A 60948-nucleotide genomic window follows, 5' to 3' on the forward strand; every position below is an offset into this window, starting at 1 on the left:
ACATTCATGGGACAGTGGAGATGACAAACAAAACTGCAACATGTTGCATATGTCGGACACGCTAGGATTGTTACATGGGGACGAAATATTGTCTTGACGCTTTTTTCCAGGGGAGATTAAGTTTATACATTTACTGGCTGGGCTGTGGGACAGTGGATGCGCATTGATAAATCTTACTGAACTGTTAACAGGCATTCCCCATGGAATATGGAAATTGTGGTGCTATAACTCCCTGCTATCAACCAATCCGCATCCAGGACCCAAACAACCCGTTTTGTAACTGACCGACCGGCTCGATTCGTTCTTAAGTAGCAACATTTTTAATTGTGTTTTTTACATTGGATAAAAGTAAACACTCAGAGCTAGAAAAGGGTATATCATACACTAGGAACAATGTGAAAGTAATTCTGCTTTGAAAATTGGTCAACTTGTAACCCCACTTTAAAAAAAAAATCCCTTTAATGTTTTTGTACACCTACTGGCAGGGCCGGCCATGGACATTCTGCTGCCCTAGGCGAGACAAAAAACTGCCGCCCCCCTCCTATCCCGCTAAACTATGTACAGCAGGAGTCGGCAATAGGTTTGGGCTTGGGACAATTTTTTTCTCAGCTAAAAGTTGGAGGAACAGAACATAATGGCAGCCCAATTCATATGCTACAGATTAAACACAAATTTTAACACATCTGGTTAGTAGGCTATATAATCAGTTCAATGTCAATAACAGCCTAATATTTTCAATCTGATTACATTGATAAAATCACCAATGTCTCTATTAAATTTGATTGGTATATTTATTTGTGCATTGATTGGGGAAAAACAGCTTGCAATCAAGAGAAAGTTGCGCTGAAAAAGTCCCAAAAGAAAGGTGGATAAGGTTCCACGGATTGGGAGAAAACATTTACCGAAGTCTAAGGCATTGGGTGGTTTAGCTCTACCATATTTTCAGAAATTTCAGAGCCCCTTTGTACTGGCTACAGACGGATCCTACATTTACATTTACATTTAAGTCATTTAGCTGACGCTCTTATCCAGAGCGACTTACAAATTGGAAAGTTCATACATATTCATCCTGGTCCCCCAGACCTCTCTGGGTCCAGATCGAATCTGAATCATGTAAACCTGCTGCACTTTCCTATGTGTTGTGCTCGTCTCTCCCAATATCCCTCGGCAAAAGGTGTGTCAACCCAAATGTAAAGCAGTCTCTTAAAAGTTGGAATCAGTTCCGTTTAGCATTCAGCCTTCGAGGCTTTTCTCTCTATCAGGCCCAATCAATTATGGGGCTTTTGGCATCTGGCACCTACTGGGCCTCTTCTCACCAGCCCAATTATTCTTTGATGATACATTTGTCTCTTTTGCTCAGTTACAGGAAAAGTTCAAACTTCCCCAATCCTACTTCTTCCACTATCTCCAGACTAGGAACTTTGTTAGAGCTAACACACCTGAATTTCCCAATAGGCCTGTGAGTACAGCTATAAAGAGCATCTTTGAGCTGAACAAGCTTCCTAAGGGTGCAATTTCAGATGTACAGTACCAGTCAAAAGTTTGGACACACCTTCTCATTCAAGGGTTTTCTTTCTTTATTTTTTATTTTTTCTACATTATAGAATAATAGTCAAGACATCAAAACTATTCAATAACACATATGGAATCATGCAGTAACCAAAAACGTGTTAAACAAATCAAAACATTTGTTGTATTTATTTATACTCTGATGGCATTCTTATTAAAACAAAAATGAATATGTATTTGACACCCCTGTGCTTTACTGGTAGGAGGAGCATTTCTTTGTGTTTTTTTCGGAGGACATTGAGGTTGGTGATTGATTTGATGGTGCCTATTGATTTTGATTGAATGTGACTTGTGGATCCCTTATTTCTCTTGCCCTGTCAGAGACTAAAATGTGAGCTTGTTGTGCACTGTTTTTTAAATTTTGTTTACACTTACATTGTTTACAGAAAAATCATTGTAAACTTTAATTTTGGTCTATGGACATGACTGTCTGTGAGTGTGAGTGGTTGCATTTGTCCACCCTATCCTTAGTCTGTTTACAGGAACAATGGCGAGGTGACCCCTTTACCCTTATCCTACTCCTCCTCTGTTACTCTGGTGATGTAGAGGTTAACCCAGGCCCTGCAGCCCCCAGCATCACTCCCATTCCCCAGGAGCTCTCATTTGTTGACTTCTGTAACCATAAAAGCCTTGGCTTCATGCATGTTAACATTAGAAGCCTCCTCCCTAAGTTTGTTTTATTCAGTGCTTTAGCACACTCCGCCAACCCTGATGTCCTTGTCGTGTTTGAATCCTGGCTTAGGAAGGCCACCAAACATTTTCCGTCAAAATAGAACTGCCAAAGGGGGAGGAGTTGCAATCTACTGCAGAGAAAGCCTGCAAAGTTCTGTCATACTTTCCAGGTCTATGCCCAAACAGTTCAAGCTTCAATTTTTTTAAGTTAATCTCTCCAGAAATAAGTCTATTGATTGCCTCCCATCTATCTTCAGAGTTCGTTCTGTTAGGTGACCTAAACTGGGATATGCTTAACACCCCGGCAGTCCTACAATCTAAGCTAGATGCCCTCAATCTCACACAAACTATCAATGAACCCACCAGGTACAACCCTAAATCTGTAAACATGGACACCCTCATAGATATTATCCTGACCAACTTGCCCTCCAAATACACCTCTGCTGTTTTCAATCAGGATCTCAGCGATCACTGCCTCATTGCCTGCATCCGCTATGGGTCCGTGGTCAAACGACCACCCCTCATCACTGTCAAACGCTTCCTAAAACACTTCTGCGAGCAGGCCTTTCTAATCGACCTGGCCTGTTATCCTGGAAGGATATTGACCTCATCCTGTCAGTCGAGGATGCCTGGTCGTTCTTTAAAAGTAATTTCCTCACCAACTTAAATAAGCATGCCCCTTTCAAAAAATGTAGAACTAAGAACAGATAGCCCTTGGTTCACTCCAGACCTGACTGCCCTCGAACCAGCACAAAAACATCCTGTGGCGGACTGCACTAGCATCAAATAGTCCCTGCGATATGCAACTTTTCAGGGAAGTCAGGAACCAATACACACAGTCAGTCAGGAAAGCAAAGGCTAGCTTTTTCAAACAGAAATTTGCATCCTGTAGAGCTCTAACTCCAACAAGTTTTGGTACACTGTAAAGTCCATGGAGAATAAGAGCACCTCCTCCCAGCTGCCCACTGCTCTGAGGCTAGGTAACACTGTCACCACCGATAAACCCGCGATAATCGAGAATTCCAATAAGCATTTCTCTACTGCTGGCCATGCTTTCCTCCTTGCTACCCCAACCCCGGCAAACAGCTCCGCACCCCCCGCAGCTACTTGCCCAAGCTCCCCAGCTTCTCCTTCACCCAAATCCAGATAGCAGATGTTCTGAAAGAGCTGCAAAACCTGGACCCGTACAAATCAGCTGGGCTGAACAACCTGGACCCTCTCTTTCTAAAATTATCCGCCGTCATTGTTGCAACCCCTACTACCAGTTTGTTCAACCTCTCAATCGTATTGTCCGAGATCCCTAAAGATTGGAAAGCTGCCGCGGTCATCCCCCTCTTCAAAGGGGGTGACACTCTAGACCCAGACTGTTATAGACCTATATCCATCCTGACCTGCCTTTCTAAAGTCTTCGAAAGCCAAGTTAATAAACAGATCACCGACCATTTCGAATCCCACTGTACCTTCTCCGCTGTGTAATCCGGTTTCCGAGCTGGTCACGGGTGCACCTCAGCCACGCTCAAGGTACTAAACAATATCATAACCGCCATCGATAAAAGACAGTACTGTGCAGCCGTCTTCATCGACCTGGCCAAGGCTTTCGACTCTGTCAATCACTGCATTCTTATCGGCAGACTCAACAGCCTTGGTTTCTCAAATGACTGCCTGGTTCACCAACTGCTTCTCAGACAGAGTTTAGTGTGTCAAATCGGAGGGCCTGTTGTCCGGACCTCTGGCAGTCTCTATGGAGGTGCCACAGGGTTCAATTCTCGGGCCGACTCTTTTCTCTGTATATATCAACGATGTCGCTCTTGCTGCGGGTGATTCCCTGATCCACCTCTACGCAGATGACACCATTCTGTATACATCTGGCACTTCTTTGGACACTGTGTTAACAAACCTCCAAACGAGCTTCAATGCCATACAACACTCCTTCCGTGACCTCCAGCTGCTCTTAAACGCTAGTAAAACTAAATGCATGCTTTTCAACCGTTCGCTGCCCGCACCCGCCCGCCCACTAGCATCACTACTCTGGACGGTTCTGACTTAGAATATGTGGACAACTACAAATACCTAGGTGTCTGGCTAGACTGTAAACTTTCCTTCCAGACTCATATTAAATATCTCCAATCCAAAATAAATCTAGAATCTGCTTCCTATTTCGCAACAAAGCCTCCTTTGCTCACGCCGCCAAACATACCCTCGTAAAACTGACTATCCTACCGATCCTCGACTTCGGCGATGTCATTTACAAAATAGCCTCCAACACTCTACTCAGCAAACTGGATGCAGTCTATCACAGTGCCATCCGTTTTATCACCAAAGCCCATATACCACCCACCATTGCGACCTGTATGCTCTAGTCAGCTGGCCCTCGCTACCTATTTGTCGCCAAACCCACTCGCTCCAGGTCATCTATAAGTCGATGCTAGGTAAAGCTCCACCTTATCTCAGCTCACTGGTCACGATAACAACACCCACCCATAGCACGCGCTCTAGCAGGTATATCTCACTGGTCATCCCCAAAGACTGGAACGAATTGCAAAAATCGCTGAAGCTGGAGACTTATATTTCCCTCATTAACTTTAAACATCAGCTATCTGAGCAGCTAACTGATCGCTGCAGCTGTACATAGGCCATCTGTAAATAGCCCATCCAATCTACCTACCTCATCCCCATATTGTTTTTATTTACTTTTCTGCTCTTTTGCACACCAGTATTTCTATATGCACATCATCATCTGCACATCTATCACTCCAGTGTTAATTTGCTCAATTGTAATTACTTCGCTACTATGGCTTATTTATTGCCTTACCTCCTCACGCCATTTGCACACACTGTATATAGACTTTCTTTTTTTCTATTGTGTTATTGACTGTACGCTTGTTTACTCAATGTGTAACTCTGTGTTGTTGTTTGTGTCGCACTGCTTTGCTTTATCTTGGCCAGGTCGCAGTTGTAAATGAGAACTTGTTCTCAACTGGCCTATCTGGTTAAATAAAGGTGAAATAAAAATAAATAAATACCTAGGTGTCTGGTTGGACTGTAAACTCTCCTTCCAGACTCACATCAAGCATCTCCAATCCAAAACTAAATCTAGAATCGGGCTTCATATTTCGCAACAAAGCCTCCTTCACTCATGCTGCCAAACATACCCTCGTAAAACTGACTATCCTACCCATCTTTGACTTCGGCGATGTCATTTACAAAAAAGCCTCCAACACTCTACTCACCACTGCTACCTGTATGCTCTCGTTGGCTGGCCCTCACTATATATTCGTCGCCAAACCCACTGGCTCCAGGTCATCTATAAGTCTTTGCTAGGTAAATCTCCGCCTTATATTAGCTCACTGGTCACCATAGCAACACCCACCCGTAGCACACGCTCCAGCAGGTATATTTCACTGGTCATCCCCAAAGCCAACACTTCCTTTTGCCACCTTACCTAACAGGTCTCTGCTGCCAATGACTGGAACGAATTCCAACAATCACTGAAGCTGGAGTCTTATATCTCCCTCTCTAACTTTAAGCATCAGCTGTCAGAGAAGCTTACCGATCACTGTACCTGTACACAGCCAATCTGTAAATAGCACACCCAACTACCTCATCCCCATATTATTACTTAACCTCTTGCTCTTTTGCACCCTAGTATCTCTACTTGCACAACATCATCTGCACATCTATCACTCCAGTGTTAATGCTAAATTGTATTTATTTCGCCTCTATGGCTTATTTATTGCCTACCTCCCAACTCTTCTACATTTGCACACACTGTACATAGATTTTTCTATTGTGTTTTTGACTGTACGTTTGTTTTTGTAAAACTCTGTGTTGTTGTTTGTGTTGCACTGCTTTGCTTTATCTTGGCCAGGTCGCAGTTGTTAATGAGAACTTGTTCTCAACTGGCCTACCTGGTTAAACAAAGGTGAAGTACATTTTAAAAAATATATATTGTGGTGGCAGCATCATGCTGTGGGGATGTTTTTCAGCGGCAGGGACTGGGAGACTAGTCAGGATCGAGGGAAAGAACGGAGCAAAGTACTTGATGAAAACCTGCTCCAGAGCATTCAGGACCTCAGACTGGGGGGGGGAGGTTCACCTTCCAACAGGACAACGACCTGTTGGAGGGTGAAGACAACACAAGAGTGGCTTTGGGACAAGTCTCTGAATGTCCTTGAGTGGCCCAGCCAGAGCCCGGACTTGAACCAGATTGAAGATCTCTAGAGAGACCTGAAAATAGATGTGCAGCGACGCTATCCATCCAAACTGACAGAGCTTGAAAGGATCTGTAGAGAAGAATGGGAGGAACTCTATAAATACAGGTGTGCCAAGCTTGCAGCGGCATACCCAAGAAAACTTGAGGGTGTAATCGCTGCCAGAGGTGCTTCAACAAAGTACTGAGCAAAAGGTCTGAATACTTATGTACATGTGATATTTCTGTTTTTTTATTTTTAATACATTTGCAATGTCAAATTCAGGTAGCCTAGTCAAATAATTAACATCCAATCACATTAACCGTTACTCTCTCGCGGGAATTCCACTAACGGCCCGTATTTAGCCAAACGTAGCTGCTACTCATTTTGTTTGCTCTAAAATGGATAAATGGTAAAAAAAAGTAAGACCCGCATCCATAGAGACACATACCAGCTCTACTGGTAGTACTGCTACGACCAGCAGTACTACACCTGCACCTGTCGACGACACAAGTTGTTCTCCTTCCATGAGCACATCCAATGCTAACATCAGAAATTTTACATTTGTTGTTAGTCTACAATGGACACTGACAGTTGTGAATCTGATGCAGCTGAAGAGCTACTGCCCCCTTACCCGGTATAGCACCGAACAACAGACAGGGACATTGGTCCATCGAAGAGGCGCAAATATGATGAGAACTACATTGATTTGGGGTTCACTTATATTGGGAGTAGTGCCTTTCCTCAGCCACAGTGTGTTATATGTGCAAAAGGGCTATCTCACAACTCAATTAAACATTCACTCTTGCACAGACATTTAGAAACAAAACATGCCAATTTGAAAAATAAGCCACGGGAGTTTTTTGAATTAAGACGACTTTCGAGTAGTAAGACATGTATAAAAGCAACAGATACCATTAATGAAGCGTCTTATATGGTGAGCTAAAAAGTAGCTAGGACAGGCAAGCCCCATACTATTGTGGAGGAGGAAGACACCCTCTTCTGCAAACCACTGGAAACCAGGACAACAGGAGAGGATATTTTTACAAACTGGACAGCTTTGTGACATCAAATGGACTTGTCAAGATGTATCTGTACTGATGGCGCAAAACCCATGACAGGGAGACATAGTCGAGTGGTAACGTGCATGCAAGCAGTTGCTCCTGACGCCACTTGGGTACACTGTAGCATCCACCGAGAGGCTTTTGCTGCCAAGGGAATGTCTGAAAGCTTGAAAGACGTTTTGGACACTACAATGAAAATGGTAAACTTTGTTAAAGCAAGGCCCCTGAACACCTGTGTATTTTCTGCAGTATGCAATGTTATAGGCAGCCACCATGTAACGCTTTTACAACATACAGAAGTGCGCTGGTTATCAAGGGGCAAAGTATTGACACAAGCTTAAAGTTTTCATATCCTGACCATAATTTTCACTTGTCTGACCGCTTGCATGAAGATGAGTTTCTCACACAACTGGCCTATCTGGGTGATGTTTTTTCCCGTCTGAATGATCTGAATCTAGGATTACAGGGACTCTCCGCAACTATATTCAATGTGTGGGACAAAATTGAGGCTATGATTAAGAAGTTGGAGCTCTTCTCTGTCTGCATTAACAAGGACAACACACATCATTGTATGATTTTTTGTGTGCAAATGAACTCAAGCTTACGGACAATGTCAAATGTGATATAGCGAAGCACCTGAGTGAGTTGGGTGCACAATTACGCAGGTACTTCCCCGAAACGGATGACACAAACAACTGGATTCGTTATCCCTTTCATGCCCTGCCTCCAGTCCACATACCGATATCTGAACAAGAGAGCCTCATCGAAATTGCAACAAGCGGTTCTGTGAAATTGTAATTTAATCAGAAGCCACTGCCAGATTTCTGGATTGGGCTGCGCTTAGAGTATCCTGCCTTGGCAAATCGCGTTGTTAAGACACTGATGCCATTTGCAACCACATACCTATGTGAGAGTGGATTCTTGGCCCTCACTAGCATGAAAACTAAATACAGGCACAGACTGTGTGTGGAAAATGATTTAAGACTGAGACTCTCCAATACAACCCAACATTGCAGAGTTATGTGCATCCTGTCAAGCACAACCTTCTCATTAACCTGTGGTGAGTAATTCACAATTTTCAATTAACAAATAAGGTTTTATATGTAAAATGGTTAAATAAAAAGCAAAATTATTGATGATTATTATATTATTATTTGTGCCCTGGTCCTATAAGAGCTCTTTGTCACTTCCCACGAGCAGGGTTGTGACAACAACTCATACTCACTCTTATGTTTAAATGTATTGTATAGTGTGTGTGTGTGTGTGTGTGTGTGTGTGGCAGGCTTACAATGATGGCAAAAAACAACATTTGAGAGTGTGCTGACCCTGGTCAGAGGGGGTACGCAGCTGAAGGTTGAATCTTTGAAGGGGTACGGGACATAAAACGTTTGGGAATCACTGCTCTAGTAGGTTGAAGTTCTCTGTAGGGTTCCTTCCCACTTTACACAGACAAGACTCCTACTCTGTGCTGTTCTGAGTGTTTGTTTGAAGACTGTTTCTTCCTGTGTTGGAGTGTCCTTGCCTGACGACAAGGAGCAGGACACACACTCCACCACTGAGGCCATGATAGTCAGCCTTCAGGAGCAGCTGCAGGTAAACTGAGTTGGACCACACTGCGAACACATCTCAGCTATCTCTTGTTCTGTGTAAAACTTTAGTTAGCTTAGAAGTTCTCTCATGGGTTTCACATTCACTCTCAGGCGAGTACAGATGCTGTTAGTGAGGTGGAGAGAAGAAGGAGGAGAAGGTGTCGTCGGATGAGGTAACAGAGTAACTTTTATTATTTACTTGGAATATACATGTAGTACATTTACATTTAAGTCATTTAGCAGACGCTCTTATCCAGAGCGACTTACAAATTGGAAAGTTCATACATATTCATCCTGGTCCCCCCGTGGGGAATGAACCCACAACCCTGGCGTTGCAAGCTCCATGCTCTACCAACTGAGCCACACGGGACCTAGTACCTAGTTATTGGCCATAGATAATGTCCTGTTACTGTGGGTAACTGAATGTGTCTGTCACCAAGCTGAGGCTGACTATGAGGAGGACTTTCAGTCCTCTAGGGAGAGTGAGAGTAAGGAGAGCAACTCCAGGTTCAGCCACAGCTCCAGCAGTGGCCAAAGCAGCAGCACCAACAGCACTGACAAGCACTTACCTTCTCCTCCTGAGCAGAGCAAAAGCCAGGTGAGTTATCCCTTCATATTGGTTGATGTTTTTGGATGCTTTTGTATTGTCCGTGTCTCGAAAAGTTCCTCTTTGAAGTGTCCAGTACAGTCTCCTACTAGAACTATTCCCTGTTCCACACTCTGTCCAGACACAGGCCAGCCGCACCACAGTCGCCCAAGTCAGTCCAGCCAAAGAGGTGAAAAAGAACAAACCTCAAGATGAGCTCGATGAGCTTCTGTACTTGCTCGGGGATGAGTGGTCCGATGATGATTTCGGCCTCAGTGGGACAAAGATGAAGCAGCCCAGTAAGCTGCAGCAGCCACTGGCAAAGGCAGGTGGAAACCAGCAGCTCCAGGCTGAAGCAGGTGGCAAAAGAGCCTGCCAAAGAACCAAACAAGCCAAAGCCTAAGCCAAAGAAGGCTAAGATCCCTATGGTGGTGGCCCACACAGTGCCTGAGGTGACCAGGCTGGTGCATCTGGCCACTGGGCACATTTGGACCCACTGCAACCTGGCACGGGCCACGCATCCTGGCTGACAAGAACAAACCAGACATCCCTCTGGGGATATATGCAGAGGGATGTGATCTTGATACCCAAAGCAAGCATAGCTACAGGATGGTAAGCCTTGTTGTAAATGCATAGATTACCACTTTTCACACATCGATTCAGGCAATCAGCTATTTCACCCAATAAGTGTGAATTAGTTAACATGATATGGAACACTAGGGAATGGAAATCTCCTGACCTGACACATTCTTTTTACAGGTGGTTTGGAGTGACCCTCGTATGTCTCTGTTTTTGACCTCAGCTGGGAGATCCTAAAGGACATCAATGATGTTGCTCTTGCTGCGGGCGATTCCCTGATCCACCTCTACGCAGACGACACCATTCTGTATACTTCTGGCCGTTCCTTGGACACTGTGCTATCTAACCTCCAAACGAGCTTCAATGCCATACAACACTCCTTCCGTGGCCTCCAACTGCTCTTGAACGCTAGTAAAACCAAATGCATGCTTTTCAACCGTTCGCTGCCTGCACCCGCCCGCCCAACTAGCATCACCACCCTGGACGGTTCCGACCTAGAATATGTGGACATCTATAAATACCTAGGTGTCTGGCTAGACTGTAAACTCTCCTTCCAGACTCATATTAAACATCTCCAATCCAAAATCAAATCAAGAATCGGCTTTCTATTTCGCAACAAAGCCTCCTTCACTCACGCCGCCAAACTCACCCTAGTAAAACTGACTATCCTACCGATCCTCGACTTCGGCGATGTCATCTACAAAATAGCTTCCAATACTCTACTCAGCAAACTAGATGCAGTTTATCATAGTGCCATCTGTTCTGTTACTAAAACACCTTATACCACCCACCACTGCGACCTGTATGCTCTAGTCGGCTGGCCCTCGCTACATATTCGTCGCCAGACCCACTGGCTCCAGGTCATCTATAAGTCCATGCTAGGTAAAGCTCCGCCTTATCTCAGTTCACTGGTCACGATATCAACACCCACCCGTAGCACGCGCTCCAGCAGGTATATCTCACTGATCATCCCAAAAGCTAACACCTCATTTGGACGCCTTTCCTTCCAGTTCTCTGCTGCCTGTGACTGGAACGAATTGCAAAAATCGCTGAAGTTGGAGACTTTTATTTCCCTCACCAACTTTAAACATCTGCTATCTGAGCAGCTAACCGATCGCTGCAGCTGTACATAGTCCATCTGTAAACAGCCCACCCAATTTACCTACCTCATCCCCTTACTGTTTTTATTTATTTACTTTTCTGCTCTTTTGCACACCAGTATCTCTACTTGCTCATGATCATCTGATGATTTATCACTCCAGTGTTAATCTGCTAAATTGTAATTATTCGCTCCTATGGCCTATTTATTGCCTACCTCATGCCTTTTGCACACAATGTATATAGACTCATTTTGTTTTTTTCCTACTGTGTTATTGACTTGCTTATTGTTTACTCCATGTGTAACTCTGTGTTGTCTGTTCACACTGCTATGCTTTATCTTGGCCAGGTCGCAGTTGTAAATGAGAACTTGTTCTCAACTAGCCTACCTGGTTAAATAAAGGTGAAAAAATAAAATAAAATAAAAAACATCTTCCCAGAAGGAAAAGTTAAGAGGCTGCCATGGGAGAAGCCTGAGGACAGACACCACACCTACAAGTGCACCCTCAGCTTGGATAATATGGCAGAGGTTCAGATGAGGCATAAGCAGGATTTGTGGAGTCAAGTCTTCCCGTGTATGGGTGTGTTTCTGTATGTGTGTGTTTCTGTATGGGTGTGTTTCTGTGTGGGTGTGTTTCTGTGTGGGTGTGCGTCTGTGCGTGCGTGCATGTTTATTAACACTGCTTGTGAGGTTTTAAAGGCCTATGGCTGCAAGAAGGTAGAGGTGGCCCTAACCAATAGGTTTGGCCAGACCTTCCCAACAAGCCTCAAGCAAGAGGAAGCTGGACAGCGTGGACCACATTCTGGTAAGCTTTTTACAAGTGTGTTATCATTGTCCAAAACTGACACACACTGCTGGACCTAACGTAGCCTGTTGGGCTCTTTCTGCATCAGGAGATGCAAGAGGAGTTGGCCATAAAAATGAGGATGGCTGACAGCTTCTTTGAAAACCTGCTGGAGTACACCATTGGTGTCCTCAACTCTATCAAATAAATACTGTAATTAAAATTACAATTACAATCACTACAGACCCGGGTTCAATCCCAGCCTGTGTCACAGCCAGCCGTGACCGGGAGACCCATGAGGCGGCGCACAATTGGCCCAGCGTAGTCCGGGTTAGGGGAGGGTTTGGCCGGCCGGGATTTCCTTGTCCCATTGCGCTCCAGTTACTCCTTGTAGCGTGCCGGGCACCTGCAAGCTGACTTCGCCGCCAGTTTCCTCCGACACATTGGTGCTTCTGGGTTAAGCAAGCAGTGTGTCAAGGAGCAGTGCGGCTTAGCAGGGTCGTGTTTCAGAGGATGCATGACTCTCGACCTGTAAAAGTACTTTTTTTGTTAAATGTTAAATTCAAATCACTTCCTGAAATGACTGCCTTCAAATCAAATTGAGCCCAACCCTTGTGTGTGTGTGTGTGTCAAGACTGCTTCTGTCTGCCATGCCCACACCAAGCCCAACAAGGGCTTGACCACACCAATTGCACATCAGCCCAACACAGGCTAGCCTATAGCCAATCTGGCTTGCCCACACCAAGCCCACATCAGCCCAACACAGGCTAGCACACACCAGCCCAACACGGGCTAACCCATACCAAACCCAGTACGTGCTATCCCACACCCAAGTAAGATATTTAATGTAGAGACAGGGGCTCATTAGAATATTTGGGGGCGTGTTTTGCCACAGTTCTTTTTGTGCAACCTTTACTGAGTGTCGTTCCAGTTTAAGTGTTCTGTTGTGTGATGCATTGACAAAAAATCTTGTACACTGCCAATAATTAAGTCTTAAATAAGACTTAACCAGATAAACGAGAGGAAAGTTAACCAGCAGAACAACCCAAAACTTCTTACATATACTGAACAAAAATATAAATGCAACATGCATCAATTTAAAAGATTTTACTGAGTTACAGTTCATATAAGGAAATCAGGTCAATTTAAATTAATTAATTAGGCCCTAATCTATGGATTTCACATGACTGGAAATACAGATATGCATCTGTTGGTCACAGACACCTCGAAAAAATTTAGGGGCGTGGATCAGAAAACCAATCAGTATCTGGTTTGACCACCAGTTGATCAGGCTGTTAATTGTGGCCTGTGGAATGTTGTCCCACTCCTCTTCAATGGCTGTGCAAAGTTGTTGGATATTGGCGGGAACTGGAACATGTTATCATACATGTCGATCCATAGCATTCCAAACATGCTCAATGGCTGACATGTCTGGTGAGTACGCAGGCCATTGAAGAACTGGGACATTATAAGCTTCCAGGAATTGTGTACAGATCCTTATGACATGAGGTGTGCACTTTCATGCTGAAACAGGAGGTAATGGCGGCGGATGAATGGCACGACAATCCCCCGGCCTCAGGATCGCGTCACGGTATCTCTGTGCATTCAAATTGCCATCGATAAAATGCAATTGTGTTCGTTGCCCGTAGCTTATGTCTGCCCATACCATAACCCCACTGCCACCATGGAGCACTCTGTTCACAATGTTGAAATCAGCATACCGTCCGCCTACACGACACCATACATGTGGTCTGCGGTTGTGAGGCTGGTTGGACGTACTGCCAAATTCTCTAAAATTACGTTGAAGGTGGCTTATGGTAGAGAAATAAACATGACATTTTCTGGCAACAGTGCTGGTTGACATTCCTGCAGTCAGCATGCCAATTGCATGCTCCCTCAACTTGATACATACCGACAACGACGAGACAGCCAAAAGGGAGGTCAGAAACCTGGCCGTGTGGTGCCAGGACAACAACCTCTCCCTCAACGTGATCAAGACAAAGGAGATGATTGTGGACTACAGGAAAAAGAGGACCGAGCACGCCCCCATTCTCATCAAGGGGGCTGTAGGGGACAGGTTGAGAGCTTCAAGTTCCTTGGTGTCCACATCACCAACAAACTAACATGGTCCAAGCCCACCAAGACAGTCGTGAAGAGGGCATGAAAAATCCTATTCCCCCTCAGGAGACTGAAAAGATTTGGCATGGGTCCTCAGATCCTCAAAAGCTGCAACATCGAGAGCATCCTGACTAGTTGCATCACTGCCTGGTATGGCAACTGCTCGGCCTCCGACCGCAAGGCTCTACAGAGGGTAGTGCGAACGGCTGAGTATATCACTGGGGCCAAGCTTCCTGCCATCCAGGACCTCTATACCAGGCGGTGTCAGAGGAAGGCCCTAAATATTGTCAAAGACTCCAGCCACCCTAGTCATAGACTGTTCCCTCTGCTAACACACGACAAGTGGTACCGGAACGCCAAGTCTAGGTCCAAGAGGCTTCTAAATAGCCTCTACCCCCAAGCCATAAGACTCGTGAAAACCTAATCAAATGGCTATCCAGACTATTTGCATTGACCCCCCCAACTATTTGCATTGTGCCCCCCCCCCCCCCACTTTTACACCGCTGCTACTCTGTTATTATCATCTATGCATAGTCACTTTAATACCTACATGTACATATTATCTCAACTAACCGGTGTCCCCGCACATTGACTGTGTACCGGTACACCCCAGTATATATTCTCGCTATTGTTGTTTTACTACTGCTCATTGTTGCTTTGTTTAGAAGAAATTAAGGTTGTCAGTAGTCTTTCAGAACTCTTGTCTGCAGTTTTTCACAGTGGTTATTTAAATCCACAAGTTTTCACTCTGCATCATGCAAACTCAATTCACCCCTGTAATGCAGATGTATCTATATCAACTCTCAAGAAGATGCAGTACTACTTAATAGCATGTAATCCGTTACATGTATAGGATTACAAAAACCGCTAACTGTAATCTGTTACGTTACCAGTAAAAATATTGTAATCAGATTACAGATACTTTTGAAAAACTAGATGATTACTTCAAGGATTACTTCAAGGATTACTTTTAAATTAAGGATATTTGCGGGAAAAAATCTTGAACACTTCTCTGTTTTCTCAATGACATTTAAATCAGCATTGAAAAAAGACACAAGTTTAAGTTTGTTCCACCTGAGCGTATCTGACCACAAGTCAGAGACCACTATGATGACACACCAAATATTTTTGGATCGCTGGAAAAGAGCAAGAATAGGCTTTTGAAGTCCTCAACTGGCAGCTTCATTAAATAGTACCCGCAAAACACCAGTCTCAACGTCAACAGTAAAGAGGCGACTCCGGGATGCTGGCCTTCTAGGCAGAGTTGCAAAGAAAAAGCCATATCTTAGACTGGCCAATAAAAATAAAAGATTAAGATGGACAAAAGAACACAGACACTGGACAGAGGAACTCTGCCTAAAAGGCCAAAATCCCGGAGTTGTGAGGTGTCTTTCTCAAACTAGACAGTCTAATGTACTTGTCCTCTTGCTCAGTTGTGCACCGGTGCCTCCCACTCCTCTTTCTATTCTGGTTAGAGCCGGTTTGCCTTGTTCTGTGAAGGGAGTAGTACACAGCGTTGTACGAGAGCTTCAGTTTCTTGGCAATTTCTTGCCCTTTAACAGCTGCATATTATGAAGATATCAAAGTGTCACCAACAAAAAATTTAAACAATAGGCCTATAGCAAATGCATCATATGGCATTCATTCTTCACATGTAAATAGCACTTTTCAGTAGTGCTCAAAGCATGCCATTCCATGAGCACAGCATTTATTTTTCAACTCGAATCAATGAGCCCAATCAGTCCTCTATGACAACAAATTCATAAACAGAATAGGGCTGGCTAATAAGTCCTTCGTTTTGGGGTCATGCTCAGGTAAAACAATTTGGCTAATCTATACTTCAATATTTCCAAGTCCTAAGGGGTATAACATTTATTGGAATGACTGGAATTCTGATAGACTTAGATTTTTAATGTGAAGACAATTTAATCGTATTATTATATGTAGTAGAAAGGAATGGGTTACAAGAATCCTACATAACCAGCCCATAGGGTTACATTTACCATCCATATATGCCAGCTATGTAAGCTTTAACATTGATTTATCCTGCAATAGATGTCATTCAAATGGTAACATACATTTTTGTCTTCTTCTAATGCCTCTTAAAGGGAAAGTAATCTAAAAGTAACAGAATGTAAGCTTACATTACTGAATTTGGGTAATCCGAAAGTTACGTTACTGATTACAATTTTGGACAGGTTACTAGTAACTGTAACGGATTACATTAAGAAAGTAACCTACCCAACCCTGCTTGATAGTTATTATATTCAAGAAATGTCTGAATGCCTACTTTGTTTGAATGGATCCGTGAATGTCCTTGTATACTGGAAGTTCAATGTAAAGTGAGTGTCTGTTGACTGGAAATATTTGCAGTACCTGAAAAAAGCTGCAGAGACTGTTGTAATTGTCAAGTTTCCTTTTTATTTTCATATTCTAAAATGCAAAGGACATAACAGGATTTGAGAATAAATCCCAGGTTGAGTGCACAAAAATGTTCCACTGCAAGCTATTATTTACAAGAAAAAAGTAACATACTGTATCTATATGTAATTCAACAGGTACCAATATTCAGTGTGGACCTTGCACACTTACTTAGACAAAATAGTAGAACGCAGACATGACAGTTGAATTCACTTTTCATCATGTTTCTGAACATAGCAGTAGCGTGCCGTGGGCCTGGCGCCTGGGCCTTCAGTGAGGTCCTACACAGTCCCACCCGAATTAATCCACCTGTTATTACCATCATTTAGATGCCATGGCTCTAGACACTATACATTTAGACAGAAACGCAGTATAACCAGGCGTTGCGTCACCTTGAAATTGACATTTTTTTCAGAGAATTGCAGGGGAAGAGTACAATACAGTACAGTTCAACTAATAGGCAAGAACATAGTCGAGTGCAACAGAGTTATATTAATATTCTTCTTCTATCCATTTCTGGTCCACAAACTTTGAGCTTTAAGTCCCCCAAAAAATAAATACAGTGTGTTCACTAAACAGCGCATTGTCGCACCCAAAGCAGTTTCACCGTGATGATAAAGACACATAACTATTCACTGAAAATAAAAGAAAACAAATACTTTGCAACATAGGCTATTTGCCATTTTATTTTGTTAATATATAGGCTATTTAATATTAACGAAATAAAATGCGAAACATACATACACATTTAATAAAAAATAACATGCATTGTATGCCTACTCACCAAAGACTGATTATTAGACAGTTGCGTGCGCTTAGGGGATCGTGAGAAAAATGCTGCAAGGCCATTGAGGTTGGCAAAGAAGACCTTGCATTCTTTAAGCTTTGAGGCTCCTTGAGTCAGTACTAAATTTAGTCGATGTGCATAGCAGTGAATGAATAAGGCCATCGGTGCCCTCTCCTTAACTTTAGCCTGCACCCCATTGAGTCCAGATGCCATGACTGCTGCGCCATCAAAACACTGTGCCACAACTTTATCCAGACTACATTCATTTTCCTCCAAGAAACGGAAAATAAGAGCGGCAATGTCATCAGCTCGCTTGCCGCTTGTCACATCTTCAAACCGGATAAATCGCTCCTTGACTCCCGTGTCCGTCACATAACGCAGGACGAGTGAGAGCTGTAGCTCCACTCTGGTGTCCCCAAACGTTTTCAAAAGCACCATTGCTTCTAAGTGCCCAGCCGTACTTTGGTGTCTCGTTGCTGCCTTGGTTAGACAACTCAAGTTTGCAAAGCCAGTGTGGCTCCAAACACCAAATCGATCACTTGCAAATAATAGGCATTCCCAGCAGTACAGTTTGCAGTGCTTCTCGGAGCCTGTGAGCCATTGACAGCGCTCATAGTTGAAACTTTGAAAGTGGCGAACGAACGAACCCCTTTCCCGCCTGTGACAGGCTTTGTGGCGTCGGGCGACCTCTCCTTACAATGTCTAACTTTTCTTGAAAAGTTCGTCTTGAGAATGGCGTTATAATTATATCCTCGACCAAATCGATATCTTCTCCTCCTTCCGCCATTGTGGGTTCAAAAAACAGTAGAACGCGAATTAATTCGTTTATCAAATTTAGTTTCCTAGATCTGCATAGATCTGCCCATAGGACCTGCCTCTCAATATTGGTAATCCAATCAAAAGACGTGGACGCCCTACGCCTGCTAGCTGGCTCCTGTGTAACACTGGAGCCAGCCAGCAGGCGTACAATAGCCAACTCTAAAGCTGATTGGTTGACACAAAATTTTAATTTCCATTCACTTTAAGCTACAAGCGCCCGCACTGTTGATTCTGAAGGCCTGAGGGCAGATTTTAGACCCCTGGCAACACATGATGGCTGAATATGATTGGATAAAAGATCTAACGTAAAGACCAGCCCTCCAAATCTCAACCTGGGGCTGGAAGCAGTGCAACCAAGAGGAAAGCTATGAAATGAAGAGTATAACTCTTACTCTGGGGAATAATTTAATACATATTTGTGGGAAAATATATTTAAAAAAAAATTATATTCTGATGATGTTTAGGCCAGCAGAGAAGGCCTTGCAGGCCCTGACGGCCCACCACTGGAACATAGTATACTAAAATTAACAACAATTCAACAAACTTTTAGTTTTGTGAACCATTCTTACACACAACTGTTTTTAAGGTTCACCATTAGTGCATTGAGGACCACTGTGTGCTTTATCATAATCGTAAATGGGATGTACCCTTTTTGAGGAATTTATTGTGTGCTCTCTGGAAATAGGCTCTGTTAAACATTAACAGGTAACATTGAACATAAAACATAAAACCTACCTTATCACTCAGTTAAAATTGCTACCCGTGTATACCAATGGCTAGCAATGAATAATAATCATTTGATTGTACCATCCTTAAATAACCATATTAGTTTTTAGTGCCGTTTTTACAAAGGTCAGAATCGATGTTGAATGTAAAAATTGTTCTTGCTTGCAGCTTAAAGAATGATTAATTTGCTGCAGATGAACTGTTAGTTAGTCTCTGGTTTACAATATACTGTACACAGAATCACGATTTTGGTTGGGAAAAACTCAGTTTCAGTGTGATTTGGTCGCCAGACAGGTTGTTTCCAGTGTCAATTCTTTTTAACAACACTGCATTCTGTTTTGGATTTATGTCTCCTACTAATAACAAGATACAAATTGATTTTTTAAAGCTATAACAATTCAGTTAAACACTATGCGTGCTATATCAAGATAAGCCAAAAACACTTACTATCGATTAAAGAAAAAATCTGATATGAAATGTGACTATTGTCTGGAAAAAGTTCAACACAGATGGGGATTTAAATACATGAAATACATGATTACTTACTTTTTCAAACCTTCAGTAGGCAATAATAACGAAAGTGCTCTTTTGTCAAACCTGTAAAAAAATAATTTATACACATCCCATCGGCTGATTGGAGTACTTCATCACAAAATTTGTTTACAAATGTTCGTTTATCGATGGTCCTTTTCTCCATCCCCCATCCTCTTCCTCACCTATTTTCCTCCTCATCCTGCTCTGTATCTAGTGATGTGTTATTTGTTGAAGGGCAGACAGGCAGGCAGTGTGACAGTGGAGCAGGATGGGCCTGCTAAGGGCTCAGCCACCTCTCCCTCTAGCTCTGTCCAGGTCCCCTTCTCTGGGCTGTAGCATATGGTGGAAGACTTGTAGGCTCCCTGCAATATAATAATAATAATAATAACAGCGATGACCGAAATAGAGTTGCCAATTTTCTTAAATCAACCATAAATCCCCTCGTGACAGAGGGAATGGAAGCTTGTTGTGTACAACAGTGAGTGGCAATTGAACTCAACCTTCACAAAAAAATGTATGACATTTATAAAACATTTCTAGCCTGTCTATCTATGGGTAACGGGGTTGACGTGTTATGCCAGACCCGCTCAGTTTTCCAGTTCACATAACAGGGTTGACCTTAAAATGAGGGACAGACATAAATGAATCACTAATCACATTAAATTAATAACAATCTTCAAAAAATGACTTTGCCAAAGCAACAAAATAACTAAGGCTTTACAATGATGATGAAACTTGGAGAAATGTTTGGATTGTGGGTTGAAAACTTCCCTTTAAGTGATACAGAGTTGATGGAGGGACATGTCAAAATGCAATTTTTTTTCTGATTTATTGAAATATCCATGTGGTCTATATTAAAGGGAATTTAATTTAAAGGGATACTTTGGGATTTTGGCAATGACGCCCTTTATATACTTCCCCAGAGCCAGATTCATTTGCGGATACCATTTTTATGTCTCTGTCCAGTATGAAGGAAGTTAAAGGTAATTTCTCAAGCCAATGCTAACTAGCATTCGCGGAATGAATGACTGGAAGTCTATGGCTATCTACTAGCATGCTAGCAGATAACCATGGACTGCCAGTCACTGTGCTAACGTTAGGGAAGTAGATAAAGGTCCTCATTGGCAACATGACGAAGTATCCCTTTAATATAACAGATTTTTAAAATTCAATATTGGTGCACAATTTCTACTTAAAATATCAAAGGGACGCAAAATACACTCTTTTTGTGAAACGACCTACCTAGGTTTGCCGTGAATTAATGATATCAAGTTGATAGTGAGATGTGTCTTTACCATGCTCCAGCTGTATCCGCCCACTAGGAAGATGCTGTCGTCCAGTATGCAACAGCCGGGGCCACTGCGGCCCTCCAGGATGGGCGTCTGGAGGATGTTCCACTGGTCCGCTTTGGGGTCATAACACTCCACCAGCATCACATCCAGGTGAGAGAACCCTGAGCACAAAATAACAGTTAATGATACATGCGATTGTAAATGGGATTTTACAGGTGAATAAAAAAGAGCATTCGCAGATAAAGTCAATCAAAATCTAGTTGGTTTAATACAAGTTGCAACCTCAGCACAGAAATGTCTAACGGGCCATCTCTGAGAAGGCACTTATTAATCACACAGGTCTTAATGTTTTGTAAACACCTGCCCGATCAGCTGCTACAGAATCACAGTGTCACAGATACATTATCACATGTCATCAAGGCAAAGGGTGGCTACTTTGAAGAATCTCAAATATAAAATATATTTTGATTTGTTTCACACTTTTATCATACTACATGATTCCATATGTGTTATTTCATAGTTTTAATGACTTCACTATTTTTCTACAATGTAGAAAATAGTAAAAATAAAGAAAAACCCTTGAATGAGTAGGAGTCCAAACTTTTGACTGGTACTGTAATATATACATAAGGAAAATTCCACCCAAAAAGGATCTCTTGGTATTTGTTTCATTGGTCCATTCTTGACATAGTCCCAAAATGTTACCTTTTGGGTAAATGTTACCTTTCACACTAAATGTAAATGTAAAATGCTTTGCTTGTCGGCAATTAAGTTTTCAAGATATAAAACTTTCAAAATACAGAAATGATACATATGATGCAAAACAAAGTATCATATGATGTAAAATGCATCGAACAGGTATGATTCATGTTTTTGGAAAGTTACATATCTTGAAAACTTGATCGCTGACAAGCAAAACATTTTGGGGCTAGTTTTTGGGTGGAATTTTCCTTCAAAATACAAAAACACAGTCACGGGAAGCACAAATAAAACATCACACATCACCCAGAAAAACAGTTACATTCCTCCACAAGTCCCCAATCAATACTCTGAACTGCCCGAACTGCACCAGAACATCAAGAGGAAAAGTATTTTGAATTTATTCCAGCAATACGGCAGATTAAAACTAAAACCAGATATACCTAACTCGGTGGAGACCCGAGGAACCTCAAAAGTGAACCAATCCTGTGAACGGCTTAGGCAACTCAGGTGTCTATACCTCAACATCAAAGTTGGAATGGACTCCTACTGTTTTTACCAATCAAATGTCAATGTATATAGTTCTGACCGCCTCTATGCGCGTTCAAGAAAATAATGAAGACGAGAGGGAAGGAGATGGAAACTCACATTGGTGAGATATTCTGCAGCTAAAGGTAATGTGTCAGCCTATTAATTATTCAAATAGAAATTCACTATAATTTTAGGCTGACTCTGTAAGCCGCTCTGCACAATCAATGAACCAACAGCATCGCCTAGGCCTATACATTCTCTCCCAGACTCATGGATAGAAAGTTTAGAGCGAAGCAGAAGGTAACAAGTCCATCCAGTATGCATAATAATACACTCCACACTCAAATGCGATTACTAGAATTTGTTTAATTTTGGAGTATAGGCTAAACCAATTATGTACCAAAGACATCTTAAATAAATAAAACATGTAAATGTTTTTCTTGCGTGCATATGTGGTAGGCTATATAATGTTAATTCCATATTTTTTTTCGGGCTTGGGTTCATAGGCCTATGCATATGCATAATATGCCTACAGGTGTTTTGAATGAAGAATGACCTTAGAAAGCTCTGTCCATTTCGTTGTGTTAGGCTGTGAAACAACATCCACAACAACCATGTTTTCCACTCAGTTTCAACCTGTTGTTTAACTTCTCTCCTCAAATTGATCAACCACATCGAGGTGAGTTTTAAAAGCACATGATGATAAGTGTATTTGCATTGATGTCAGAGTGGTTAGAGGGACAATAGAGTGCTGAGTACCAAGCCATCAGCGACCTGATGGTCGTTAGTGAGTTTGGTTCTAATAACGCAGGTCCAGAGTGCATAAGAGGAGATTACCGTGTTTCAACGGTCACGTAGAATTTTAATACAGTCATGACTCATGACTGCCGGTGTGGTAATGCTCACCGCAACAGCCCTAAGTACAACTATTCAAAAAATCCATCTTGTATTCCACAGTCTATTTTGCACAGTACAGTACAGTAGCTGAGACATGTCAGTCCTTACCTTTCAGATGGTTGCCCCCGATAGCGTAGAGGCGGTCGTTCGTCCCAGCCAGGGCATGAATAGCTCTCTTTGTGTTCATATCCTGTTTCCTGGCCCACACATCCATGATGGGGTCGTAGCAATACAGCCAGGATACGTACTCTCCATTGTGGACTCCTCCTGTAGTGGTATGGCAGATACACACATGAAGACCTATTAGCTGCGAATGGCAGGATCAGGATCCATAGACACAAGACTCTGCTTTTGGAAAGTCTATATGCGTTGATAGGTGATATTTAGCAGTCCTGCACTCATCACAATACACAGATCAGAAGATTTTGTACTTTCATTTTGACTGTGTCTGAGTGGATAATTTTTCAGCTTTTAATTTCCAACATGGACTAATTTTCCATGAATAAGATGATCAGTGGGTCTCCCTTGAAAAATAGGTATTTTGACAATGGGACAACCTTGTAAAATAAAGGTTCTATAAATTGAGTGAGGTCTGACCTGAGATGTATATTTTCCCATTGTGCACTGCTCCAGCGTGTGCGGCCAGAGGCTGGGGCAGGGAGGACACGTAGTTCCACTCGTTAGTCTCCAGCTTGTAGGACTCCACACTGGAGAGGTAGCCCGACTCGTTCCTCCCGCCAATCACATACAGGTGCTTATCCAGGCAGCAGGCGAAGAAACTGGCTCTCCTGAGCAGGAGGTGTAAACCAGACAACATAATTAAAACAAGCAGGACAGTGTGTGTGTGTGTGTGTCAGTGGTATGCACAGTTTTGCGGGGCCCACCCACAAGGTTCGAGCAAGGGTCACATCTTTTTTGTTGTTGCCATGGGGCAGAGAGAAAAATTTGCAGTTTTATAGCTAATCTCATGCTATGTTACACATTTTGCCATGAGGCTGAGAGAAAATGTTGCCGTTATAGAGCAAATTTCCTGCTATTCTACACATTTTGCCATAAGGATGAGAGAAAATTTTGCAGTTTTAAAGCACATTTCTTGTAATTAAAAACAAATATATATAGCTCTTGGGCCCCCCAGGGGCTGTGGGGGTGTGTGCTATGCCAGTGGTGTGTGTGTCAGTGTACATTTTGGCAGCTATTTTAGATTGAGTTTTGGTCTTAAAATATATTCTGCAGCCTTCCGCGCCTGGGAGACCCATGAGGCGGCGCACAATTGGCCCAAAGACGTCCGGGTTAGGGGAGGGTTTAGCCGGCCCGGGATGTCCTTGTCCCATCGCGCTCTAGCGACTCCTAGTGGCGGGCCGGAAGCATGTACGCTGACTTCGGACGCCAGCTGTAAAGTGTTTCCTCCGACACATTGGTGAGGCTGGCTTTCGCGTTTAACGAGCAGTGTGTCAAGAAGCAGTGCGGCTTGGCGGGGTCGTGTTTCGGAGGACGCATGGCTCTCGACCTTCGCCTCTCCTGAATCCGTACGGGAATTGCAGCAATGGGATGACTGTAACTACCAATTGGATATCACGAAATTGTGGAGAAAAAGGGGTAAAAAGTAACAAGAACAACAAAAATATATATACAGTGGGGAGAACAAGTATTTGATACACTGCCGATTTTGCAGGTTTTCCTACTTACAAAGCATGTAGAGGTCTGTCATTTTTATCATAGGTACACTTCAACTGTGAGAGACGGAATCTAAAACAAAAATCCAGAAAATCACATTGTATGATTTTTAAATAATTAATTTGCATTTTATTGCATGACATAAGTATTTGATCACCTACCAACCAGTAAGAATTACGGCTCTCACAGACCTGTTAGTTTTTCTTTAAGAAGCCCTCCTGTTCTCCACTCATTACCTGTATTAACTGCACCTGTTTGAACTCGTTACCTGTATAAAAGACACCTGTCCACACACTCAATCAAACAGATTCCAACCTCTCCACAATGGCCAAGACCAGAGAGCTGTGTAAGGACATCAGGGATAAAATTGTAGACCTGCACAAGGCTGGGATGGGCTACAGGACAATAGGCAAGCAGCTTGGTGAGAAGGAAACAACTGTTGGCGCAATTATTAGAAAATGGAAGAAGTTCAAGATGACGGTCAATCACCCTCGGTCTGGGGCTCCATGCAAGATTTCACCTCGTGGGGCATCAATGATCATGAGGAAGGTGAGGGATCAGCCCAGAACTACACGGCAGGACCTGGTCAATGACCTGAAGAGAGCTGGGACCACAGTCTCAAAGAAAACCATTAGTAACACACTACGCCGTCATGGATTAAAATCCTGCAGCGCACGCAAGGTCCCCCTGCTTAAGCCAGTGCATGTCCAGGCCTGTCTGAAGTTTGCCAATGACCATCTGGATGATCCAGAGGAGGAATGGGAGAAGGTCATGTGGTCTGATGAGACAAAAATAGAGCTTGTTGGTCTAACTCCACTCGCCGTGTTTGGAGGAAGAAGAAGTATGAGTACAACCCCAAGAACACCATCCCAACCGTGAAGCATGGAGGTGGAAACATCATTCTTTGGGGATGCTTTTCTGCAAAGGGGACAGGACGACTGCACCGTATTGAGGGGAGGATGGATGGGGCCATGTATCGCGAGATCTTGGCCAACAACCTCCTTCCCTCAGTAAGAGCATTGAAGATGGGTCGTGGCTGGGTCTTCCAGCATGACAACGACACGAAGCACACAGCCATGGCAACTAAGGAGTGGCTCCGTAAGAAGCATCTCAAGGTCCTGGAGTGGCCTAGCCAGTCTCCAGACCTGAACCCAATAGAAAATCTTTGGAGGGAGCTGAAACTCCGTATTGCCCAGCAACAGCCCCGAAACCTGAAGGATCTGGAGAAGATCTGTAGGGAGGAGTGGGCCAAAATCCCTGCTGCAGTGTGTGCAAACCTAGTCAAGAACTACAGGAAACGTATGATCTCTGTAATTGCAAACAAAGGTTTCTGTACCAAATATTAAGTTCTGCTTTTCTGATGTATCAAATACTTATGTCATGCAATAAAATGCAAATTAATTACTTAAAAATCATACAATGTGATTTTCTGGATTTTTGTTTTAGATTCCGTCTCTCATAGTTGAAGTGTACCTATGATAAAAATTACAGACCTCTACATGCTTTGTAAGTAGGAAAACCTGCAAAATCGGCAGTGTATCAAATACTTGTTCTCCCCACTGTATATATTTTAGTCTTAGTCACATTTTAGTCTTTTCATCCTTCGTTCATTTTAATTATTATCAGTCGCCGAAAACGCTGGACAATTTTAGTCTGGTTTAGTCAGTCATTTTAGTCACATATTAGTCGGTGCATTTTCCATTAAATAATTCATATTTAGCTCTTACTTGCACCATGTGCACACTCAGATAGCCTTGTCCAAATAGAGGCGTCACTATCGCCATGTATTCCTTAGCTGGTACCCAATGCCAGCCATAATTTACCATAGACTATAGGATATAAATCCTACAGGTTAAACAATTTAGGTTCTGATTTTTTCAGCATCATAACCATCGAAGGGGTTAAATAACAGTGATGTCCTTAAAGTGGAGAATATGAGCTTTGCAACAATGCTAGAAGTATTACTGCAGTCCTAATATTCATCAAAACGTGTTATTGCCAACACAGATGAATAACAGCGCACATGGCAAAACAGAGCTTCTGATGTGAAAAAGCAAAGATGACGAAAGACATTATTGTTTCTAATTTAGGTTAGTTTGTTACAAGTGTCCTGGCTGCGCATCAGTTCAAAACAGAGACAGAGACGAGTGATTGAAGTGACCGGGAGCTGTGATTGTGGAGGAGCCAGATCAATGCAAACAGCCCACGCAACAGAAAGACTTTAGCAGCCAATGAGAGGATTGCGTTATATATTATGCACAGGGATGCATGCTTATGATTGGACAAAACGGATGAAAAGGCGTTTCATGTCAAATGGAATGACCATTAGTCTCACATGGAATTCTCATCTCGTTACCTATTCGTAAACTAAAATGAAAAGCCATTGGTAATATTTCTCTTTTTTTCAGGGCATCTCATCTCGTTATTGTCATTCGTTTTCGTCAGGAAAAACAGTTTGTTGAAAAGTATTTTTTATCATAGTTATTGTTGACGACATTAACACTGATATGTGTGTGTGTTTGTGTGTGTGTTTGTGTGTGTGTGTGTGCACGGCTGATACGGTGACCGTATTAACACCACACCGTCAGTCATGATTCGTGACGGCAGTCAGATTCCACGTGACCATTTAGTCACAGTAATTACTGTAGGATTCTGCAAGCTCTGATGCTGCTGATGGTCATTAGTAGCCTACAAAACTTGCTAACTCCCTACTCCACACTCTATTGTCCCTATAATCACTCTGACATCAATACAAATGTAATTGAAAATCTAATCAAAAACTTAATGAGAGCCTATGAGCTTATGTTGATCAACATTTCTATGGGCTATACAATTGCGCGAGAAAACAGAGTGATGGCCACTACTAAAAAGTGGAGTATTCCATCAGCTTTCTATAGGCTAGGTCTGCTATATTTATTTATCAACTTTCCTAATATTAAGCACATTGCTTCTCTTTACAAACAGGAGTATAGCCTACTAGGCTGGCATGAAAATGAATCACGGGAAAAACATCCTACACTCGCTATTTAAGTGCATAGATGACATGTATTTTTCCCCGCTGCCCCTGTTTCGAGACAGGTGCGTGATAATGGTCCATTCTAAATAAAAATTTAACATATATTGTTGAGTATCTAATTCTGCACTAAACATAACTCGAAACACCAAAATAGTGTTTTGAACCTTTCGCAGTACTCCAGAAAAGTTAAGATTTCTTCTCCTAAAAAGTGTAATGTCACATACAGACACCGTAATCATTCAGTGTTAATAATCAGTGCAATAATTCACACATCTATTGTATTGCATTACTTCGTCAATCTTGTTTGCATTGACTTACCTTTCCTGCATAGGAGGAAGTTGTATCCAACTGTTGAATCGTGGATCATAACGGCTGACATGATTGGTGCTGTGCTTTCCTGCAAAATACATGTCATAATCAAGATCCATAAATAGTTAATATGGCCATACTTATCTAATCAAACAATGTTGATTGGAAATAAATTGCAAATGATGAATATAAATACTAAACATTTATATATATTTTTGTATTACTACTGGTATTAGTAGTAGTATCAGTAGTCATGTTACCATTGGGGTTCCACTGGTCCTCTCCACCCAGCAGTAGTATGAAGTTTTCCACCTCCACCACACAGTGATGGGCACTGTTGTAAGGCATTACTGGAAGACACAACACAGCATATTGGAGGATGTCAGAAACTGGTTATGAAAGGACACAGAATGGTGCAGGACATACAGTTGAAGTCGGAAGTTTACATATACCTTAGCCAAAAACATTTAAACTCAGTTTTTCACAATTCCTGACATTTAATCCAAGTAAAAATTCCCTTAGGTCAGTTAGGATCACCACTTTATTTTAAGAATGTGAAATGTCAGACTAATAGTAGAGAGTTGTAACGGTTGTCGTCGGAATGAGAAGGATCGGACCAAGGTGCAGCGTGGTACGTGTTCATAATATTTATTTTAACTCAGAACACTAAGACAAAATAACAAAAATAGACCAACACGAAACAGTTCTGTCTGGTGCAGACACAAAGACAAAAAAACAACTACCCACAAAACCCATGTGGGCAAGAGCTACCTAAGTATGGTTCTCAATCAGAGACAACGATAGACAGCTGCCTCTGATTGAGAACCACACCCAGCCAACCAACAAAGAAATACAAAACAAAGAACACAGAACATAGAATGCCCACCCCAACTCACGCCCTGACCAAACCAAAATAGAGACATAAAAAGGATCTCTAAGGTCAGGGCGTGACAAGAGTGATTTATTTCAGCTTTTATTTCTTCCATCACATTCCCAGTGGATCAAAAGTTTACATACACTAAATTAGTATTTGGTAGACCAGCATTCATGGGGTTTCAGTAATGAAATGTTATCAACTTTTTACACTTGAGACAGTGGGGGGGAAGGGGACTCGCATCTGAATGTAACCACCGTATGCCACAATAACCCTAAAGTTCTTCACAAAAATGATTTGAATGCATTTAAATGGTTTGAAACTTGTCTGCCTGTTGAACACACATCCTCAGCCTTCTATAGGAATTTAACGACTGCATAGGACTATGTTTTGGATGACTGGCTGCGAATGCTTATTGAATTGTTTTATTTCTGCCTTTTCTATTCCAGACATTCTGAAATTCACTAAAGCATCCCATGTATGTAACTTTAGTCTTTCACTTTTCAATGATTGTTTAACTTGGGTGAAACGTTTCAGGTAGCAACATCTCAAGACATCAGTCAGGAAGTTAAAGCTTGGTCGCAAATGGGTCTTCCAAATGGACAATGACCCCATGCATACTACCAAAGTTGTGGCAAAATGGCTTAAGGACAACAAAGTCAAGGTATTGGAGTGGCCATCACAAAGCCCTGACCTCAATCCTATATTCATGCCTATATTGTGGGAAGCTTGTGGAAGGCTACCTGAAACGTTTCACCCAAGTTAAACAATTTAAAGGCAATGCTACCAAATACTAATTGCGTGTATGTAAACTTCTGATCAACTGGGAATGTGATGAAAGAAATAAAAGCTGAAATAAATTGTTCTCTCTACTATTATTCTGACATTTCACATTCTTAAAATAAAGTGGTGATCCTAACTGACCTAATACAGGGAATTGTTACTAGGATTAAATGTCAGGAATTGTGAAAAACTGCATTTAAATGTATTTGGCTAAGGTGTATGTAAACTTCCGACTTCAAATGTAAGTGTACATACTGTAAGCAGACATTATTAAGGGCCATATTTTTTCAAACATTGGACAGTTTGGGTCGCAGTTGCAGGTTGAAAAAAAAATAAGAATCGTCTACTGTATGTCTGGCCTGCAAATTCCTTATTTTTCCAATATGGCCCATACGCTGATTGAGTTTGACACTCCTGGGCTAGCTGATCTATTTATGTAGCTAGCTATTTATATAGCAAGCTAAAAACATGAAACCTAACGTTAGTTAGCTAACTAGCTTCTGGGAAGATGTCATGTCATTGGAGGAGTGGGTGAGTGACAGACTTTTTCCCATCATATTGTATTTTTCGGTGGGTACTGGCTACAGCTAGAGATGCAGATGTATTTTGGTTAGCTAGCAAGAAAGGTGAATCACTTTGCTAGCTAGGCTGAACTTGAACGACTGTTATCCATATCTCTTAGTTGTCAAACAAATGTATTTGGCATCGATCAAATGGGCGGGGAGGGAGGCAAGTTCCAATTCAGTTGTCAAAGCGTAGGTTGGGACAAGCATGCATTGGCAGACAAGCTGCAGGAGTAGGAGTAGGCTATTCCCCATCATTTATCATTGCAATTTTGACGGCCAACTAGCTGAAAAAGTTTGAGAGGGTTTATCTAATGTTCCCTTGTTAGAATTTAGCTCATCTTGCTCTGGCTAGCATTAGTTGTTGATCTTGTTGTTGTTGATGTCCATAGGCAACTGAGGGAGAGAGAGCCTACCTGGTTGTTTGCTCAATAGGACTGTGAAATGTAAGAGGACTCCCGTGGTATTTACATCAATCAATCAAATGTATTTATAAAGCTCTTCTTACATCAGCTGATGCCACAAAGTGCTGTACAGAAACCCAGCCTAAAACCCCAAACAACAAACAATGCAGGTGTAGAAGCACGGTGGCTAGGAAAAACTTATTTGCAGAAATCCATTCAAGTGTATTTTGTGGCTTTTGGCGAATGCGTTCTAATGATCTAAAGTTGTGCTGTTGCTACTGCCTGTAAACACACAGTCCAGTTTAAAGTGAATGATGGCAGGCCCGTGTGGCAAATGGCTTGTTTGCATATAGGCCTACTGTAGCTCTGATTGGCGCAACGGTCTGCGTAGACTCCGGCCCTGGACAAGACAAATGTTTTTGTTGTTGGTTTTATTAACTGCAGTGGCTTTCCCACCCTGTATTGCTATAGAATTTTCACAAATCGTTAAATATACGTCATTCCCAAACAGTCCATGAATTGATGAAAAGGTGAAAATGACCATATCTAAGTGCTCGCTTGTCAGAAAATGTAAAACATTGTGTCGTATTCTTCCTGGGGGTGTATATGAACAGATTTTTATAAGGTTTCATGTTGCTAAAACGCTGTAAGTTCCACTTTACACATCCATGTGGACTCCAGCACTTGTGAGTTTGCGGCGGATTTCCTTTCCCTGTTGGACTGTTTCAATTTCACACAGCATGTGAATCTTCCAACTCAGTCCAAGGCATCACCCTCGACGATCATAAATCAACTCGGTAGGTTTGGTACTACTATACTGTCATTTGTGCATGGCTACAGAAGCCTATAATTTGGGATTCCAAATTTCAACCAAAGTCATAAACTTCACTGTGGAAAAGGTGATATGTTGATATGCTTCAGTTTTCTGCCATATGACAGGTTTCACATCTGTCTCCAGCGATCGTAAGGTAAAATAGATCGAAAACAATTGTCATTTATATTTACAATCCCCTCATCCAAACGGCTTACTCATGGAGAATGGTGTTATTTATATCTGGGGGAAAAAGAAAGTAGATGTTGTTCCACTTGGAACGTAAGGCGGTTGAATTATGTGGGAATTGAGTCGAGATAAGAATACCTCCGCCGCACCTTCATTTCTTTGATCTCCACACCAAACAAATAGCGGGTGAATAGCATGCTATTCTCCTGTTTAAATTCAAGATCAGAATACACGTAGAGAGAAAAGTGCATAAAAATCTAATTTACGTTCCATTTATGCGCACTTAGCTCGGGTCGGAATCAGGTCCTTTGCTTTTAGTATTACCATGTTTATATTTGCTATTTTATGTTTTACTCTGTAAGTGTCCTTGTATATCTTGAAAGGCGCAAATAAAATGTATTATTATTATTATTACTAGGTTCCTGACTTCTAGGGAGTATTTCCAAGCCATTGTGCTTCTGCTTTTGCCTCCGCATTGCTTGTTCATTTGGGGGTTTAGGCTGGGTATCTGTAAAGCACTTTGTGACAACTGCTGATGTAAAAAGGACTTTAAAAAATACATTTCATTGATTGTTGTTTTAAATTTGACAACACTCGGCAGCTCACAGGGCCAAAAAACTCCACCCAACCTCCCTGCCTGTACACTGTCTATATGTTAAAGTTGTCCTCCTATCCCTCTCATGTTCTCCTTTCCATCTTCCTAAAGTGACCCCCGTTGAGATGGAGAGAAATGGTCTTAGGTGACAGTCATAATGAACAGGATCATCTTCACTCAATAAATCTAGGGGCCCGTGCCGTGCTTTTGAGCGTAAATCAGTGAAATGGTAAGGCCACCTGTCTGTCTCCATCCGTCATTTCCACTGTCACCTCCCGCTAGTCTGATGGATCGCAGTTACTGTAAAATTAGACAGCCTTGAATCTAATTTATTTTCTTCACTCCTCAGCTGCAATCTCAATAGCTGTGGCTAGCTGACATGCGAAAGTCTTCCATTCATCGAGGGGAGTCTAGCTCAGACAGATAGGGACTGACTAACACAGCTTTATCTTCTCTGTGTGTGTAATGTGTGTGTGTGTGTGTGTAATGTGTGTAATGTGTGTGTGTGTGTGTGTGTGTGTGTGTGTGTGTGTGTGTGTGCGTGTGTGCGTGCGTGCGTGTGCGTATGCGTGTGTGTGTGGCTGACATGCAGAGGTCTTCCATTGAGCCTCAGACAGATAGGGGAACTAACACAGCTTTATCTTGAATGAGGAAAGGGGATTATAGTCCCTGACTTCAGTGCATCACAATGGAAGGAGCGTGTAGGTGTCAGATTTCCTTAAATGCCTTAATATTTAACATTCAGTTGATGTTTAAAGATTTGAACGAGTGGTTCTTTTAGTTAAATCAAATGTTATTGATCGCATACACCGCTGAGCAGGTGTTATGGCGGGTGCAGCGAAATGCTTATGTTCCTAGTTCCTATCAATCAATGCAGTAAATGTCAACAAGCACACAATAATCCAACATTTTAAAATAATCAAACATTTTGTACAGCAGTAGATATATAAATAGTATGTAAACATAATTAAAGTGGCTAGTGTTCAATGACTATGTACATATGGCAGAAGTCCTTAAGGTGCAGGGTACAGTGCCCGGTGCTATCTGGCTAGTGACAGTGACTGAGGGGCAGAGTAGGGTACTTGGCAGAGTGCAGGGTATTGAGCAGAGGCTATCTAGTGGTGGCTGTTTATCAGTCTGATGGCCTGGGGATAGAAGCTGTTTATCAGTCTCTCGGCCCAGCTTTGATGCACTTGTACTGTCTTTGCCTTCTTCATTTCATGAACAGGCTGTGGCTCGGATGACTGAGGTTCTTGATGATCTTCTTGGGTTTCCTGTGACACCGGGTGCTGTAGATGTCCAGTAGGGCAGGCAGTGTGCTCCCGATGGTGCGTTGGGCTGCCCGCACCACACTCTGGAGAGTCCTGGGGTTGCTAGGTTAAATGCGGGGATTCGCGCTTTCAGTTTTGTGTGAATGCTGCCATTTATCCATGGTTTCTGGTATGGGAAATGTAATAATTCCACTGTCCCGCAGCCCATGCAGGAAATTCATAAACGTAATCTCCCTCGGGAAAAAAGCACCTACACATAATTTTTTCCTTATTACTATTTGGTTCGCAACAGTTGGGGGTTGTATCAGATATGGGATATACATTTTAAATTAATTCTCTCTATATATATATATTTATTGTCCTATCATGATGGAACGGTCCCCAACCCTATAACCTAGACACCCACCTGAGCGACCCACACACTAAGGAGAAGTCCTTATCTGTTTTATAGGCCTACTGTAAGTACTAGCCGATAAAAGCGGTCAGAGACCCACTAAAGCAGCAATAGCCACTCAAGAGTCTGAGCCTGCCTGGCAGGGTTGGTCCAACAATGCCAAAGTCCCCAGATGTGTGAGCATAATATACAAGGAATTTCTCAAAGCTGCTAATGAGAACCTTGATGACCTTGTACCTATCCTGTGGGATTTCTGGTGGGGTGCCCTCACCCAGGTAGTGGCAGTGCTGGCAACACTAGCTGCAGTAACCCACGGGGAGGGCGTCACACTCGGACAATCAGAGAGGGGGTAAATGATTGTGGCCCTGGTAGCACAAAATAATCAAAAGGTCTGACTGCACAGAGATGCTTGGGAAAATGGTCACAACGGGGGACCAGCATATGTGTTTCAGGGTAGGGGGGTATATCTGAGCTCCATCAGCTAGGACTTGACATTGGTTAATCAAATCTTCCTATTCTTACTCAATTATGCATGCCTACTCAAAAAGCTACAACTGTATGTGCATTCGCACATCAAGTCTTCTCTTGAGTTGGGCTCGGGGATGGAACAATGCTACCAGCATTATGACCAGGAATATGACTTTCCCGAAGTGGATCCTTTGTTTGCACCCCCCAGGGTAATTGAACTGATTCCAGAAGCTGACCCAAAACAACGCGGGCGGAGGAGATGTGGAGCGGTCTTCTAGTCCGATTTAGGAGGCGAGCACACCACCCACCACTTCAGAGTATATTACTCGCTAATGTTCAGTCTCTGGATAATAAAGTTGACGAGCTCAGTGCGAGGATCTCCTTCCAGAGAAGAATTTGGGATTGTAACATACTCTGCTTCACGGAAACATGGCTCTGTCGGGATTTACTGTCTGAATCGGACCAGCCATTTGGATACTCAGTTCATCGCGCAGACAGGAATAAATATCACTCCGGGAAGAAGAAGGGCGGGGTGTATGCTTCATGATTAACGACTCATGGCTTAATTGTGATAACATACAGAAACTCAAGTCCTTTTGTTCACCCGATCTAGAATACCTCACAATCAAATGCCGACCGTATTATCTTTTAAGATAATTTTCTTCGGTTATAGTCACGGCCGTTGTTACGGATACAAGTATTCTGTGTGTATCCTGTGTATTTCTTTTCTCTCCTTCTCCCCTACTCACAGGTGACAATCATCATTCCCCAATCAGTCATCAATCAATCGCTAATCAGAAGACACCTGTTCCTTTTCTCCTACCCAATCACAGTTCCTTTCCCTTGGTTTAAAAACCCTGTCCGTTGTTTCCTCTGGAGCTCGATCTCTTTGTGTAGCAATCTCTCTGTAAATGCCATATGTCTGTAGATCACTTGTGTGGTTTAGCATCTACATGTCACTTTGTCCCCACCTGTGAGTATTGTGTTTATTATGGTGTTTGAGTGTGTTTGATAGTGGGAAAAGGGGGTAACCAAACAGGGCGCCCATGGGCATACACTACCCGTAGGTAAACTTTGTTCAATACACTAGTTAGAACTGGGCGGACCACCCACTGTATTTTTGGATAGTTAGTTAGCTGTTGTTGAAATAGGCTGGTCTAGCTTAAGGGTGTTTTTGGATGCTTATTCTTTCTTTCCTTGGGTCAAGCTCAGACCCTTTTCCTGCCCCCCCCATTACCGTGTGTTTGCTAATAAACCCTGAGTTTGACGGTAGAATTTAAGTTGTCGTGGTTATTTCGTTCTCACCGTTACTTTGTCACTATTACACTTTGCATGAGTTATGTTACGGGTCTCGATACCATCCCCCCTAGACTGCCGGGCCAAAGGGATTCGTAACAGCCGTGTATATTCCCCCTCAAGCTGATACCACGACAGCCCTCAAAGAACTCCACTGGACTTTATGCAAACTGGAAACCACATATCCTGAGGCAAAATGTATTGAAAGATTATTTCACTTATAATTCACTGTATCACAATTCCAGTGGGTCAGAAGTTTACATACACTAAATTGACTGTGCCTTTAAACAGCTTGGAAAATTACAGAACATTATGTCATGGCTTTAGAAGCTTCTGAGTTTAAATGTATTTGGCTAAGGTGTCACGGCTTCAAGGAGTAGTGGGTGGAGGAGTCAGGCGCAGAGAGCAGGGTAGTTCAAAACGTGGATATTTATTCCAAGAACAGAGTAACGGTCACACCAAACACAAGGGCGCATAAAATACCCAGTCCAACAAGTAGGACGAAACTGTCCAGGAAAACGGAATCCACAATAATCCACACACCATGAACAGAAAAACAAGCCCGCACAAAAGCCGGCGGGCCTACCGTGTTTAAATAGCCCAAAACAAAACCCAAACAAGAAACAGGTGAAACTAATCAGACAAAACTAACTGAAACAGAAAAGGGGATCGGTGGCAGCTAGTAGGCCGGTGACGACAACGCCGAGCGCCGCCCGAACAGGAAGAGGCACCATCTTCGGCGGGATTCGTGACATAAGGTGTATGTAAACTTCTGACTTCCAACTGTAAGTGAAATAATCTGTCTGTAAACAATTGCTGGAAAAATTACTTGTGTCATGCACAAAGTAGATGTTCGATGGGGTTCAAGGCTCTGCTGGCCACTCAAGGACATCCAGAGACTTGTCCTGAAGCCACTGTTGCAATGTCTTGGCTGTGTGCTTAGGGTTGTTGTCCTGTTGGAAGGTGAACCTTTGACCCCGTCTGAGGTCCTGAGCACTCTGGAGCAGGTTTTCATCAAAGATCTCTGAAAAACATCCCCACAGCATGATGCTACCACCATCATGCTTTACCGTAGGGATGGTGCCAGGTTTCCTCCAGACGTGACACTTGGCATTGAGGCCAAATAGTTCAATCTTGGTTTCATCAGACCAGAGAATCTTGTTTATCATGGTTTGAGAGTCCTTTAGGTGTCTTTTGGCAAACCCCAAGCGGGCTGTCATGTGCCTTATACTGAGGAGTGGCTTCCGTCTGGCCACTCTACCATAAAGGCCTGACTGGTCATCTCCACAGAGGAACTCTGGAGCTCTGTCAGATTGACCATTAGGTTCTTGGTCACCTCCCTGACCAAGGCCCTTCTCCTCCCGCTTTGCTCAGTTTGGCCAGGCAGCCAGCTCTAGGAAGAGCCTTGGTGGTTCCAAAAGCCAGGATATGCATATAATTGGTACCATTGGAAAGAAAACACTTTGAATTTTGTAGAAATATTAAAATAATGTAGGATAATATAACACAATAGATATGGTAGGAGAAAATCCAAAGAAAAACCATCCAGAATCGGTTTCCTATTGAACATACTTCTTTCCGTAAGAAATATTATAGTTTGATTACATTTTAGGGTATCTGAGGAGTAAATAGAAACGTATTTTGACTTGTTGAAACAAAGTTTAGGGGTAGATTTTCGGATTCCTTTCTCTGCATGTTGAACGAGTGGATTACTCAAATTGATTGCGCCAACTAAACAGACTTTTTGGGATACAAAGAAGGATTTTATCTAACAAAACGACACTACATGTTATAGCTGGGTCCCTTTGGATGACAAATCAGAGGAAGATTTTCCAAAAGTAAGTGAATATTTAATTGCTATTTGTGAATTTATGAAACCTGTGCCGGTGGAAAAATATTTTGATTTGGGGCGCCATCCTCAAACAATCGCATGGCATGCTTTCGCTGTAATAGCTACTGTAAATCAGACAGTGCAGTTAGATTAACAAGAATTTAAGCTTTCAACCGATATAAGACACTTATGTACCTAAATGTTTAATATCCATAGTTTTTATGATTATTTATTTGAATTGCGCGCCCTCCAGTTTTACCGGAGGTTGTCCCGCTGGCGGGACGCCTAGGCTTAAGAATTAAGAATGATGGAGGCCACTGTGTTCTTGGGGACCTTCAATGCTGCAGAAATGTTTTGGTACCTTTCCCCAGATCTGTGCCTCGACACAATCCTGTCTCGGAGCGCTACAGACATTTCCTTCAATCTCGTGGCTTGGTTTTGCTCTGACATGCACTGTCAACTGTGGTACCTTATATAGACAGGTGTGTGCCTTTCCAAATCATGTCCAATCAATTGAATTTACCACAGGTGGGCTCCAATCAAGTTGTAGAAACATCTCAAGGATGATCAATGGAAACAGGATGCTTCTGAGCTCAATTTCGAGACTCATAGCAAAGGGTCTGAATATTTATGTAAATAAGGCATTTCTGTTTTTTTTTATACATGTTTTTGCTTTGTCATTATGGGGTATTGTGTGTAGATTGATGAGGAACAGAATATAGTTCTCCCAAAGAAATTCAAAAGGGTTGTGATATTAATTAGTAGATGGATTCTTTTTAAATTACAGTCCAAATAATGATGATCAACGCTTCTTTAAAAATATGTATAATAATTGATCAAGCTTACAAGCAATACAAGACTGTTATTATGGTGGGAGATTATAATACGGTTTTAAATACCTCAATGGACCGTAAAGGAAATCACACTACAAACTATTACCCTCATGCATTTAAGGAAATCACAAATATCATGGATTTATTAGAACAAGTAGATTCATGGAGGTATACCAGAGGACCATTATTAGCATGTTTTAACCATAAAAATTATAGATTATCAGATTCTCAACAAGAAGATCTGATTTTCATTGTTACTGAAATAGGACCCAAGTGATAGAAAAAAAGATCCAGTCCATTAAAAAAATTGGAGGCCCCTTACACTTCACTGTTGTGATGCAGAAATTCTAGAAAAATGGATAGCACAAGTATTAAAAACATATTGTTGGATATTATCCATTCTAATCAGATATGTTTTTACATGGACGATACATTGGAGATAATGTAAGACAAGTACTGGAAACGATAGAACACTATGAAAAATCTGGGACACCAGGCCTGGTATTCATAGCTGACTTTGAAAAGGCATTTGATAAAGTACGACTGGAATTTATATATAAATGCCTGGAATATTTCAATTTTGAAGAATTTCTTATTCAATGGGTTAAAGTTATGTATTGTTACCCTAGGTGTAAAATAGTAAATAATGGCTACTTCTCAGAAAGTATTAAACTGTCAAGAGGAGTAATACAAGGTTGTCCACTATCGGCATATCTATTTATTATGGCCATCGAAATGTTAGCTATTAAAATCAGATACAACAATAATATCAAGGGGCTGGAAATCCAGGGCTTAAAAACAACAGTGTCATTGTACGCTGATGATTCATGTTTTCTTTGAAATCCACAATTTGGATCCCTCCACAGCCTCATAGAGGATCTATACAATTTTTCTAACATCTCTGGATTACAACCAAATTATGATAAATGTACTATATTACGGATTGGATCACTAAAAAATACAACTTTTACATTACCGTGTAGTTTACCAATAAAATGGTCTGATGACGAAGTGAACATACTCAGTAATCATATCCCGAAGAGAGAACTTATCTCACTACAATTTGTTTTATAGAAAGTTAACAAAAATAGATAAGATCTTGTGACCATGGAAAGGAAAATACCTGTCTATTTGTGGAAAAATCTCCCTGATTAACTCTTTAGTCATATCCCAATTTACCTTTTAACTTATGGCCTACACTAGCAACTTGTTTTTTAAATGAGCAAAGCATATACAATTTTATTTGGAACGGCAAGCAAGACAAAATTAAGCAGGCCTATTTATATGATGAATATGAATTCGGAGGGCAGCACTTATTAAATATTAAGCATTAGACCTCTCACTAAAGGCTTCAATCATACAAAAGCAATACTTAAATCCGAACTGGTTCTCTAGAAGATTAGTAAGAATGTCTCACCCCATGTTCAATAATGGCTTTTTTCCCCAATATTCAGATTACAACCTCTCACTTTAGGTTATTTTAAAATGAAATCATCTCAAAAATATCTCTATTTTAAAAACAAGCCATTGAAGGTTGTAATTTCAGTTTAATCCACCAGAAAATACTGAACAAATATTACAACAAACATTATGGTTAAATTCAAATATACTAATTGATAAAAAAAAAAGACTATTTAATCTTTGTAAATTATATTATAAATATGACTGGTGGAGTTATGTCACACATGCAGCTAGCAAATATATATGGAAATCAAATCAAATCAAATGTTATTTGTCACATACACATGGTTAGCAGATGATAATGTGAGTGTAGCGAAATGCTTGTGCATCTAGTTCCGACAGTGCAGTAAAATCTAACAAGTAATCTAACAATTCCCCAACAACTACCTAATACACACAAATCTAAAGGGGTGAATGAGAATATGTACATGTAAGTATATGGATGAGCAATGGTTGAGCCACATAGGCAAGATGCAATAGATGGTATAAAATACAGTATATACATGTGATATGAGTAATGTAAGATATGTAAACATTATTAAACTGGCATTATTTAGAGTGGCATTGTATGAAGTGACTAGTGATCCATTTGTTAAAGTTGCCAGTGATTGGGTCTCAATGTAGGCAGCAGCCTCTCTGAGTTAGTGATTGCTGTTTAACAGTCTGATGGCCTTGAGATAGAAGCTGTTTTTCAGTCTCTCGGTCCCAGCTTTGATGCACCTGTAGTGACCTCGCTTTCTGGATGGTAGCGGTGTGAACAGGCAGTGGCTCGGATGGTTGATGTCCTTGATTATCTTTTTTGGCCTTCCTGTGACATCGGGTGCTGTAGATGTCATGGAGGGAAGGTAGTTTGCCCCCGGTGATGCGTTGTGCAGACCGCACCACCCTCTGGAGAGCCTTGCGGTTGAGGGCGGTGCAGTTGCCGTACCAGGCCGACAGGATGCTCTCGATTGGGCATCTGTAAAAGTTTGTCAGAGTTTTAGGTGACAAGCCAAATTTCTTCAGCCTCCTGAGGTTGAAGAGGCGCTATTGCGCCTTCTTCACCACACTGTCTGTGTGGGTGGACCATTTCAGTTCGTCTGTGATAGGTATGCCGAGGAACTTAAAACGTTCTTCCTTCTCCACTGCTGTCCCTCCAATGTGAATAGGGGGGTGCTCCCTCTTCTGTTTCCTGAAGCACACAATCATCTCCTTTGTTTTGTTGACGTTGAGTGAGAGGTTGTTTTCCTGACATCACACTCCGAGTGCCCTCACCTCCTCCCTTTAGGCTGTCTCGTTGTTGCTGGTAATCAAGTCCACTACTGTTGTGTCGTCTGCAAACTTGATGATTGAGTTGGAGGCGTGCATAGCCACGCAGTCGTGGGCGGACAGGGAGTACAGTAGGGGGCTGAGCACGCACCCTTGTGGGGCCCCAGTGTTGAGGATCAGCGAAGTGGAGATGTTGTTTCCTATCTTCACCACCAGGGGTTGGCCCGTCAGAAAGTCCAGGATCCAGTTGCACAGGGCGGGGTTGAGACCCAGGGCCTCCAGCTTGATAATGAGCTTGGAAGGTACTATGGTGTTGAATGCTGAGCTGTAGTCAATTAACAGCATTCTTACATAGGTATTAATTTTGTCCAGATGGGATATGGCAGAGTGCAGTGTGATTGTGATTGCGTCGTCTGTGGACCTGTTGGGGTGATATGCAAACTGAAGAGTGTCTAGGGTGGCCGGTAAGGTGGAGGTGATATGATCCTTGACAAGTCTGTCAAATCACTTCATGATGACAGAAGTGAGTGCTACGGGGCAGTAGTCATTTAGTTCAGTTATCTTTGCCTTCTTGGGTACAGAAACAATGATAGCCATCTTTAAGCATGTGGGGACAACAGACTGGGATAGGGAGCGATTGAATATGTCTGTAAACACACCAGCCAGCTGGTCTGCGCATGCTCTGACGACGTGGCTAGGGATGCCGTCTGGGCCAGCAGCCTTGCGAGGGTTAAAGCGTTTAAATGCTTTACTCACGTGAGCCATGGAGAAGGAGAGGGGGAGGCGCAGTCCTTGTTAACAGGCCGCTAACAAGTGGCGCTGTATTATCCTCAAAGCGGGCAAAGAAGGTGTTTAGTTTGTCTGGAAGCGTGACATTGGTGTCCGTGACGTGGCTGGTTTTCTTTTTGTAGTCCATGATTTCCTGTAGACCCTGCAAAATACATATCGTGTCTGAGCCGTTGAATTGCGACTCCACCTTGTCCACCTGTACTGGCATTTGTTAGATTGCCTTGCGGAGGGAATAACTACACTGTTTATATTCAGTCATATTCCCAGACCTCTTTCCATGGTTAAATGCGGTGGAACGCGCTTTAAGTTTCGTGCGAATGCCGCCATCCATCCACGGTTTCTGGTTAGGGTAGGAAATGTCTGCTCTACTCAAAATTACAGCCAACTAATTGCAGCATTACGGCAAAAATGAAAGAGAGCAAGTGGAAGGGGGATAAAGTAAGGAACTTTTCTGCATTAAAGACCAAAATTGGTTAAAGAAAATTGTGATAAATAGAAAAGTATACCAGTTTATTTTAAGGATTAACAACTGTGCCATATAGATTGCAAAATAGTTGGGAAGAGATTTTCTTTGTATCGTTTCCATGACACATAATTTATGATCTGATACACAAAACGCTTGATTCAAAAGTTACAATTTTTCCATTTAAATGATTATCCAAAATCCTTGCAACCAATATAGAATGTTATATATAGGAGGGATAAACCATCACAGCTCTGCATATTTTGCTGCGAAGAGACAGAACCATTAGATCATTTGTTTTGGTACTGTCCATACAGTATGTGACTTGATTTTGGTCACAAGTTCAGGAATGGCTAAAGAATTGCAACATTTACCTGGCGCTAACTCTGCAAATAGCACTAATGGGTGATGTAAAAAGTCACAGTCAATCGATCAATAATATAATAATGCTCTTAACCAAAAAAAATGTAATTTACAATCTTTAAAAACTATGAGAATGGAAAGGTTCAGAACTTGTGAAACATCTCAGCACAGTTGGAAACTACATGGAAAACAGAAATCAAAATGGTGTTTAGAGATAGATGGGAGGGGTTCAGTTGAAGGGTGGGGCAAAAAACAACAAGATAACTAATGTAAAAAATACTGTGTCCGTAAAATGTACATAGTATGTATAAGCTGGAAGTAGAAGCCTAAATGTTGTTGCCCATTAGTTTACTCCAATTAGGGGAGTAAAATATATAATGAAGTAACATATATATTTTTTAAAACAGTGCATTCGGAAAGTATTCAGACCCCGTAACTTTTCCACATTTTGTTACGTTACAGCCTTATTCTAAAATGGATTACATCATTTTCTCCCATCATCAATCTACACACAATACCCCATAATGTCAAAACAAAAACAGGTTTTTAGAAATTGTTGCTAATTTATAAAAATAAAAAAAAACAGATACCTTATTCACATAGGTAACCAGACACTTTGCCTCCAATAAGGGGTAAAGGTAATAACACGACTCAAAACAGTGGTTCTACTATCCATAACACGTTCAAGTTGGCTAATTAATTTGATCAGGGATCATGATGTTGAAAGATGTGGATATCAAACATTTTTGTCAATTAATTGTCCCCTAACTTACCACTGGAGCCCAAACAGTAAGACAACTATGGGGCAGAAACCCAGCCCCTTAGAATTGGCCTTGTCTTAGCTTTACAGTAAACTCTCAGGCTCACTAGAGGGAGTTAGATACCTCGCGTTGAAACACGCTTGGTCGGGGTCGACTGAATAACTCAACGGCAACTGGACCAACCAACGTTGCGTTACTACTGCCATCGAACGTCATTAGTGTTGCATCCCACCGCATTGCATTCTTTTGTTCAGTACTGTGCTTGGATAAAGATGTATTTTTGAAGCCATCAGGTGTTAATGCAATGTTGACTCGGGTACTGTAGAATCAGCCTGTGGACAGACAGTCACTACTTTCAATGAGCCACTGTCTCTGTCTTACTTTCCTCCCCTGCTTCTTCACGGTGCTATAGGTACACTAGATGGCAAGCAAGTGTTCCTCTAGTTTCTAGAGCAGACGAGCTGCAGTGATCTGACGCGACGAGAGCGATCAGATTCTCCTTAAACTGTGTTGATAAACGTCTTAATCAAACGTTGTCCCTCTCAGGCTTTGCCTTCTTGAAAAGTTATGATTGAATGTTAATCATCCTCTATTTCACATCCAGTGTGTAGCAGCTCCATCAGGTGGCGATCGATGTGTTACGTTAAGGGGATGATTTTGCAGTTTTGTCCTTCCACTCAGACACGGACCATCTGAGCGTTAACTTTAAGTTTTGAATAATGGTAATCCCCATTGACCTTTTAGTTGTTTTACACTGTTACACATATCGATTAGTTGTAATGGAAAAAAACGTCAACAGTGAATTATCAATGGGGGCTTGTAAGTCATTGTGTATGCATACCTGTCTTTCCAAATCATGTACATGTATGAAAAAACCTAAGGCAAATGTTAAAATACCATTAACGTAACACTTAATAGAGCAGACAATTACATTGCTGAGTATTAACAGATAGTAAACAGGTGGGTAATATTTGGGAACACTACTACAATTCAATCTAGCTACAGATGGTATGTGTTAAAATGGTATCATGGTACATGATACTCGCACCACCAGACCATGACCAGAAATAACTATGGGCACAAAGTGAGTGTTGTTTGTGTGTTGTCTGGGGTGGGATTGAGAGCAGTTGTGACAAATGGACTAGAAAGTTGTATTGTATTGTGAGAGAGTATACAGGGTATTTGACAGCATAGGCCAGTGGTTAATACCTATGAATGGAGCAACATTAGTGAGAGATGCTCCCCGCCAGACAAGAGGACAACAACTCAACTGAGAGACAAAAGATGATGATGATGATGATGCCGCTGCAAAGGACAGATAAGGTTTAACATTAGCACCTGTTTGATCTTTGGAATGTGGCAAGAATATAATGGTGTGTCTCAAAGGGTCAACATAATCAGGTGAGACTGAGCATAGGACACTAAACTCCTGAGTGGCGCAGTGGTCTATGACTGGAACGAACTACAAAAATCTCTGAAACTGGAAACACCTATCTCCCTCACTAGCTTTAAGCACCAGCTGTCAGAGCAGCTCATAGATTACTGCACCTGTACATAACCCATCTACAATTTAGCCCAAACAACTACCTCTTTACCTACTGTATTATTTATTAATTTATTTTGCTCCTTTGCACCCCATTATTTCTGTCTCTACTTTGCACTTTCTTCCACTGCAAACCAACCATTCCAGTGTTTTTTAGTTTTTATTTTACTTGCTGTGTTGTACTCACTTCGCCTCCATGGCCTTTTTATATTTTTATTTATTTATACATATATTTGTTTGCCTTCACCTCCCTTATCTCACCTCACTTGCTCACATTGTATATAGACTTATTTTTTCCCACTGTATTATTGACTATATGTTTGTTTTACTCCATGTGTAACTATGTGTTGTTGTATGTGTCGAACTGCTTTGCTTTATCTTGGCCAGGTCGCAATTGTAAATGAGAACGTGTTCTCAATTTGCCTACCTGGTTAAATAAAGGTTAAATAAAAATAAAAAAATAAAAAAGGCACTGCATCGCAGTGCTAGAGGCCTCACTACAGACCCGGGTTCGATCCTAAACGGCTGCAATCGGGAGTCCCATAGAACAGTGCAAAATTGGCCCAGCGTCATCTGGGTTAGGGGAGGGTTTGGCCGGGGGGGCTTTACAAGTAGACTGTCATTGTAAATAAGAATTTGTTCTAAACTGACTTGTCTAGTAACATTAAGGTTGTAAAAAAAACTATAAAGTGTATTTGTAAAGTATTCAGACCCCTTGACTTACAGCCTTGTTCTAAAAAGTTCACTCATCAATCTACACAACATCCCGTAATTACAAAGTGAAATTAGGTTTTTAGACATTTTTGCAAATGTATTAAAAATAAAAAAATAAAAAAACAGAAAAACATTATTTACATAAGTATTCAGACCCTTTGCAATGAGACTCGAAATTGAGCTCAGGTGCATCCTCTTTCCATTGATCATCCTTGAGCTGTTTCTACAACTTGATTGGAGTCCACCTGTGGTAAATTCAATTGATTGGACATGATTTGGAAAGGCACAAACCTGTCTATATAAGGTCTCGCAGTTGACAGTGCATGTCAGAGCAAAAACCAAAGCCATGAGGTCGAAGGAATTGTCAGTAGATCTCCGAGACATGATTGTGTCGAGACTCAGATCTGGGGAAAGGTACCAAAACATTTCTACATTGAAGGACCCCAAGAACACAGTGGCCTCCACCAATCTTAAATGGAGGAATTTTGGAACCACAAAGACTCTTCCTAGAGCTGGCAGCCTGGCCAAACTGAGCAATCGGGGGAGAAGGGCCTTGGTCAGGGAGGTGACCAAGAACCCGATGCTTACACTGACAGAGCTCCAGAGTTCCTCTGTGGAGATGGGAGAACCTTCCAGAAGGACAACCATCTTTACAGCACTCTAGCCACTCCTCAGTAAAAGGCACATGACAGCCCACTTGGAGTTTGCCAAAAGGCACCTAAAGGACTCAGACCATGACAAACAAGATTCTCTGGTCTGATGAAATCAAGATTGAACTCTTTGGTCTGAATGCCAAGCGTCACGTCTGGAGGAAACCTGGCACCATCACTACAGTTAAGCATGGTGGTGGCAGCATCATGCTGTGGGGATGTTTTTCAGCTGCAGGGACTGGGAGACTATTCAGGATTGAGGGAAAGATGAACGGAGCCAAGTACAGAGAGATCCTTGATGAAAACCTGCTCCAGAGTGCTCAGACTGGGGTGAAAGTTCACCTTCCAACAGGACAAAGACCATAAGCACATGGCCAAGACAACGCAGGAGTGGCTTCGGGACAAGTCTCTGAATGTCCTTGAATGGCCCAGCCAGAGCCCGGACTTGAACCCGATCGAACATCTGAAAACAGACCTGAAAACAGCTGTGCAGCGACGCTCTACATCCGACCTGACAGAGCTTGAGAGGATCTGCAGAGAAGGATGGGAGAAACTTGCCAAATACAGGTGTGCCAAGCTTGTAGCATCATACCCAAGAAGAATGTAGGCTGTATTTGCTGCCTAAGGTGCTTTAACAACGTACTGAGTAAAGGGTCTGAATTCTTATGTAAATGTTATATTTCAGTTTTTTTTTACTAATTAGCAAACATTTCTAAAAACCTGTTTTTGCATTTTCATTATGGGATAGTACTGTAATAGAAAGCTTGTTCTTTGTATTTGCAGAAGCCAATAGATAATTTGTTTGTGTTCTGTGCGCATTATATACTCTGGTAGAGTCCTACGATCAACTATATACAGTTGAAGTCGGACGTTTACATACACTTAGGTTGGAGTCATTAAAACTCGTTTTTCAACCACTCCACAAATTTCTTGTTAAAAAACTAGAGTTTTGGCAAATCGGTAAGGACATTTTTCCAACAATTGTTGACAGACAGATTATTTCACTGTATCACAATTCCAGTGGGTCAGAAGTTTACATACACTAAGTTGACTGTGCCTCTAAACAGCTTGGAAAATTCCAGAAAATTATGTCATGGCTCTAGAAGCTTCTGATAGGCTAATTGACATCATTTCAGTCAATCGGAGGTGTACCTGTGGATGTATTTCAAGGCCTACCTTCAAACTCAGTGCCTCTTTGCTTGAGATCATGGGAAAATCAAAAGAAATCAGCCAAGACCTCAGAAAAACATTGTAGACGTCCACAAGTCTGGTTCATCTTTGGGAGCAATTACCAAATGCCTGAAGGTACCACGTTCATCTGTACAAACAATAGTACGCAAGTATAAACACCATGGGACCACGCAACCGTCATACCACTCAGGAAGGAAATGAGTTCTGTCTCCTGGAGATGAACATACTTTGGTGCGAAAAGAGCAAATCAATCCCAGAACAACAGCAAAGGACCTTGTGAAGATGCTGGAGGAAACAGGTACAAAGGTATCTATATCCACAGTAAAACGAGTCCTATATCGACAAAACCTGAAAGAACGCTCAGCAAGGAAGAAGCCACTGCTCCAAAACCGCCATAAAAAAGCCAGACTACGGTTTGCAACTCCACATGGGCACAAAGATCGTACTTTTTGGAGAAATGTCCTCTGGTCTGATGAAACAAAAATAGAACTGTTTGGCCATAATGACCATCGTTATGTTTGGAGGAAAAGGGGGGAAGCTTGCAAGCCAAAGAACACCATCCCAACAGTGAAGCACGGGGGTGGCAGCATCATGTTGTGGGGGTGCTTTGCTGCAGGAGGGACTGGTGCACTTCACAAAATAGATGGCATCATGAGGCAGGAAAGTTATGTGGATATATTGAAGCAACATCTCAAGACATCAGTCAGGAAGTTAAAGCTTTGTCGCAAATGGGTCATCCAAATGGAATATGACCGCAAGCATACTTCCAAAGTTGCAAAATGGCTTAAGGACAACAAAGTCAAGGTATTGGAGTGGCCATCACAAAGCCCTGACCTCAATCCTATAGAAAACTTGTGTGCAAAACTGAAAAAGCGTGTGAGAGCAAGGAGGCCTACAAACCTGACTCAGTTACACCAGCTCTGTCAGGAGGAATGGGCCAAAATTCACCCAACTTATTCTGGGAAGCTTGTGGAAGGCTACCCAAAACGTTTGACCCAAGTTAAACAATTTAAAGGCAATGCTTCCAAATACTAATTGAGTATATGCAAACTTCTGACCCACTGGAAATGTGATGAAAGAAATAAAATCTGAGATAAATCATTCTCTCTACAATTATTCTGACATTTCACATTCTTAAAATAAAGTGGTGATCCTAACTGACCTAAGACAGGGAATTTTTACTAGGATTAAATGTCACTAATTGTGAAAACTGAGTTTAAATGTATTTGGCTATGGTGTATGTAAACTTCCAACTTCAAATGTACCATAAAATCAATGTAATTATGAATTTTAGAATTATTCAATTAATTGTCAACATTTACGGGAAAGATTATATTTTAACATATTATTGGGCAAAAAAATATCCACACAATTATCTTTTGGCTTTGCAAGGTTTTTCAAGACGTTCATGCATGTCCAATTACCAAATGGTTTTATCATCTTGGAGGGATGTTTTCTCCTTCCCTCGCTCTGCTATATATAGTATCTGGCATATTCAATATTTATAATAATATATTATAACTTAATATTATTGTATTTTAAAGCAGCTGGACAGTAACATTTAATTATATAATGTTACATCTATACCTCACAAGATTATTAGATTATTATAAATCTGGCCATGCATCTTTGCCAAGAGATTTCAGCAAAAACAAGGGAATCCAGGCAGAAAGCTCCACGCCACAGGGCTGTGACTGTAAAGCCACGCTCAGTTTAAAAAACGTACATTAAAAGTGATAGTGATACATCATTACCTCTAGGATTTAAGGAACTCCTTTTGTTCTTCCCTTCATTTCACCTGGAAATGAACCTGTGCTCAGGAATGTTCAACTTGAAATAAACCACTTCTTAAAATTCTGTCATTGATTTGTGGTTGAAATCTGGTTAAATTATTATGTCGATTACTTTTTGTGAATTCAACCCAAAATCGATTAAAGGGACATTTCACAATTGTTTAACTTAAGGTTCATTATCTCCAGCCCCACCACAACATCAACATATGTGAAAACTGTGTATTTTTATGTTTTGTAGTCAAAAATATGCACACCAGATGATCAACGATGTAATTAGATTTTTTTTTGACATCATCTGGTGTGCATTATGTGATTCTAACCAACTATAAGTAGGCAAAGGTTTGTAAACACTTATCTTCCTCTATCTTTCTGACTACAAAACATAGAAACGTTCCATTTTCACATATGTTGATGTTGGGGTGTTCCTGGAGATGATGAATATGATGTAGAAAAATGTGTACGTTGACACGTTGGTACGTTGATTCCTCTTTATTAAATAAGCTTATAACAGAAAGAGCATATCGGTAAAAGATAGGGTTTCTACTCACTAGTGAGGATCTTCCATGTCTTCTTCTCGTCATCGTAGTACTGGACCAGATTACTGGGGAGTCGATCGGGTCCAGGGGGCAAGCCACCCACCAACAACAGCATCCTCTTATTGGAACGAATCCTAGAGTAGTGTGGGTGAGGAGATGTTGAGGGTTTCGGGGTGTGGAGGGGGTTGGGATTTGGAGCGATTCGGGTTTAGGCGTTGGGATGTGGAGGTGGGTTAGGGTATGGAGTGGGTTGGGTTGGGTTGGGGGGGACAAGAGCCGGGAAACGTAGATTACATAACAGATACAGTGGGGAGAACAAGTATTTGATACACTGACGATTTTGCAGGTTTTCCTACTTACAAAGCATGTAGAGGTCTGTAATTTTTATCATAGGTACACTTAAACTGTGAGAGACGGAATTTAAAACAAAAATCCTGAATATCACATTGTATGATTTTTAAGTAATTAATTAGCATTTTATTGCATGACATAAGTATTTGATCACCTACCAACCAGTAAGAATTCCGGCTCTCACAGACCTGTTAGTTTTTCTTTAAGACGCCTTCCTGTTCTCCACTCATTACCTGTATTAACTGCACCTGTTTGAACTTGTTACCTGTATAAAAGACACCTGTCCACACACTCAATCAAACAGACTCCAACCTCTCCACAATGGCCAAGACCAGAGAGCTGTGTAAGGACATCAGGGATAAAATTGTAGACCTGCACAAGGCTGGGATGTGCTACAGGACAATAGGCAAGCAGCTTGGTGAGAAGGCAACAACTGTTGGCGCAATTATTAGAAAATGGAAGAAGTTCAAGATGACGGTCAATCACCCTCGGTCTGGGGCTCCATGCAAGATCTCACCTCGTGGGGCATCAATGATCATGAGGAAGGTGAGGGATCAGCCCAGAACTACATGGCAGGACCTGGTCAATGACCTGAAGAGAGCTGGGACCACAGTCTCAAAGAAAACCATTAGTAACACACTACGCCGTCATGGATTAAAATCCTGCAGCGCACATAAGGTCCCCCTGCTCAAGCCAGCGCATGTCCAGGCCCGTCTGAAGTTTGCCAATGACCATCTGGATGATCCAGAGGAGGAATGGGAGAAGGTCATGTGGTCTGATGAGACAAAAATAGAGCTTTTTGGTCTAAACTCCACTCGCCGTGTTTGGAGGAAGAAGAAGGATGAGTACAACCCCAAGAACACCATCCCAACCGTGAAGCACGGAGGTGGAAACATCATTCTTTGGGGATGCTTTTCTGCAAAGGGGACAGGACGACTGCACCGTATTGAGGGGAGGATGGATGGGGCCATGTATCGTGAGATCTTGGCCAACAACCTCCTTCCCTCAGTAAGAGCATTGAAGATGGGTCGTGGCTGGGTCTTCCAGCATGACAACGACCTGAAACACACAACCATGGTAACTAAGGAGTGGCTCCGTAAGAAGCATCTCAAGGTCCTGGAGTGGCCTAGCCAGTCTCCAGACCTGAACCCAATAGAACATTTTTGGAGGGAGCTGAAAGTCCGTATTGCCCAGCGACAGCCCCGAAACCTGAAGGATCTGGAGAAGGTCTGTATGGAGGAGTGGGCCAAAATCCCTGCTGCAGTGCGTGCAAACCTGGTCAAGAACTACAGGAAATGTATGATCTCTGTAATTGCAAACAAAAGTTTCTATACTAAATATTAAGTTCTGCTTTTCTGATGTATCAAATACTTATGTCATGCAATAAAATGCTAATTAATTACTTAAAAATCATACAATGTGATTTTCAGGATTTTTGTTTTAGATTCCGTCTCTCACAGTTGAAGTGTACCTATGATAAAAATTACAGACCTCTACATGCTTTGTAAGTAGGAAAACCTGCAAAATCGGCAGTGTATCAAATACTTGTTCTCCCCACTGTATAGATTAAATAAAACAACCACTTGCACACATAAACAAACAGAGAACCGTTTTTGTTGAGTAGAAAGCCAATTGTAACTAATCCCAACAAATTCATTGTGTTGGTAGTCATTGAATTGTAGCCCATTGTCGTGACTTGACTTTAACATTAATCTGAAGACTGTTCATTATCTAATTAACTAACTATGTTTAATTGTTACCCAATTCAATGAATCATGTAACTAACTCATTAGGATCTGGGGCACCACGAGAGCGGTTCTTTAAAGAGTTACCATCTCCCGAATTAAACTCTATAAGGCCTTTACCTATCACATCTATAAACAGTCAACGTATTAATCATAACCTTGTATCATATCATCATTCTGAACAGTCGTAACCTTGCATCTGCAAAAACTGGAGTCTGAATTATGATTCAGTACTACACAAATTGGTTGAATTATTTATTTACTAGCTACTTAAATGGGAATACAGATAAACATACACATTCTGCACCGGTTATTGACTGGAGACTTAACACGCTGAAAACAGGTCCCTAGTGGAATGACAATAACATGGCTGCTTGTTAAAGAAGAGATAGAGAGAGAGACAGAGACACTTAACATTGCAACATTCAGAAACTACTACCACCTAAAGTAACCATATACTTTGCACACGAACAGCCGCCCGCTTTGAGAGAAAAATCATGAATGTATTTACGTGAAATGCCTGGGTTCGCCGGGGGTCTCTCAGTGAACCGGGCAGCCTTGGAAAGGGGGTAGGGCATTTTCTCGGGACGCTTGTAAGGCTCTGATAGTCCGAAATGGGTTCCAACAAGTCTTCTACTGTTGTCCTTCTTCGTAGTTATCCGGTATCCGGTGACTAGTCGTTTAGTCCTGAACAGAACTACAGAGTTGATGTTCCTTCCATTTTCTCTTGAAGATGCTTCTTTGAAGAAAGGCTTACCAGCCGTATCGATGGTTCCCCAGTGTGGTGATGAGAGTAGCGTAATACGATGGTTTGAGCTTAAATTCACTTTCGAAGATACTTTACTTAGGACAGCTAATCCGCCATACCAGTGATTGTCCGGGAGGTGAGTTTATCGTCTCCACCTCGTGTTGAGATTCAAAGTTCAAACCATTTTAAACATGTAGCTGAAGCTTCACGCTTTTCTGGTGCCGTGTTAACTTCTTAACCCATCCTTTATACCTTTTGCTCGAAAGGGGCGGTTCCGGCAGGCTAGCACGCTCCCTGATTACTCACTGTGCAAAGTTATGGAAAACACTTTTATCATTTTTCATATTACATGCACAACGCATAGTGTGGAAACTTCATATATGTAGTGTGTATACTTTCCAAGTTTCAGTATTTCCTTTTTTTAATAACATTTCTAATGACATCACAAAATAACAAACAAAATTACATTAGTGTTCTATAGTTCGCCTCAGACCATACCCCACGTTCTACGTTAGAAATATTGTTCCACTATTCGCTTTTGAACGTGTTAGAGTTTCAGCAGGAAAAAGGGTCTGTTGAGACAAAGCACATTCCTTTGGTGAATCTTGAGAGCGCAGGCCTGGATCTTCTCCCTTCATTTACAACAGGACGTGAGTGTCAATCCCCACTAGTTATTTTCTCCCTCCTCTGCGGGTGAGAGTGGGTCTGATTGAAGTTATTCCTTGCAAAACTGATCTATTTGGATTCTCTGGACAGTCATGACACCATGTACAGCGCATTTCGAAAGTAGTCAGACCCCTTTCCTTTTTCCACATTTTGTTACGTTACAGCCTTGTTCTAAAATGTATGAAATTAAATGTTTTCCTCACTAATCTACACACAATACCCCATAATTACAAAGTGAAAACATATTTTTAGACATTTTTGCGAATGTATTCAAATAAAAAACAGAAATACCTTATTTACATAAGTATTCAGACCCTTTGCTATGAGACTCGAAATTGAGCTCAGGTGCATCCTGTTTCCATTGATCATCCTTGAGATGTTTCAACAACTTTCTTGGAGTCCACCTGTGGTAAATTCAATTGATTGGACATTATTTGGAAGGGCACACACCTGTCTATATAAGGCCTCGCAGTTGACAGAGCAAAAACCAAGCCATGATGTCAAAAGAATTGTCCGTAGAGCTCAGCGACAGGATTGTGTCGAGGCACAGATCTGGGGAAGGTAACCAAAAACATTTCTGCAGCATTGAAGGTCCCCAAGAACACAGTGGCCTTAAATGGAATACGTTTGGGACCACCAAGACTCTTCCTAGAGGTGGCCGCCTGGCCAAACTGAGCAATCGGGGGAGAAGGGCATTGGTCAGGGAGGTGACCATGAACCCGATGGTCACTTTGATAGAGCTCCAGAGTTCCTATGTGGAGATGGGAGAACCTTCCAAAAGGACAACATTCTTTGCAGCACTCCACCAATCAGGCCTTTATGGTAGAGTGGCCAGACGGAAGACACTCCTCGGTAAAAGGCACATGACAGCCTACTTGGAGTTTGCCAAAAGGCACCTAAAGGACTCTCAGACCATGACAAACAAGATTCTCTGGTCTGATGAAATCAAGATTGAACTCTTTGGTCTGAATGCCAAGCGTCACGTCTGGAGGAAACCTGGCACCATCCCTACGATGAAGCATGGTGGTGGCAGCATCATGCTGTGGGGATGTTTTTCAGCGGCAGGGACTAGGGGACTAGTCAGGATTGAGGGAAAGATGAACGGAGCAAAGTACAGAGAGATCCTTCAAGAAAACCTGCTCCAGAGCGCTCAGGACCTCAGACGGGGCGAAGGTTCACCTTCCAACAGGACAAAGACCCTAAGCACACAGCCAAGACAACACAGGTGTGGCTTTGGGACAAGTCTCTGAATGTCCTTGAGTGGCCCAACCAGAGCCCAAACTTGAAACCGATCGAACATCTCTAGAGAGACCTGAAAACAGCTGTGCAGCAACGCTTCCCATTCAACCTGAAAATATTGAGAGGATCTGCAGAGAAGAATGGGAGAAACTCCCTAAATACAGGTGTGCCAAGCTTGTAGCGTCACACCCAAGAAAACTCGAGGCTGTAATTGCTGCCAAAGGTGCTTCAACAAAGTACTGAGTAAAGGGTCTGAATACTTATGTAAATGTTTTTTATTTTTAATACATAAAAATTCTGTTTTTGCTTGGTCATTATGGGGTATTGTGTGTAGATTGACAAGGGAAGAAAATGATTCAATAAAAATTTTGAATAAAACTGTGAAGTAACAAAACATGGAAAAAGTCAAGGGGTCTGAATACTTTCCGAAAGCACTGTAACTGTATTCTATATGGAAGATTTAGATAACAAAAGAATGTTTCCCATCATGGTGGAAAATCCATATTGACCAACGCTAAATGAGCTATATACAGTAGATCACAGCTGTAACGTCTTAACAATCATGCGTATGTACATGATAATACTTCCTATGTATTTGGTAACAAAATGTTAATAATATTGTAACCTCTAAATACAGAAAATCGGCTTTGTAATATCACAGCTGTTTTTTCTCTGAATTTATGATAAAGCTTTCAATGGCTTGTTTTTCATTCGGTTTCGGTCTAAAGAGGGTTTACAGCCTAAAGATATCTGTTCAATTAGGTGTGAACTCATCAGAACTTTTCTACAGGGTGCTAGGGTGCCATACAGTGAGGCAAATAATATTATGACTGGACAATACACAGTAGATCAACTACTACATAAAATGTTGCTATTCCATTGGCAAAGACTCTCCATGTGATAGTTCTGAGCCAATTGTGCAGCATATTCTTGAGCTGTGGGGTTGGTTTGTGAAACACAATTTCAGGGCCACATACTTTACTGTACATTGAGTCCAGTCATCTAATTAAGTGCAATGCAATTAAACAACTAACCACAAAGTAACAGTCGTTTAAACAACATTGGCCATTAATTCCAGGCATTTGCATCGTTCTCGTTTTACGATTGACTAAATGACCGCCCTCTCATGCACCCACTTGGATACTGGCCGACTCGTGTTTTGGGGGTTATTCTCATCTGCAAATGGCCACTAAACATAGATAAGGCTAATTAATTAAGGGGAGAGAAACAGTGGATTGTGATATTAATTTGAGAAGTCTAGACCCTAGATCTTGCTGTATCTGGACCCATCTATGGGTATCTCACTGAGACTACTAGGCAATGGCTACATGCTACAGCACATGCAGGCCCTCTCTATTCCACACAGCTTTTTATTGGATTTATTTATTGGAGTACTTTCTGAATGCACTGTAACTGTTTTCTATATGGAAGATTTAGATAACAAAATAATGTTCCCTATCATGGAGAAAAGTCCATATTGGCCAACGCTATATGAGCTATATACAGTAGATCATAGCTGTAACATCTTAACAATCATGTGAATGTACATGATAATACTTCCTAATAATATTGTTACCTCTAAATACAGAAAATCAGCTTTGTAATATCACAGCTGTTTCTACTCTGAATTTATGATAAAACTGTTTATTGGATTTCCACGTATGTGCTCTATAAAGATATTGTGAGAAAGAAATTGTGAAATTACCCACGCCATAAATTACCCTGGTAAATAAATAGTACCCCACAACTGCAACATAATTGTTGATTTCTATTTTCTACAATACTGTGAGAATATTTTTCCAATCATATAGTCTACTGTTTCTGAATGAAGCAGATAACGTTAGACAAATATAAAAGTCAAAATTGCTCCATAATACTTGAGACCTATAATAACTAAATTGTGTTCTATAAACAACAGCATCATAAAGCACTGCCAATCAATCATCTTCCTGTCAACATCATGTCCATTAATTATCTCTGAAAATGCTCATCATGACAAACAGACCATGACAAGCATACCTGGCCATGCAGTACTCTATCTCCCATGGTTGTGTACTGTAGGTGAGGCAGACCAAGCAACTTTCCTAAGTATGGATCACTCAGACCTATAACTCTATAACCCATGAGTTGTTTTCCTGTCCTTGCTAATAAAGAAATATACCTACTGGTTGTGTATAAATAGGTTATAAGTTATAGGTGATATCTACCCAGGTTATGTCAACACAAATGCTCATGTGCTCTTATGTCATATTTTTACATGTGTGCCTACGTTAAGTTATGAGTGACCTATATATTTTTGGAATATATAGGAAATAATAATCATTTCTTATTTCAGAAGAAATGCCTGAATGTACCGTACAACTATTGACTAAATGTACGTTCCTCCATTTTTTCAGCACTTAAAACCTTTACAGAGAAAAAACAATTTTACCAAGAGTTAACTAAGTTAGATAGTGTAGCGTTGGAATTGAGATGGTATGCAAAATAAGGTAGACCATTCTAAAGCATCCTCACTAACCCAAACCTTAAGCAAGTATGCAGTATGTAGTATCTTTATTAACCTTTGCTAACGACTTCTTACACACCACTCCTAACCCTTATTTGTGTGTGTGTGTGTGTGTGTGTGTGTGTGTGTGTGTGTGTGTGTGTGTGTGTGTGTGTGTGTGTGTGTGTGTGTGTGTGTGTGTGTGTGTGTGTGTGTGTGCGTGTGCGTCTCCTCACCTGCTGGCTGTGGTCTGCCTGCAGTGCTGTCTGAAGGGCATCAGATGGTAGTTCATGGCGTCCATCAGCAGCTTCTGGCATACCGGGTCACTCCTCATGAAGTCAACCGACTGCACCCTCTCCACCAGCTCTGGGGCCGGGATGAGGGCGAAGCGCAGCCTCTTCATCAGGTCTGGGGCGTAGTGCATGCGAGTCTCCCGGTCATGCTCCAGCCAGAGGACCGACATCTGGAAGAGGGCCAGCTCCGACTCCACCGGGGGCGGCAGAGCATCCAGCATGGCGCACATCTCCTCAAAGTTCAGCAGCAGCACATCTTCCACCAGGTATTTGTTGGCCAGCTTCTTGGTCTCGTCCAAGCCGTGCAGCGCCGCGATCTTGCAGATCTGCTTGTAGTTCTGCACAGAGATCTGGTCGTTGAGGAACTGCACGCTGAGCTTGGTGATCTGAGGGACGTTGAGGATCTTGCTGACCGAGAGCACCTCTTCCACAGTGTCCAGGGAGAGCGTGACATTGGCAGTGTACAGGTACTCCAGCACTAGCCGTAGTCCGATGGAGGAGCAGCCCTGAAGGACCAAGTTGTTGATGGGCCGGGGGCTGGCCATCAGCTTGTCATCGGGGGAGGAAGACGGGGTACCACTGCTCCCCTGGTCTTTGTTGTTGTTGGTCCCCTCGTTGTTGAGCATATGGCTGCTGGAGAAGAGAGACCTGAAATACTGTGAGCAGGACGCCAGCACGGCTTTGTGGCAGTGGAACTGCTGTCCCTGGGCAGTGAGAGTCACATCACAGAAAAGCTGTTTCCTCCATAGCAGGTTGAGCCCGTGCAGCAGGGTGTCACTGTGTGTAGGGTCAAAGGTGGAGGTTCTATCACCGGATCTGGACATGACTTCCTGACTGTTAACGCCACCTAGGCAACAAATACACCACGCAAGCCATTTAGCCTACCTCTAGCCCATTTATTTGTGAATAACATAACATGATATCATCATTACAGTCAGGGTGGAATTGTCTCTAATACCTTCACGTTATACCGAGCATAATGGTTAAATGGTGGATATACACACGACTGAACTTGTAAACCGTCATGCTGCTCCCTCCGATATTATTCTACAGTGAACAATATCGTTCAGTCCGGTATCATTTGAACTTTGGCTCAGGTCGGAAGAGAAAACAAAAACGTATAGTCCCAATAATGTGCTATTCCCTTGCTATTGTCAGTCGTTCAAGATCATTTGAAATGGACGCTGCTGTTTGAAGCGCACTGTCAAAACAAAATATTATAGGAGATGCTGCATCGCCTTATTATCTTCGATAACGCAATTTAAGTTGTTGGATAAGAGGAAAAGGCAACCCCAACGGTGCCGTGCACGGATACTATGCAGCATTCAGCTAACACTTATCGTTCTCCTCTTATCTTGCTGCACTCCCACAATGAGGAAATTTACACATCCACAAATGCACGCACGGAGTGATACAAAAGCAATTAGTTTGTCCCTCACACAGCCGACATCATCACTGTGCGTGTGCGTTTTCCCTTATACCTGAGTTACGACTATTCAGACGTGAGTATCAGAAATTATTAATTCAATGCAGCTATCCAACAAATATAAATGAAACACGCACATGAGTATGTTGCTGTATAACGCTAAACATGCATTTACTGTGTGAAATATGTTTGTAAACTTGATATAAGCGTCCTCTACTACCTTGTTTCATAGTCGCCACATTTTCTAAAGCGCCTGTCACAACTAAATGATGTGAGCAGCTTGCTTGAGAACAAGCCAAACTTACCTGACTTACGATCTTGACAAAAAAGAAAGTAAAGCTTTAGGTTCCCAATATTCTCACTTGGCTTTCCTTTGTTCTCCTTTTCTTTAGCTGTATTCCTTTCCTTTAAAAGTCTATGGTCGGTGCCTCAAAATAATGATTGATTTCAACTCATAAAGTCACTATTTCAGGTTATTTGTTGACGTTGATAATTTGTTCTTCTGAATTAACAAGAAGTGTGTGAGTGTGTGAGAGGGAGCTGTGCTTTCTGCAAGAGAAGAAGAAGAAGAAATATACGTGTGACAAATTATGCTACCAAGAAACAACACATCATTATCCTTGGGCCTGGGGCTCAGTGAGTCGTAACGAGAGTAATAGGAAATCCACGGTTGGGGAGAGAAACGGTCGTGCATGGCCGGTGGAGAGAGACCATGCAGGGGTATGGATGCTGGAGAGACTCGCAAAATTATGGCTCAAGGCTATTGTAAAAACTGTCGAGCGTAAATGACTGCGATTTCAAACATCTATGGAAGAAAGAAAAGAGAAAGGGGGAGAAAAACCGAGTCTTTCCCTCGCTGTTATAGAGAGAACCGTCAAGTTTTAGTGCGCATTGCTAATTAGTCAATTTCTCTCTGCCTTCACAGCCCGACGACTTTGCTGCTGAGCTGAAACTGCTAATTTCTGGGACCAGCCTTTTTTTGGCTGTGAACTGGATGGATGAATGGCTTGTCTCGCACAAATGACAAAAAGGCTGCCTTAATCTCCATCACCAAAATAACCCCTCATCTCATTCTGCTCCTGCTAGTCCTTCAAAAGATGCTCTATACAAACTTTAATGCTTTATATGCATCACATTTGAACTTAGAGTATCATATTACATGTATAATAGTTGTCAAAATTGAATTATGAAACATATTTTTCTATGTTTGACAAATCATAAGGCCATCATTCCAATAACCAGCCACATTGTATCAACTTAAATTGCTATGCATAAAAACATCCATTATATTATTATTTTATTATCTAAAAGCAGAAGTTAACTATCAGATACTTGTAGCTTGATAGACTAATTGGATATAGTCCTACTGTAGGCCTACACAATAGAAGGAATGAGTGTAATATGAACCGGACTCACATGATCCATCCTGTGTGGATAGGTTTGATGTAGGTAGATACTCTTTCTATATATTCCGCCTACGCATCACTACAAATGAGCTCATACAAAATAGGCCTCAACCTATTTTGACAGCATTTGTAAGTAATTTCACCTTATAGTTGGTGTACATTTACATTTACATTTAAGTCATTTAGCAGACGCTCTTATCCAGAGCGACTTACAAATTGGTGCATTCACCTAATGACATCCAGTGGAACAGCCACTTTACAATAGTGCATCTAAATCTTTTAAGGGGGGGGGAGGGGGGGGGGGCAAAAGGATTGCTTTATCCTAGGTATTCCTTGAAGAGGTGGGGTTTCAGGTGTCTCCGGAAGGTGGTGATTGACTCCGCTGTCCTGGCGTCGTGAGGGAGTTTGTTCCACCATTGGGGTGCCAGAGCAGCGAACAGTTTTGACTGGGCTGAGCGGGAACTGTACTTCCTCAGTGGTAGGGAGGCGAGCAGGCCAGAGGTGGATGAACGCAGAGCCCTTGTTTGGGTGTAGGGCCTGATCAGAGCCTGAAGGTACTGAGGTGCCGTTCCCCTCACAGCTCCGTAGGCAAGCACCATGGTCTTGTAGCGGATGCGAGCTTCAACTGGAAGCCAGTGGAGAGAGCGGAGGAGCGGGGTGACGTGAGAGAACTTGGGAAGGTTGAACACCAGACGGGCTGCGGCGTTCTGGATGAGTTGTAGGGGTTTGATGGCACAGGCAGGGAGCCCGGCCAACAGCGAGTTGCAGTAATCCAGACGGGAGATGACAAGTGCCTGGATTAGGACCTGC

At 42.0% G+C, this 60948-nt stretch overlaps 1 protein-coding gene across 1 annotated transcript; it reads right to left on the reverse strand.

Annotated features, from left to right (window-relative positions):
* Positions 1-16654: 16654 nt before the first annotated feature.
* Positions 16655-59616, reverse strand: LOC139559993 (kelch-like protein 14). Its single transcript, XM_071376502.1, has 9 exons — positions 59038-59616; positions 57250-58153; positions 49792-49913; positions 28216-28305; positions 27965-28043; positions 23554-23744; positions 23065-23223; positions 20833-20990; positions 16655-19899 (listed from the first exon to the last, which is right to left on the reverse strand). The coding sequence occupies exons 2-9, from the start codon at positions 58128-58130 to the stop codon at positions 19759-19761; spliced, it is 1821 nt and encodes a 606-aa protein (XP_071232603.1). The 5' UTR covers positions 58131-58153; positions 59038-59616; the 3' UTR covers positions 16655-19758.
* Between the last annotated feature and the right edge of the window lie 1332 nt (positions 59617-60948).

This window comes from Salvelinus alpinus, chromosome 30 (assembly GCF_045679555.1).
Source record: "Salvelinus alpinus chromosome 30, SLU_Salpinus.1, whole genome shotgun sequence".
In the NCBI taxonomy this organism is placed as follows: Eukaryota; Metazoa; Chordata; class Actinopteri; order Salmoniformes; family Salmonidae; genus Salvelinus; species Salvelinus alpinus.

Coding starts and splice junctions, on each gene's coding strand:
- LOC139559993 (XM_071376502.1), bottom strand. CDS start 58,130: ATGTCCAGATCCGGTGATAGAACCTCCACCTTTGACCCTACACACAGT. Junction 28,306..49,791: donor GACATGGAAGATCCTCACTA/GTGAGTAGAAAC, acceptor TGTGTCTTCCAG/TAATGCCTTACAACAGTGCC. Junction 19,900..20,832: donor GCGGATACAGCTGGAGCATG/GTAAAGACACAT, acceptor ATTATATTGCAG/GGAGCCTACAAGTCTTCCAC.